We start from the raw sequence: 72,089 nt of genomic DNA on the forward strand, positions 1-72,089 counted from the left end.
CTTATTGCTAAAGAGAAAGATTCCCTCCCTAAGTTCTGGAGGCAACCTAGGTTTTGTGAAGTGTATGCATCAAAGAAAATTGAAATAGAAAGAATGCATTTCCAGTTCTTTAGGGTCTGCCGGTAAAAGACTAGTGTTGTATTTTACCGGTGAGATAGATAAAGTGGTAAGGTTTTGGTTTAGGTTTTTGGGTTTTGTAATTTGGGGAATGGTTTGAGAGGATTGTGAAAATATTACCTTCTTCCTTTACAACGCTTCGTGCGGTCTTGAAATGAATAATTGCGACAAGTTCTAAATCACACGAAGCATATGACTCACTCAATGCTTCCGAAAAAATATTTATATGGCATGAGGTTTATCTCATAGTAACGGAGGGATTGGGTATAAACGCCATATTTTGCATAAATTTGTTCTCATTATTACAAAACTTCTTTTTACTTTTTCACTTTTTTGGTAGATTTGTAGTTGGTTATTTGCAAAAAATTTCTTGAATATGCTTTTGGTTTTGTCAAAAATAGTCTTTGTTTGCTACAAAAAATTTTGTTATTAGAGAATCTTATAATTAGTTGAGCAAGCAATTGGTCAAGTAATTTCCCTCTCCACACTTGAATCTCACATTGTCCTCAAGGTGAAAAGATTCATAAAAAGATTAATAATAAGATTAATATGAAGTATGGAGGGTAAAATGGAAAGGAACTTCCCTACGGGCCAACGAAATTTTAACAGGGCGTCCCATGTTGTTCGTCAGTTTTCCTGTAGTGTACCTAAATAATAAAAACTGCATACAACAAAACACATCCAAATCATAATAATACTGAAACTATTTATTATTATTTATTTATTTTTTATTTCTATTTACAATGCCTAGTTTAATCAGGTCTTGGCCAGACCCTACTTCCAATATGTTCATCGGTTCTGGTGGAGGATTAGTACTTCCGAGACGGTCTCGAATGGTCCATCGATGTATGGTTTTAATCGATGTCCGTTAACTTTGAACTTGTGGCCGTCAGAATTTGAAATCTCAACTGTCCCATAGTCAAAAACTGATTCAACTATGTGTGGACCTGTCCAACGCGATTTCAACTTTCCTGGAAAAAGACGTAAACGTGTGTTATATAACAATACACGATCACCAACTTGAAACTTTTTGTTTCTTCTTAAATGGGCGTCGTGTAAACGTTTAGTCTTTTCTTTGTAAGACCAGGAGTTTTCATATGTCAGTGCTCTTAGTTCTTCGAGCTTGTGAATTTGATCTTCTCGGTTTGTACCAGCGGACATTAGATCAAAATTCACTGCTCTTAGAGCCCAATACGCTTTGTGTTTTAGTTCTACGGGTAGAGGACATGCCTTCCCGTAAACAAGTTTGAATGGTGTTGTTCCTATGGGGATTTTGTAAGCCGTCCTGAGGGCCCACAAAGTGTCATCTAACTTTTCTGTACTATTTTTGCAATTCATTCCTATGGTCCTTTCTAAAATTCTTTTTTCCTCGATTCGAGACCTCTACTTGCCCACTATTCTGAGGGTGATATGGCATTGCTAGTCGGTGGTGAACTCCATATCGTGCTAAGACTTTGTCCATTAAAGAACTACAGAAGTGAGTACCTCTGTCGCTGATAAGGGCTTTTGGAGTACCGAATCATGAGAATAACTTTTTCAGAAATCGTACAACTACTCGAGCATCGTTAGTGGGAAGAGCTTGTGCTTCTACCCATTTAGGTACGTAGTCGACTGCTACAAGGATGTATTTATTTCCGAAAGAGTTAGGAAATGCGCCCTTGAAATCTATTCCCCATACATAAAAGATTTCACAAATTTGAATGCCCTTTTTAGCCATCTCATTTTTGGATAAGATGTTCCCGGCTCTTTGACAAGCATCGCATGCTTGGATCAAAGTTTGTGTACCTTTGTATATAGTGGGCCAGAAAAATCCTACATCAAACACTTTCCTAACCGTAGTGGCGGTACCGTGGTGTCCACCAGTAGGTCCTTTATGGCAGTGTTTGAGAATATCTAAGGCTTCCTTGCCTGCTACACACCTACGAATAACATGATCGACACCTACCATAAACAGGTATGTATCTTCCCAGAAGTAGAACATAAGGTTGGAAAATAATTTCTTCCATTGTTGATGAGTGAGTCCTTTTCTTAGGATTCTACAATCTAGATAGTTCGCGAAGTCAACAAACCAAGGACTTTCGTCTTTCTCCTGTATGAATGCCTGGATAAGCATGAGAACTTCATGTGGAAAATTATCATTGATATATTCTTTGTGAAGTTCTTCTGAAGCTGGGCATTCTAAGCGTGAGAGGTGGTCTGTGGCGACATTCTCTGCTCCCTTTTTGTCTTTGACTTTTATGTCGAATTCTTGAAGTAGTAGGATCCATCTGATAAGTCTGGGTTTGGCATCCTGCTTATTGAAGAGGTATCGTTAAACTACAAGTTAAGCTAAGCTATTGTAAACTAAACTAAACTAAAGTCTAAATTAATCTAAAGTAAGGTAAATAAAGGTTAAAACTAGGCTAGACGTAAAATTTTATAGTTTAATAGTTAGTAAAAAAAAATAAATGAAATAAAATAAAAGTTAAGAGAAATTTGTTCAATTATAGACAATGACTAAATTAAAACTTGGATCGTTTTAGAAACGTATCGTATCCTCGGAAACGGCGCCAAAAACTTGATGTGTGATGCGTGTGTGTGTAAAATTATGAAAGATGGAATGATTTACTTTTGCACAAGATCGTGTTTTAAATTTATAAAAGTGATTTCTACAAAGACTAAACACACACAAAATAGGCAAGTGTACCTATTGTATATGTAGAATAGTATTGGTAAGAACCAAGTATCGATCCGTGGACACAAATGTTTCTAATGTTAAATCGTTGTTTTACTTTAATCGGAGGTTTTAATCATTTTGGGGTTAATTTTTGAACGTTTTATAAAATATAAATACTTATATATATATATATATATATATATATATATATATATATATATATATATATATATATAGGTGACCAAGAAAAGAGATTCTAAACGAGTAGTTCAATTACATGAAGGTTACCATCTAAGATCAAGAATTCACTCCATTTTAGCATTGATAATTAATATTCAAACATGTGGTAAACTTTTCGTAGCAATATATGATAGATAGCTCCTTAAGTCTTAAGTGAGCATCTTTGGCACTAAGGAGGTAACACGCGCATTTTAAAGTCCATCATTTCGTATTGTCATGTCACCTCAATGATGTCAATTTAAGTAAGGAAGTAGTTTCGTAAAGTAGAAAGATTAGGATTGACTTCAATTTCTCAAATACCAATTCTAACAACTTCGGGTGGTTGTAGTTAACTCACACAACCTCCCCTTGGTTGATTTAAGTAGGTTATACTTACACATTCCATCAACATATAATTTATTTAACTAGCATGATATCCTAAGCAAAGCCATTTTCAAATTACCAAGACTTTTAGAAATACATCATAACTTATATCTCATCATTTCTAAGTACAATATAAGGATTCATATTTTGATAATCTATCAAAGTATTTCTATCTTTCAAGAACATGAATCGATCATGAACGATTGCCAATGGAATTGACAACCACCAACTTTGAATTAGTGATTTAAGATGGTGAAACAGTTCTCATCAAAAGATAATTGTAAGATAACCATGTACTTTACCAGACTACACCACATGTTTTAAATAATCATCAAGTAAAACAAAGCTTCTTCATAGATTTTAGATGGTAAAAGGAGTTTAGCTCATGATGAGCATGATGATAAACATTAAGATGAATGATGATAACAAATACATTATTAAACTTGGAACAATCTAACCAAATGTAGATGAATTTTCCTTCTTAATGATGATGATGATGGATGATGATGATGATGATGGTTGACGGTGATGACCTCCAAGCCTTCAAACTCTTCACTAAATCTTCTATGTGAGTGTTAGTGTGTGTTTTTATAAGAGAAAACCGGATAGAATTCTTTTCAAGGCACACTCTTCAAATGGCACAAGAGCCACTATTTATGGGCTGTATGGAGAGAAAAGCATGGCCCCGTGCTTTATTAAGCACGGCCTCGTGTCTACGTGTCCCAGTTGTATGTTGTCAGATCGTAAATGTTGACTCACCACGACCCCGTGTTTCCTGTGGCACGGTCCCATGTCTTTTCATGACACGTGCTAATTCTTTTTTTCTTTTCTGAAAGGTGACCATGGCCCCGTGGTTGAGTGGCGCGGCCCCTTGCTTTTTATTGACATGTGCTAATTCTTTTTGTCTTTTCTGGTCTTCAGAAGCATGGGGGTGTGTTTCTTGAGGCATGGGGGCGTGTTTCTTTGTTTTTCTTGTGTTTTCTTCTATTTTTCTTCGTCTTTTCGCTTGTTTCTTCGTTTGGGGCTTGGTTTCACCTGAAATTACATTTTATTATGATAAGTAATCTTTTATGCTATGTTATTTAATAGAAATTGCAGTTTTTAGAGATTATTTGATGACGAAAAGATGTATAATTTTATGTACATCAATATTCTTTCAAATAAAGGAGAAGTTAGCTGAGGTCTCTTCCATCCCATTGAGTGCTAATTGCTTTTGCAGTCTTGCAGAGAAAGTTACCAGAAAAGATGTCTGATCCAAGGAGTTTCACGATTCCCTGCATCTTGAGTGATGATACGGTGGTTTATGCGTTGACGGATCTTGGTGCCAACATTACCCTCATGCCGTATTTCTTGTATCGCAAGTTGGGTCTAGGCGAACCACACCCTACCCGGATGAGTATCCAGCTTGCTGATCATTCTGTGAAATACCCCCGAGGGGTGGTCGAAAACATGCTCGTTGGTGTCGACAAGTTCATCTTCCCGGTGGAATTTGTCATCTTGGACATGAATGATGATGATAGTGTCCCACTTATCTTAGGCCGACCATTCCTTGCCACTACACAGGCGTTGATCAACGTCTGCGTGGCTAACTTGATTTTGAGAGTTGGGGATGAGAACGTCACCTTTGACGTTCGACAGTCACTAAAACATCCTAAGTCTGCTGATGGCTCGTTATACTACATCAATACCAACATGGAACATGTTGTGGAATTTTTCAACGAGATCTATGGAGGATCTGCCTACGACACCCAGATTCTCGATAGGGAGATTCTGGAGATTGAGATGGTTTCCATGACCGATTAGTCCTTGGATGACGACACCGAGTCTCATAGTCCTGAATCTGGCGTGTCAGCTGAGATCATACGAGATGATCTGATGGACCGACCTGTAACATCTGGCCCCTCACACCACTAATATTGTCCGCTCTGCCCACGAAGAGCTCACGGATTTGTTTTTGGTTGCCCAAAACACGTTGGTGATTGAAGAGGCAAGACATTTACTTATGAACCATGGATCTCTCCTATCCATGGCCGATATGGGATAGCCTAAGAGTGGACGATGTTGTGTTTGCCAAGGGTGTTACAAACAACCCCCCTTTCGACTCATCTTCCTCGATGAGGCATGTCCCATCATCCCGAACGGAACAAGAGTGGCTTTGATACCACCTGTAACATCCGGCCCCTCGCACCACCAATATAGTCCGCTCTGCCCACGAAGAGCTCATGGATTTGTTTTTGGTTGCCCAAAGCGCGTTGGTGATTGAAGAGGCAATACATTTACTTATGAACCAAGGATCTCTAATCTGTCACACCCCAACCTGCGGAGGAAATGCCGGGGCGCGAATTGATTGTCACAGTTTTCAAGGTTATTATCATGCATAATATAAGTTTCAATATCTATTTAATAATTTCAAATAATTCAAGTACAAAATACAACTTATTAAACAAACAACAATTTCAAATTAAATTCTTGATCGTATCATTTCTAACTTAAATTCTTCACTAAGTCTTCACCAACCTGCATTAAATTTCTACGATAACCTGCATATGCGTTTAAAATAGAATTTTGTCAACAACACATGTTGAGTGAGTAGATCACCAGTTTTGTCACAAACAAAAATGGTAATAATATATAATGATATAAGTGAATAAAAAAATAGGCAAAACTATTATCCGTGAGTATAAACAATTATACCATAGCACATACATAAACAATCAACCATAAAGAAAGGGCTAAACCGCTGCCATGCGAATGGGCATTGGTTACCAAAAATGAGGTTTCGGTGAAACCATTGCCAATGCGATCGGGCTCCGGCCACTACGACGGTCGTATGATCATACTATAATGAGATTATGTTGGACCTCTCCGAATGTGATTCAAGTAAGCAAGTAAGCAAATAGCAAGTAACAGAAAATCATTCAATTGATACACAACACAACGATCAGAGTTTGTGTTTGAGAAATAGTAAGATAAATAATCTGATAAATGGTACGCAAGTGTCCCCAAAACATTTGAAAACAAGTAAAATAGGGGAGTGATTACTCACCAGATTAGCGAAACAAAACACAAGTGCGGATGTGAGAATAATGAACCCATCGGGATTTACCGTCAAGGATTCCTAGTTAAATATAATAACAGTAAGAGTCCAATTATAAACGATATAACATGTATAATGAATTTAGGATTTCGATATGATTTGAATTATGTTTGTGATTTCTATGTTAATAATTGAACGGTTATGGATTACTTGTCATGGTGAAATCATTATTATTATTTTAAATAAATAAATATGAGTAGAAATAATTATATGATTATTTAAATAATATCTAATTAAATATAATGCAATTATAGATGTGTACATATATAAATATAACTTATAATATATTAAATAATTTAATATAACCGTTAAAATGTATATATTTATCCTAAAATATATATCTTGGACTATTTAATGAAAATAAAATTTTATAAATATAATTAGTATGTTTAAAATACATTTGCTACAATTCTTAAATAATGATATATATATATATATATAATATTTTTATATATAAAATTAATATAAGCAAAATATAAAGATGTTCAACGACTAAAATCCCAATAATAGTGTCGGGTTTTAATAAAATAAGGTTTATCATTAATATATACTATATAATGATTAAAGTGTTATAATATGCGATTGAGAAAGGTAAAGTATGTTTAGATAAAAGTGACAAAAACACATTCTTTAATGAACTTATTTATGAATAACTTGATTAAATAGTGCAATAAAAATTTGAATAATTAAAGTTGATTGAACTTAAATATTTTGATTAGGTCGCAAGGTAGGGTCCAATAGAATAAGTTGGAAAATTTCGAGCTTGATGAACATGATTTAATCGAGAACACACATGAAATAGGTGATTAGGATTTCCATAGATGTAGCAATTTCAGGTAGCAGATGTGTAGGGTTGAGCAAACGACATAGCATGAGTTTTAGACTTAGACGGCATAGATAGTTGTGGAACGTCTTGAGGTATGTGGCAAATATTTACAAGATGATCGAACGAGTACATCAGGTACATACGGTATGAGGATTGAATTGAATGGTGATAGTGGCAAATGAAGCATAACGAGTGAATTCTTTTTAACGTAAGGTTTCTTGTTTGAGACGCTAAGATTTTGTTGAGTTTGATTGTTAGTTGGATTAACAGCATGTAGCTGATGTTTAGACTTGCATTTGTTATTTTTGTGGCTATGAGAATTAGTAGGGGTAAATGAATTAAGATTATTAGTGAAGAAGTTAATGAACAAGATTGAATTGATTGTATCTATGTTTTGGAAATTGAGTTTATATTTTAGAGATTGCAGGAGCTATCTCCTTGACTAAACATGTGATCGTGAGACGGTTATAGGAAATAAATGATTGATGTTGTTGATGTTGAGAAAACATTCATTAATAAAGATGTGATTTAATGAGAAGATTGGATGTGTGTGTAATTTCATATGTTATTGTATAAATGAAACTTAAATAGGTTATGCTGATGATTTTTCATAACTTAAGGATAAGTTAGAATTCAAATTGAAAATCAATGAGTTAATTTGAGGAGTGAATGAGTTTTATCAAAGTTTAATACGTTTTAACAAATTAAAATTTGAGGTTAAATTCTTGAAATATGTTTAGTGGTTTATGAATATGATATCATGAGTATTAAATTATGCTATATTATTTAAATCACTTGAGGCATTGATATTATAATAACGTGATAAGATGAATAGGTGAAAACCAATTTCAATAATAAAGTGTAAATTGTTTTCGGTTGGCTCGTGATAACCAAGTCTAGATGAATGAATGATTTGTATCCGATTGGGAGAATAAAAATGTTTTGAGTGTATGAGTAGACCGAATCAGTAAATTTTGATTCAAAAATGATTTAGTAAATGAGGAACTGAATAATTTAATAATAGAATGATTGAATAGTTAAATCAAATCATAATTTGTTTCGTATAAAATCAAACAAATAAAACAATTAATGAATGTTATTCGAGGTGTTGGGTTTCCCATGAGCTTTCAATGGCATTTTGTTTCCCCAACTTATTAGCATACCAAAGCCAAAACAAAGGTGTTAGTCGGCCTCCCATGAGCATTACATGGCAATTTGAATGACCCAACTTAATTAACGAATCAACGAACCAATTGAGTTTGTCGGCCCATGAGCGGTACATGGAGATTTGACCGACCAAACTAAATAACGAATAAAAGAACTCAAGCATAAGTAGTTGAAATATCTCGTGTATCACCACGTATGATAATGTTCCAAAAAATATCGCAAATATAACAAATTGTGTAAATGTACAGTTGGCGTGTCCATGGCGTCTCATGGGTTTTACACCCGACTAGACATTTAAAACAATAAAAAATGTACAGTTGGCGTGTCCATGGCGTCCCATGGGTTTTACACCCGACTAGACATTTAAAAACAATAAAACACAATAAAGGTGTAACCGTTTAGCCGATTACGTTAAACGCTTAATGTGACGGTCACATGAAATTTTCCACTATGGCGGGAAATCTTGTCACACTCCCTAGTTTTAAGTTAAAAAGAGCAAAACAAAGATAGGAAATTCTCAAGGAAATTTCCGACAATAAAAGGTAATATAATAAAATTAAATAGAAACATTTTGAGGTTGAGGCGTAGTCTAAGAGTTATAAATATATTTTGAGAATAAGACATAATCTCGGAGTAATAAAATATTTTGAAATTGAAGCATAGCTTCAGAGTTGTGTGTGTTTGTGCATGAAAATAAAATAAACAATTAACTAAACAGTGAAATAAGAACTAATCTATCAAGGCAAATACGTAAGCTGTAAACAATCAAATAGAACACATCAGGTAAACAAATAAGCACATATGAGGTTCCTAGGCATGTTACTAAGGCACCACTAACGATCTATCTTAAACCTTCGGCTTTGATACCAATCTATCACACCCCAACCTACGGCGGAAATGTCGGGGCGTGAACTGATTGTCACAGCTCACAAGGTTACTATCATGAAATTTTGAAGCGACAATATCTAATTAATTTATTATTATCAAACAACATTCATATACAACAAAAATAAAGAAAATTACAAATACAAAACCAGCTATTCTTGTATATGTTTTATCCTAAAGTCATCTCTATGTGAGCTTCAGTTCGATAAACAATCCAAATCTATAACCTGCAAATGCGTACAAAATATATGTTTGTCAACAACAAATGTTGAGTGAGTAGATCACCAGTTTTGACACAAACAAAAATGGTAATAATATATAATAATATAAGTGAATAAAAAGAATAGGCAAAACTATTATCTGTGAGTATAAACAATTAAACCATAGCACATATAAACAATCAACCATAAAGAAAGGGCTAAACCATTGCCATGCGAATGGGCATCGGTTACCAAGAATGAGGTGTTGGTGAAACCATTGCTAATGCAATCGGGCTCCGGCCACTACGCCAGTCGTTATAGCATTTGTGCTTCTCGACATCTCAGTTATACTTGCTCATTTGGTTAATTTGTTATTCTCATATGACTTGTTGCAACTACATATTTTTGATATACATTATATGTACATTTAAACTGATATTGCTCCTTGTAACATCCGGCCCCTCGCACCACCAATATTGTCCACTCTGCCAATGAAGAGCTCACGGATTTGTTTTTGGTTTCCCAGATGGAGACTTCCCAGGAGGTCACCCATCCTAGTACTACTTCCACCTAAGCACGCTTAAACGTGGAGTTTTCATGTTCTCCACAGCCAACTAAGCCCAAAACGCGTTGGTGATTGAAGAAGCAGGACATTTATTTATGAACCAAGGATCTCTCTTGTCCACGGCCGATGTGGGATTTGCCTAAGAGTGGGACGATGTTGTGTTTGCAAAGGGTGTTACAAACAACCCCCCTTTGGACTTTATCGTCCTCGATGAGGCGTGTCCCATCATCCCGAACGGCACAAGAGTGGATCTGATACAACCTGTAACATCCGGCCCCTCGCACCACCAATTTTGTCCGCTCTGCCCACGAAGAGCTCACAGATTTGTTTTTGGTTGCCCAGATGGAGACTTCCCAGGAGCTCACCCATCCTAGTACTACTTTCACATATGCACGCTTAACCGTGGAGTTTTCATGTGCTCCACAGCCAACTAAGCCCAAAAAGCGTTGGTGATTGAAGAGGCAGGACATTTATTTATGAACCAAGGATCTCTCTTATCCACGGCCGATGTGGGATTTGCCTAAGAGTGGGACGATGTTGTGTTTGACAAGGGTGTTACACGACATTCCATCGAGAGTCCTCCTTCTTCCTTAGAGCTTATGGATTTGCCTGCCCATCTGGAGTATGCGTTTTTAGATGAAGAGAGAAAGCTGCCGGTTATCATTGCATCTGCTTTAACGGAGGTCGAGAAGGAGAAGTTGTTGAGGGTGCTACGAGAGCACAAATAGGCGATTGCATGGAACATTATCGACATTAAGGGTATCAAACCTTTGTTTTGCACTCATAATATCCTCATGGAGGATAATTTCAAAACTTTCGTTCAGCTGCAACGGAGGCTTAATCCGAAAATGCAAGAGGTTGTGAAAAAGGATTAAACTCCTTGATGCGGGGATCATTTTCCCCATTTCTGATAGGGCTTGGGTAAGTCCAGTTCAACTGGTTCTTATAAAGGGTGGCATGACTATCGTCACCAATAAGAGGAACGAGTTCATTCCCACTAGGACTGTGACTGGATGGAGAGTCTGCATCGACTATCGCAGACTGAATGATGCCACCAAGAAAGACCACTTTCCTTTACCCTTCATTGATTAGATGTTTGAGTGTTTGGCAGGTCAGGAGTACTACTGCTTCTTAGATGGTTTCTTAGGGTATTTCCAGGTTCCGATAGCTCCCGATGACCAGGAGAAACCACTTTTACTTGCCCTTATGGAACGTTTTCTATAAACGTATGTCGTTCGGACTGTGTAACACTCGGGCCACATTACAGAGGTGTATGGTGGCCATTTTCCATGATATGAACTAGGACACCATGGAGGTGTTCACGGACGATTTTTCGGTTTTTGGGAGTTCCTTTGATCAATGTTTTTCTAATCTTGAAAGGATGATGTCCCGCTGTGTTGACACCAACCTAGTCCTTAACTGGGAGAAGTGTCATTTCATGGTTCGCGAGGGCATTGTTCTGGGGCATCGAAATTTCGAGTGCGGGGATAGAGGTGTAACAACTCAGACCTTTATATTATTATTTTAATAATCGTTACCTGACCCGTTTATATATTCGGGAAATTTTTATCAATAACATTTCACGTTTACCTGGTAAATTAATTATTATTATATTGTTGTTTAATCATTTATATAATGTATATGTATGATTTTCAAATTATAACAAAAAAACTACCCTAAACTAAACTTTTTCTCCACTTATGTTTTCATTTGCATTCTCTAGGTACTAATCTGCAATATTATTATTTTAGAACCCATCTTCCAACCCAAACCCCTAACCCGAAATCCGTGACCCGTAACCCGCAACCCGTTTAACATTCTTGGACCATAATTCTCGTTATTATATTGGAAATTAATCATTGGATTTGTTAAAACATGCCATAATCGGCTTAACCAACTAGTTTAATTAGGAATCAGAAATTAATTTGATATGAATCTCCTTTATGAACAGCCGTCTATACCCTAACATCAAAAGATGATTTATCGATGCATATAATTCAATTAAGTGAGTCTGCATCTTCCTCGTGACCCGACGATCAAAAGCCCTAACCATAATTCCTCTAACTTTCAACTAACCTCGCTGTTCATGCATTTTTCTGGCCGGGTACCTCCGTTCATCAATTTCCAGTTTATAGATCACCAAAACCCAATTAAACCTGCAGACAATAGCTTCCCCGTCGCCAATCTAAACCCTATGATTAATTGTGTTATTTTGGTCTGCTGCTATCATCCTTAATCGGATCCTTGGCCGTCAGTTCTGAATTCTCGTTGTTCATCAATAAACACTCGTCTAAGGTATGTAAACTATGTGTTGTGTTCGCTTTTATTCAATAATCATTAACCCTATGGTATATTAATCAAACAATTACTAGATTGGATCAATTGCATAGATTAGGGTTTATGTTAATTTGGGGATTGTGATCGTATCTGTATAAAAAAATTAATCGTTTCAGCTGTTATACAATTATCATGTTGGTACAATTGGTTGGTCTGCGTGATTGTGATCCTGGTGGTCGCGGGTTCGAACCCGGCCACCTGGCTTTTTAGATTTTAATTTTTATTTAGTATTTGTTTTATATATTTTAATAAATAATACACTATAATTATTAGACAAACATTATTTAGTTTAACAGACATCTCTAAGTTACGTTTTATCAATTATTGTCATTAAGTTTTCGTGTATATATATATATATATATATATATAAACTTTAAATTTATTTGAAACGGACTTCATTATTGGGGATTTTTGACATTGAACGTCTCTATGAACATACTTATATTTAATCTTATATATATTGTATGTATAAAATAAACGTATTAATAGATTTTTATTAAAGGATTTATAAACAACATATTTATTTATATATTAATACATATTATAACTAAATAATTATCCATTATTATTATCATTTTAATAAATTAATGTGAAACAATTATATTAATCCTTACAATAATAACCAATTTATATAAAATAAATTGTTCAATCAATGATATTCTAATCACAATCATAATTCAAAACTCATCGAAATCTTATGCCATTAAATCGTGTTATATCTCTTATAATTAATTTAATATTATATTATTTAATTAGGAATCATTGATGGTATATCATGACGGGTTCATCTCTCTCTCATCGTCACTTATTTCGTTCAACCGTCAGGTGAGTAATCACTCCCCTATTTTACTTGTTTTCAAATGTTTTGGGGACACTTGCGTACCATTTATCATATTATTTATCTTATTATTTCTCAAACGCAAACTGTGATCTTTGTGTTGTGTATCAGTTAAATGATTACCTGTTACCTGCTATTTGCTTACTTGATTACTTGAATCGCATTCGGAGAGGTTCAACATAATCTCATTATAGTATGATCATACGGCCGTCGTAGTGGCCGGAGCCCAATCGCATTGGCAATGGTTTCACCGACACCTCATTTTTGGTAACCAATGTCCATTCGCATGGCAATGGTTTAGCCCTTTCTTTATGGTTGATTGTTTTTGTATGTGCTATGGTTTAATTGGTTATAGTCACAGATAACAGTTTTGCCTATTTTTATTCACTTATATCATTATATATTATTACCATTTTTGTTTGTGTCAAAACCGGTGATCTACTCACTCAACATGTGTTGTTGACAAATATATATTTTGTACGCATTTGCAGGTTATAGATTTGATTGCTTATCGAACTGAAGCTCACCTAGAGATGACTTTAGGAAGTTAAACATAAACAAGAATAGTTGGTTTTGTAATGTAATTTTCTCTATTTTTGTTGTATTTAAATGTTTGTTGACAATTAATAAATTAATTAGATATTGTCGCTTTACAATTGCATGATAGTACCTTGTGAGCTGTGACAATCAGCTCACGCCCCGACATTTCTGCCTTAGGTTGGGGTGTGACAGATTGGTATCAGAGCCGAATGTTTAAGATAGGTCGTTAGTGGTGCCTTAGTAACATGCTTAGGAACCCCATACGCGCTTATTTGTTTACCTGATGTGTTCCATTTGATTGTTTACAGCTTATGTATTTGCCTTGCTAGATCAGGTACTTATTTCACTGTTTAATTAATTGTTTATTTTATATTTCACGCACACACACAACTCCGAGACTATTTCTCACCCTCAAAATATGTTTTTATAGCTCCGAGGCAATGCCTCATTCCCATGATATATATTTACATTTAAATTTTTTTTGATTGTTTTCGTTGACGGGAATTTCTTTTAGGATTTCCTAAGTTTGGCTTTTACATTTTAAGTGTTTAACTTAATCAGTTAACGGTTACATTTCTCCATTGCGTTTTATTATTTTATTACTTTTTTTACATGTCTAGTCGGGTGTAAAACCCATGGGACGCCATGGACACGCCAACTATTTATTTTCACAATTATTGTATTTACGATATTTGGTTGGAGCATTATCACGCGTAGTGATACACGAGATACTTGAACTACTCATACTTACGTTTGTCATTCGTTATTTAGTTTGGTCGGTTAAAACGGCACGTAACACTCGTGGGCCAACAAAATACCATGGACAAGCTCATGGGAAACCCAATATATCAAGAAACTTACGTTATTTTTATTTGTGTATGTATTTTATTTTATTTGAACAAGTTGTGATTTGACTCAATTACTTAATTATTCAATTACATCGAATCAAGACTTACTGATTCGATTCATTCACATACTCACAAATATTTTTTATTTCCATAATGGAATACAAATAATTCACTCACTGGGACTCTGTTATCACAAGTCCATCTAAACAACTTACTATTTAATTATCTAATCGGTTATCTCGCACTCATATTATCACATTCACAAATTATCAAGAGCAATTAATAGCTATTTTCTCATACGCATATTATAACATCATCAGACTATCAAATATAATAAAAGTATTATTAAATACTTTAATATTTAAACAATATCCCTCATGTTCACGACTATCACGTTATCAATTAACGAACTTATCACAAGTAACTCAATAGCCCCAATAACTATCAGTTACATCTCAGTTATCACTCTCAAATTTTAAGTATTAACATTTTAATTTGTTATACTTCGACAAAAATCTTATATCAAATCACCTCATTTATTATATCATCTACTTAACAAATTGTTGTATAGATTAACTCATTTAAATTCTGACTTATCCTTAAGTCATGATTAACGCTAGCACAATTTATGTCAAATATCACTATTTCCTTAATAACTAATAAGAAATTTACACAACTTATTATTTATACTAATTTACTCTCAATTTACATAATTATAGAGGGATTTCTACATCAAACAATATAGATCATATATTCTCTACACCCGCTTTATGACCACAAGTATTGTCAAAGAGATAGCTCCTACAATCGCTAGGGTATAAATTCTAACTCAAAACACTAATACAATCAATTTAATCTTGTTCACTAATTTCTTTCAGATAAATTTCGATTCATTTACCCTTGCTCACCCTCATAACAACGATGATAACAAGCGCAAGCTTAATAATCGAGTTTAGGTTATTAAGTAAACCAATTATCAATCTCAACGAAATCATAGTGTCCCAAACAAGAAACCTTACACCGGAATACGCTCGTTACGTCTTATTCCCGACTTTCGTCATCCAACTCAATTCTTGTGTTATTTTTACACTCACTATAACAGTTATGGTTATCCCGTTAATACTTGTCGTTACACTGCCTACGACACAAAGACATCCCACTACAGTCTATGCCGTCGACTTAGCTTTATACACCTGCTACACGTGCCTTCTACAATTATGGAGACCCTAATCACCTACGCAACGCGTTGTTCTTTTCTCATTCATGCCGAGTTCAAATTATAACGACACCGTACCATACTACACATGCTCATTTAGCTTAAACCAACCAACTCTATGCCTTTCAGGCTTTCTTCATGTAACAAGGTCGTTCTCGCTTACTCGATTCTAGACCTGCAAGACTTAATTTCATCAAGCTTACCTTAGTCAAACCTCGTTTTCACAAACCTATTCGAGGTACCCCAAATCATTTGATCTCAATTATTTAAGTTTTCATAAGCTCAATAAAAAAAGGGTGTTTTGAATTAAACCAATCGTAGTTATGTTTTCACAAAGATTTTTTTTTTGTCTTCATCATTTTCGTCTAAACGTATTGTGTATTCAGTTATACCTTAAAACGATTATTTGTCTAAATTAGTTATGTTGGAACAAACCCAACTTGGAAAACGTATCATTTTAAGTATCTCTTTTTCGCATACAATAAATTTTCTTATCTTTCCAAAGATCAATATCGTTGGTTGCCGTACTTATCTATACGTTTGGTTTTACTTAATAAAAAAATTAAAGGATTTGGTTCATTAACATTTTGTCAACTGATCAAAATATTTAGATTCTCATAAATCGAAATAATTTTTTTTTCCAATTATAAAACAACACAATTTCGACAGTCAGTTATTAGTTGACCATATTATTCAATTCGTTTTTTTTCTCATTTACCTTGTTTGCTTATTAAATTATTGACAACGTGTCAATTTCTACTTTCAACTTTGATTTTTAACATTTTTGTACATCGTGTATTTACTGATCTCATGCATTACAATTTACCTTTCATCTTATAATTTTTTTTATTTGTTGAAATTGAATTGTTATAGTTCTATTATTAATTAAACTTGTTATTATTTAAACAAAATTATTTCCGCTATGGGATTTTATTTTCTAGTATTTAAATTAATTTTCATTATTAAAAAAAAAAGAATTTCTTTGAATTCCCACGGTGATTTAATTGGAATTTTATTATTAATTTCACTATTATCTAATGACATTTGCACGATTGTTGTCGAAAACCTGCGGTGATTCATGAATATCCGCTTTCCAATTTTATCTATTTACAATTTGTTTGTATACATAAATTTTTGCATTAACATTTTTGCATTCTCAATTACTACTACCAGTACTTTAATATTTTAATTTACCTCATCTTAAATACACAATTGCGACATTCAATGTTGTATAAAGTTCTCTTTAAATTTCATGAGTTTCTCATTTGACTAAACTAAACCCCTCAAAGTCTTCGTTTAATCTTGTTCAAATTTGTACTCACGGTCTTATGAATTCTACCTTGAATGTTGCAATATTTAAAAAAATTCACAGGTTATTATTCGTCTTCAATTATCAATTAATTCCTTCGTAAACTTTTGTTGATGTTATCCTTGCAATCATAGAATTTTTGGTAAGTTCACGTAAATTTGTTAGTTGGCTCGTATCCCCACTCTCTGTCTTCACAATCGATTTGGTTGACGCATCATATATCCCAACTTCAATGTTTCCGTTTTTCTTAACTTTTAAGTTACTTTTAAATTTTCACTAGTTTTATTAATCAAACTTGAAAGTTCACCTAAATTGCGTTATTAGAAATATTTTATAAAATCTTCTGACTTTGCACTTATAATAAATCAACTCTCAATGGTCTTATAATATGTTAACACTTTCCTCATATTTATAATAAATTAATAACTTTTCTCACAAAAGCATGCCTTCTAAATATTTTGTAAACCACACGATGGGACGAGTTATGTGGACCATCTGACGACCTAAGTAATTATGGAGGCCTACATAATTATTGAAGTCCTCGCATGGAAATCATAATGAGTGCAATTGTGTGTCATAATATAGAATCGAAAGTAGTTGGGATAACGGTACAAATACAGAGATGATAAGGACATGGTGGATACGCCGCTGGTACATCCTATATATAAGTGTTCTTATCGGATTTTCATTTGGAGCGTTGTTTTAACTATTCAAAGTTCTGTGTTATGATAAATTTTAAAAGTTATATTTAAAATTTTCTTTTCCTCAAAATCTAACGGTGTTGTTATAGTATCCTTTAAATTCGGGACAAAATTCTCTAGAATAGGGGAGACTGTAACAACTCGGATTTTTATATTATTATTTTAATAATCGTTATCTGACCCGTTTATATATTCGGGAAATTTTTATCAATAACATTTCACGTTTACCTGGTAAATTAATTATTATTATATTGTTGTTTAATAATTTATATAATGTATATGTATGATTTTCAAATTATGACAAAAAAACTACCCTAAACTAAACTTTTGTCCACTTATGTTTTCATTTGCATTCTCTAGGGACTAATCTGCAATATTATTATTTTAGAACCCATCTTCCAACCCAAACCCCTAACCCGAAATCCGTGACCCGTAACCCGCAACCCGTTTAACATTCTTGGACCATAATTCTCGTTATTATATTGGAAATTAATCATTGGATTTGTTAAAACATGCCATAATCGGCCTAACCAACTAGTTTAATTAGGAATCAGAAATCAATTTGATATGAATCTCCTTTATGAACAGCCGTCTATACCCTAACATCAAAAGATGATTTATCGATGCATATAATTCAATTAAGTGAGTCTGCATCTTCCTCGTGACCCGACGATCAAAAGCCCTAACCATAATTCCTCTAACTTTCAACTAACCTCGCTGTTCATGCATTTTTCTGGCCGGGTACCTCCGTTCATCAATTTCCAGTTTATAGATCACCAAAACCCAATTAAACCTGCAGACAATAGCTTCCCCGTCGCCAATCTAAACCCTATGATTAATTGTGTTATTTTGGTCTGCTGCTATCATCCGTAATCGGATCCTTAGCCGTCAGTTCTGAATTCTCGTTGTTCATCAATAAACACTCGTCTAAGGTATGTAAACTATGTGTTGTGTTCGCTTTTATTCAATAATCATTAACCCTATGGTATATTAATCAAACAATTACCAGATTGGATCAATTGCATAGATTAGGGTTTATGTTAATTTGGGGATTTTGATCGTATCTGTATAAAAAAATTAATCGTTTCAGCTGTTATACAATTATCATGTTGGTACAATTGGTTGGTCTGCGTGATTGTGATCCTGGTGGTCGCGGGTTCGAACTCGGCCACCCGTCTTTTTAGATTTTAATTTTTATTTAGTATTTGTTTTATATATTTTAATAAATAATACATTTATAGTTAATTATTAGACAAACATTATTTTGTTTAACCGACATCTCTAAGTTACGTTTTATCAATTATTGTCATTAATTTTTCGTATATATATATACTTATATATATATATATATATATATATATATATATATATAAACTTTAAATTTATTTGAAACCGACTTCATTATTAGGGATTTTTGACATTGAACGTCTCTATGAACATACTTGTATTTAATCTTATATATATTGTATGTATAAAATAAACGTATAAAATAGTTATATTGTATGTATAAAATAAACGTATAAACAACATATTTATTTATATATTACTACATATTATAACTAAATAATTATCCATTATTATTATTACTTTAATAAATTAATGTAAAACAATTATATTAATCCTTACAATAATAACCAATGTATAAAATAAATCGATCAATCAATGATATTCTAATCACAATCATAATTCAAAACTCATCGAAATCTTATGCCATTAAATCATGTTATATCTCTTATAATTAATTTAATATTATATTATTTAATTAGGAATCATTAATGGTATATCCCGAAGGGTTCATCCCTCTCTCATCGCCACTTATTTCGTTCACCCATCAGGTGAGTAACCACTCTCCTATTTTACTTGTTTTCAAATGTTTTGGGGACACTTGTGTACCATTTATCATATTATTTATCAAACGCAAACTGTGATCTTTGTGATGTGTATCAGTTAAATGATTACCTGTTACCTGCTATTTGCTTACTTGCTTACTTGAATCTCATTCGGAGAGGTCCAACATAATCTCATTATAGTATGACCATACGACCGTCGTAGTGGCCGGAGCCCGATCGCATTGGCAATGGTGTCACCGACACCTCATTTTTTGTAACCAATGCCCATTCGCATGGAAACTGTTTAGCCATTTCTTTATGGTCGATTGTTTATGTATGTGCTATGGTTTAATTGGTTATACTCACAGATAACAGTTTTGCCTATTTTTATTCACTTATATCATTATATATTATTACCATTTTTGTTTGTGTCAAAACTGGTGATCTACTCACTCAACATGTGTTGTTGACAAATATATATTTTGTACGCATTTGCAGGTTATAGATTTGATTGCTTATCGAACTGAAGCTCACCTAGAGATGACCTTAGGATGTTAAACATAAACAAGAATAGTTGGTTTTGTATTGTAGTTTTCTCTATTTTTGTTGTACTTAAATGTTCGTTGACAATTAATAAATTAATTAGATATTGTCGCTTTACAATTGCATGATTGTACCTTGTGAGCTGTGGCAATCAGCTCACGCCCCGACATTTCCGCCTTAGGTTGGGGTGTGACAAGAGGTTAACCAAGCTAAGGTCGAGACCATTTCTAATCTTCCCCCACCCACTTTGGTAAGATCCATCGAGAGTTTTCTAGGTCATGCCGGGTTCTAACGTCGGTTAATCAAAGATTTTTCTAAGATCGCGAAACCCATAACCAAACTTCTGTAAAAGGATGTTCTATTCATCTTTTCTGAGCAGTGCATCGAGGCGTTTGATATTTTAAAAGACAAACTCGTTAATGCCCCGATCATGGTTGCTCCGGACTGGTCGTTACCATTCGGGTTTATGTGTGACGCGAGCGACTTCGCAGTTGGAGCGGTTCTTGGACAGAGGAAGGATAAACACTTCCATTCGATTTACTACGCTAGCCGGACTTTAAATGGGGCGCAGGAGAGCTATACCACCACCGAGAAAGAGCTTTTTGTAGTGGTGTTTGCATTCAATAAATATATGTCCTATCTAGTTTTGTCCAAGACGATTGTGTACACGGACCATGCTGCTATTTGATACCTCTTCAGCAAGCAGGATGCTAAGCCTCGTCTTATCCGTTGGATCCTATAGCTTCAAGAGTTTGATATTGAGATCCGTGATAAAAAAAAGGGCTGAGAATGTGGCGGCCGATCATCTTTCGCGTCTAGAGGGAGCAGAGTTAGGAAATTCAGGGGTCAGGATCGACGATCGTTTTTCGACAGAGAGTCTTATGTTTGTTACGACACATGAGGAGGGTTTTCCATGGTTTGTTGACTTCGCGAACTACCTTGCTGATGGGTACTTCCCGAAGATGCCTTACCAGCGAAAGAAGAAACTCTTTGTTGATGTTAAATTTTACCTATGGGACGACCCGTATATTTTCCGTATCTTTGTTGATCAGCTGATTAGGAGGTGTGTAGATGCTAATGAGGGAAGGTAGATTCTTAGCCATTGTCATGTAGGACCGACAGGATGTCACCACGGTGCGAGTTTGATGGCGAAGAAAGTTTTTGATTCTGGTTTTTACTGGCTTTCTATCTTTAAGGGCGCACATGCGTTTGTTAGGAGTTTTTATCGTTGCCAGCGTTTCGGCAACACTTCACCGCGAAACGAAATGCCTCAAAATGCTATTCAAGTTTGTGAAGTTTTCGATGTGTGGGGCATTGATTTCATGGGACCGTTTCCATCTTCGCGTGGGAACAAATACATACTCATGGCCGTCGATTATGTCTCAAAGTGGGTTGAGGCCAAGGCTCTACCCAAGAATGATGCACGAGTGGTAGTTCGTTTTCTTAAGAGTCTATTTACTCGTTTTGGTGCCCGAAAGCCTTGTCCAGTGATCGAGGTACTCACTTCTGTAACGCGCAGATGGATAAGGTGTTGCATCTCTATGAGGTCACCTATTGGCTTGCGACCGCCTACCACCCACAGACTAGTGGGCATGTGGAAGTGAGTAATCGTGGAATCAAACATATTCTTGAGAAAACGGTTTGCCCGAATCGTCGAGATTGGTTTGAAAAATTGGATGACGCTCTGTGGGCCTTCCTTACAGCCTACAAGACCGGTTGAGAAAACGGTTGGCCCGACCGGTTCCACGCCGTTTCGGATGATTAATGAGAAGGCCTATCATATTTTTGTTGAGTTGGAGCAACGTGCTTTATGGGCCCTTCAAAGGGTTAATCTTGATTTATCCGCCACAGATGGCACTCGTTTCCACCAGTTGCACGGGTTAGAGGAGCTCCGGGATCACGCATATGCTCAGTCGTTTAAGTATAAGGAGCGGACGATGGAACTGCGTGATAGAAAGCTGAAGGGCAATAAGCAGTTCAAGTGTGGGGATAAGGTCTTATTGTATAACTCCCGGTAGAGGTTATTCCCGGGAATGTTGAAATCGGTTGGGACCGTTCACGGTCACTGAGGTATTCCCGTATGGCACTATTGAGATACAAGATCAGAGCGGGAAGTTTAAGGTGAATGGTCATAGGTTGAAGCATTACATAGGCGAGTCGGTAGCTGATCAGACAGTCGAGGTGTTCTACCTTGACTCATTCACCGAGGCATAGGCGCATTGGATGCATCACTTGGGAAACAGCTCGAGTTGTATAGTGTGTACTATGATTTTCTTTATTATTTTTTTATTTATAAAAAAATAATAATAAAAAAATAAAGATTAAAAAAATTAAAAACTACAAAAACACAAAAATATGTTTATTTCTTATGTTTTTATTTTCTGTTTCCTACGCCGCTACATGCGAGCGAGTTTGAGTTATTGCAGGTATTATATGCGCATGGTAATCTGATGGCGTTTTGGAACTGGTTCTCCCGAGGTTGCGGCCGCGAATGAAATGCTTTACGGTCGCTCGATTGATTCACAGCTGGTGCAGATTCTGCATATAACCCAGGGGAGTAACCCGTTCTCTGTTTTACTTTTGATTACTTTAATTTTTTATTTTATTTTATTTATTTTCCTTGTTCTCATCGAGGACGATTTCGTTCTAAGTGTGGGGATGGGAACTTATTTTACTTAGTTGTAGAAATTTTTTTTTTAAAAATGTGTCCCTTGAAAATTGATTTTCTTCTACATTAAGCAGGAAATGATATTTCTACCATTGTGTTAACAAACTCTTAGAACTTTTGAAATAAATAATAATAATAATAATAGATGGTTTGCATATCTGATTTGGGATGTGTCAGTAGGCCCAACTAGCTTTGATAGTCCCCTTTAGCAGATTTTATATAAATAATAATTTGAAAAACGGTGAAACCGATTTTCGATTCTTACGGAGGATTACCATTATCTAAAAACTTTGCAATGGTAAGACTTAGATGCACTCAAACCATCACACCACCACATATCCATCTTTTTACGAGCTTAGAAATAGTTATATATTTAGGGTGATGTAAAAGAAAAGAAAAAAAAAGTATGTTATGAAAGTTATGTGTATTCTGAAAGGTTTTTCCCAAAAAGAAAATGACTGTGAGAAAGTTACGTATTGTAAAATGCCACATAAGCATTATCAAATTTAGTAAAAGAGGCCAAAGATGCACATACTAGATGGGACTAAAAGTTTACGTGTTACCAAGGGGATAGAGACTCTAAGGATACACTATTGGGCCTTGAAGGTTCTTAGTCAATAAATATCAAATTAGGAATTTGTAGGACAAAGTCCAATAATATTTAGGAATAGCTCGTACGACCTCCACATGACCATTCATCCATCAAATTTCACCGAGTGCATCTAATTAGTACCATCAACGAGTCCTTGGCTTATGGTGATTTGTCGAACCAGTTTGCTTCGACTCTAGTCTTCTAGCTCTCTTTGTCTGAGATGGGTTAGGTGTAGCCTTGATTTTTGGACTTAAAACGCTTAATGAAAAAGGGGGGCTTGATAGGTTAGTGGCTGGGTTTAAGTGGACAACACTACCGGCAATCGCGGTTAATTTGTCGAGCTGTTTCTTGTGCCTTGTTAATGTTAAATAATCTGGAAGTTTGTTGTTTTTCACTTGGTTATGATCCTGTGTAGATTTGTTTTTCAGGGAAGAAAAAGTCTTAAGTGTGAGGATGTTTGACGTGTTGTAAAACACACTTATTTTCCGCACCTTTTTATCACATTTTAAGTGCTTAATTGTATAATAAATAATAGTTATGGCTTGTTTGTGCATGATCTTACAAAGTTTAATAATTGTGTAGGTTATGAATTTTACAAGAGAAAAAGGTTCGGGTTTTTGAAGACATTGGAGGCCTTTATGATCAAGTTTGAAGACTAAAACTCAAGGCCCAATCCAAACCCACAAGATCCAAGCCTTACATGTTATTATATTAAGATTATTAAAAAGGAAAAAATAAAACCCTAGAGTAGGCACCTAGATCCTGATCGGACCTGCTGCAGCAAGAAAGAAAGAAAAAAAGTTTTGTGGAGGTGTGTAGCGGCCAGGAGAAGAAGAATAACATCAAGGGAGACTTTGGACAGCAGCTAGCATCAGTCTTCATCGTTTATTTCAGCCATAATTGATAGTATAAATCTTATAAACTTCGCTTTCTTGTTCAAGGTTCATAACTTGTTGATTTGATCTTTAAACTTGAATTATTTTGCAATTGAATTGAAGATTGAGTTGTGCTTGATTAATATTGATTATTGAATGAGTTTAATTATGAATTGGTTGAGTTTTATGATGTTTATAATGAGTTATACCTGTTGTCCAAAAGTTATGTTAGGCTAAACTTGTTAGTTCTACCTAGGTTTGATGAATATTGTTAGGTTTTAGTGAGTTTTATGGATTGTTTGATCAACATGACTTGATTTGTTAATGAAAGTTTGGTTTAATATTGAATTAGGTTATGTTTATTGGCTGTGATTTTATTAATTATACTCATAAACCCCTTGCTTCGATTGGTTGTATTAGTTTTGATTGATTGTTGCTTGTTTGATTCTTTACTTTGTGTTTAGAGATTGTTTGCGGGGTGTACAACCGTAGGGTTTAGTTGGGTTTGTTAAATGATTGAATTCAGTGGGTAGGCACCTTCTTAGTGACCGAGAGGTGATAGGAAGTAAGGTCGTCTCATAGCTTTTACTTGTTAGGATTAGGATCACGCGAAAGCGGGTTCGGTTCTTGTCGGGTTTTGGTTTGTGAGCGGTTAGTTCATCTAGTTTAAGTTAATCCAAATTGTTCCTCTATCCTTAGTTGCGTAGTATTCGTTTCCATTAGGGTCATGTGTCGGTGAGACCGAGAGGAGAGTCGACATTAGAACACTTTAGCAATTCGTTTCCTGGTTTGTTCTTTAAAATCGACTAGGTGTAAGTTAGGGTTTGTTAGTGAGACCGAGAGGTGATCTAGCTTTCTTGAGCAAACCTTAGTTGTGTCATCCTTAGATACCGGTGTCGTTAGATTATTCAATTCATTAGCTTGTTAGACCTTCAATATGATTCTTACCTAGGTAGACGTTTTCTCCAATTGCAGTTAAATCTCAAAGTTTCGTTAAGTCTTGTTAAGTTAAGTCTTTTAATTTAGTTAAAGTAGTTAGGTCAAGTAGTTTAATTATTAAAACCATTTAAAAAAATATTATTCTTAGGAAGGTCTTTTCTAGGGTTAATGATCATAGACGTTTTCATGTGTCATCGTGTTCGATACTCGGACTTCCTTAGCTCTATATTACTTACGATCAGTACACTTGCCGATTTTGTGTAGTTTTACTCGAAAAATTCTGTTTTATAAATTTAAAGGTTAGTTGTGAGTTCCGTAGAAAGAAACACCCTTTAGGCACACATCAGTTACTCTATCCATTTACTCTCCAAACACACACACTAGACCTAAAGTATAATACACTGATCAATCACCTATTAATATATATCAGAGAACTAGATCTGGAAAGTATGAATTGAAATCTTTTACGTACGTAATAGGTTTCTCAAGTGGTATCAGAGCCTAGGCGTTCGATTGTTGAGATGATTTGAAGGTTAATTCATATGAATTGATGAGAATTCATATGATGCATTGTGGGCATACCAGACCGCCTATAAAACTCCGATTGATACAACTCATTACTGTTTAGAATATTGGAAGGGTGTCACTTACCAGTGGAGTTGGACATCGGGCGCTATGGGTGATCAAGACTATTAATGCGGATTACAAAGAAGCGGGAGAGTTAAGGAAGTTACAATTGATTGAAATTGAAGAAATGTGGGACGAAGCATACGAATGTGCTTCCACATCTAAAGACAAGCTTAAAAAGGTTCACGATGCAAAGTTGAGGAAAAGATCTTTTGAAGTGGGTTAAAAGGTGTGGTTGTATAATTCGAGGTTGAAGTTATTTCCGGGTAAGCTTAAGAGTAAAATGGATGGGTCCATATGTCATTACACGAGTGGGTCAGTTTGGTGATGTGGAGATAGAAGATGCTCAAGACCAAACTAAGCAAGTGGTGAATGGACATCAACTCAAGTCGTACTTGGAGGGAAAGGATATAAACATGCCTGATGTTGATAGGGTGAGCTACTTATTACGCCAACCGGATGCGAAAACAAATTAAGAGGCCAGGTTTTGTTGTATAGTTTAGTTTAGACTAGTTTAGTTTAAATTGGTTTTTAAAAAAAATACCGTTCTCGTCTTGGAGTGTGTTCGACTCAAGTGTGGGGAATTTTTATGAATTTTTCTTTAAAACGTCATTGGCGACAACTCGGTTCTTTCATGGGGGATAGGGTAATTTTTGTGTATTAATTTTTTTTTAAATCCATTAAAATTTAAAAAATAAATTCAATCCTAAATCCTACAGTGACCACCGTACGCTCTGGTGGGCTTAAAAAACTGGCGGTGGGTTTAAACTGCCGTAAGGTGATTATTTTACGCTAGTGTCCACTGTGGCTATCGTAGCATACAGTAGCCGCTGGCAAAATGGGGGCCTGTTTTTTTTATAAAAAAATGAAAATTACAATTAATTTCATCCACAAAGATGAGATTCCCTTCTTTCCACCACATATTTCACTCATCTTCTTCTCTACATTTCCAACTCATAAACCCTAACTCCACACCTTAAACCATTACCATTTTCTCATTAATTAACCCTATCAAGTGATTTCCAGATCTATTTTGACTAAAATTTAACGATGATTTCAACATTGTACTCACATTGTGAAGAGTCTTGCGTTTTGGTGGTCAATTTTGGACAAATTGGTCCGAAAAATTTTGGGGCATTTGTGGGTTTTTTGGTTTATATTGAAGCTTTTGTCATTCTCATCTTCTACAACACAAAGGTATGCAATTTCTTTTCATTCTTGATGGTGTATTGAAAAAATTGTAAGTTGTCTATAATAGTTTTGCATCTACACATGCTTGAAGTTTTGAATGATATGGACTTGTTGAGTTTGAATGGGTTATGGTTGTAAATGTTAAGTTGTTTGATTTAAATTGTTGGACAGATTTTTGCTTACTTAGTTGACATAATTTTCAAAATGTTTTGATATAGATGAATATTGTGCTTGATTTACATCTACAACCATAGTGTCAAGCGAGTGTGGGGATGTATTAAGGTTAAAGAGAGTTATATATTGTTCCTTCGTTGTTGTTTGTTGTGATTATAGGAATGGTTCGCAAAGGGAAGGAGCCAGTTGGGTCTTCTATTAATCCGGCTGAACAATATAAACGAAGAAGATTAGTGTTACGGCAGGATGTAGAAGAGGAACAAGAGAAGCAGAGAGGCGAGAAACCGGTTTGGACATCTGGGTCTTTGGTAGACCAACTGAAGGAATCGCAGGTGTAATTGTTTCATGATCAGATAAATGCCTTAGCTCAGCGGAAAGAGGCATTCGTGTGTGAAAAAGAAGTTCGAGAGACGGATATGGTTCATTTGGTTACTGACAAGTTTAGAGCATTAGATTGGGAAGTCTCTTGAAAGTGTTATGACCGGGAGGTGAGTAATTTGTTTAATGTGGAGATACAAGAATGGGTTGCTACTCTAAGACGTGTTCCAGGTAATAATGCATCAAATATGAAGTTAGTTGGCACGGTAAACGGAATCGATGTGGAGATGTCCTTCGATACTTCGCGAAGGGTTGTGAAGTTTGATAGCAAGCCCGCCAACTGATATATGATTCCAAGTTGATTGATTTGTATTTGGAGCCAGAAAATCACACGATGTATAATACTATGTTGGATTATTTATTCTTGACGGAACATCACACGAGAAGCTTTTGTTTTGGTCAAAAATCGGTCTAAGGATAATGTAACCAAATTTATTAAGTGAGGTATAGTGCTTATGTAACAACAATGAATATGTAGCAAAAATGAGACTAACAAATTGTCCTAAAAATCCGCCACTATACCACTAGAACGTTGCATCCACTTTGACCACGTGCTAGATACTTTGAACTGCGAGTTAGTGGGCTGACTTAGTCTCCAAACCTTTATACCTGTTAATCACAACACCATTCAAATAATACAACTGTTAGTAAACAAATAATACCGAAGATCCTTGATCCTGCACAACTTGGAACATATCTTAAGGATAATTGATCCAAAAGTTAAATAAGGATAGCGTATCCTCAGCATAAAAATCTATGCACTAACAGCTTTATCGCAAGAATTTGAAGATTGAGGAAAATTTGATGTCAGTGATATGTAAGCACAATGTCATTCTGCGATAGGGTGACAAGATTGAAGTGAGATATCCTAAGGTACCGATCCTATACGCAGAATTACATGGATAACCATTTATTCCATATCGGTTTTTGGTGTTAAATAATATATGGATATATAGGAACAATGTGGACAAGAAAATAGTACCTCGTCGTAGACTGATTACCATGTTGTTGAAGATGTATGGGGCGATTAATGCTGGTGACAAGGGTTCATATAAGAGGTTCAAACCGTTCGATGTGACACGTTTAGGGTCTAGACGGGAACATAACAGTCTGAAAGGTATCACAAACTTAAGAACGTGGTAAAAGGTTGAAAATGTTAAAGGCGGATGCTAAACTATTATAATAGGGTGAGGCTGATGAAGCCAGGAGCGAAGATGAGGTTGAGAGTGGTAATGAGGATTATCAAGACATCCCGTATGTGACACCCATGGATACAGAACAAGCGGGGTCACGTAGAGGTCGAAGAAGAGAGGGACTTCAATTGGGTTATTTGGGAAGTGCATTTGATTATGCACAACGACCTTATGATTCAAATTGGGCTCATCAGGGAACGATTCAACAGGTGGTGGAACAAAATCGACCACCTACATTTGCTGATTGGCCCGAATCTTCCCAAACAATTTTTGATCAACAAACATATATGGGGGCTAGCATGGAGAGAGCATTGAAGCGAAGCTATGACCAACATGAACAATGGAATTGCACTAGTGCTAATTGACGGGTGCATCGGAGGATGACCCGTAAGTGTGCTTAAATGAAATAAAAATCTATGTATTAAGTGTTAATTTTATGGGAACAAGATAACTACTGTTGTGTGGTTATTTGCAGGTATGAGGATATAGAGGATGAAATCACGAGAACGTGGATGAAAATAGCGAAGGAAAACGGAGTTGGAACGAGAAAGATATGAAGAAAACAAGAAAATGAGAAAGAGCTCCACCGTGGGCCACGGTCTGGACCGTGGGCCACGGTCCAACTGACCAAAAATGACAGTTTACACCGTACCGTGAGCTATGGGAGACCGTGGAGACCACCGTGGCCCATGGTGGTCACCGTGGGCCACGGTCCGAGAGCTGTAACTTCCGTTTTTCTTTGTTTTTAATCCGTTTTTTCATTGTCTTTTCACATATCTATCACTGGGAGACAACCTAGAGGTGATTTTTGGGTCCAAGAACATTATTGTGAGTGTAGTAATCATTAGAGACTTGATTTTGATTCTTATTCATGATTTAATTGAAGGAATGATGAACCGAATTATGCTCGGCTAAATCCCTTTGTGTGTTCCCTCGGATTGTAAGGTTTATTTATGAATGTTTGATTCAATGCTTATGCAATTTCTGAGATAATAGTTTGATCTTATTGATTTCAATGTTATGGTGTTTATGAATTGATTGATAGATTGTTAGGTTGTTGAGTTCGTGTTCTAAACCTTCAGTTCTTGGTGCTATAAGCAATCGAGATTAATCAGGAGGGATTCGGGGTTTGATAAACTAATTGATATTTGAGTGATTACCTTGCGTTTCTAATCGAAGTACTTAGTCTTCAATTATCACAATCGTTCGTATAAGCACGAACTATATCTTTATAGTTCATCTCAGATTAAACATTTACTTTAACAGTCATAGAAACCTGAAACCGAGGGAAGTCATATGTTCTCATATTGTTTAAAACTCGTTAAAGTGTTTTTAGTTCATTTTGCTAATCAAACCAATCAAACAAATCTTTGAAGTTATTTTCTGCATTTAGTTTAATATAGTTAAATTACAAAGCTACTCAGTAACACATTTTCCACAAACTCCCTGTGTTCGATACCAACTTACCGCTATCTAATTAGTTGTATTTGGTTTATTTTTGAGTGAGTCTTCGACCTCACGTCAAATTTTGGCATCCCCGCACTTAACCGTTGTTTGCCCCCAAGCAACATCTAAACACGAACTTCCTATTACATTCAACTTGTTTCCACCAATCTTACCACAATTCCGGTTCAGTTAAGTTCCCAAGTCATACCCTATTCCCTCGTTTCTATCGTTTGCACTAGTCCACTAGATGTTACATTTTAACTATAGATTTCTAACCAAACCTAACATACTTTCGGCTTTTACCTATACATAACACACGTATACACAATAACCTTTCCTTGGTGATCATCCGTACATTTCACATTTAATCAATTCTCCTCGCATACGCTTGTACAATCATCAAATCTCCACCTATGTAAATGCATTTGATATGAATACAAATCAAGATGGTCTTAAAACGGGTTGTAATGGGGCCAAGTGTAAGAGTATGGAAGGGAATACTGAAAGTAGCTCAAGCGACCCGATCCGACTTATTACAAACAAACTAAGTAAACAATAAAATAAACAACTATAAATATCACTAACTTCTCTTTTTTTTTTTTTCTTTTTTTCTCTTTTTTTTCTTTTTTCAATAAATAATACTTTGAACTATGCATACATTAACATTGCAACTCTAATACAAACTTTTTTTTAACGAACTAATATAATAATTGGCATTACATATCAGCATGATAAACATAATGCTTCGCATATCTAACTGATAAATACTAAAACAATTACATAGAAACCTATTAAGTCGGATCGTTTCGCAGTATAACACCGGGGTTGATCAAATAAAAGAATAGGCCCAATAAGGTTTTCTAAAGGAACCAACCCCCCGCCCCTCACATAACCATCCTCATATGTATAATGTATGAGGCCCCAACCCCCCAGTACCCACACTATCGCTCATCCAGACGAGGCTTAACCTAAGTGCCTCTATCACTTTGCACACATGCCAAGCTAAGATCTCGAAATGCACTAATTGTACAAGTTCTATCGGAGAATATCAACCATTTCACCAATCCTTGCTTTCTTAATTTTCAAGTGTAAACGAACATGTTATGCAAGTTATTACACCGAAAGCATGCTAACCTTGGTTAGAAAACTACATAATCTCCTTTTTTAAAACAACTTGGAACATGTTATCTAGGGAATTGTGACCATGAAAAGGGACCAAAACTTCACCCCGCCATCTTACCACTTTCCGGTTTCATTAAACACAAAAAAAGACTCACTCAAAAATAAACCAAATACAACTAATTAGATAGCGGTAAGTGGGTATCGAACACAGGGAGTTTGTGGAAAATGTGTTACTGAGTAGCTTTGTAATTTAACTATTTTAAACTAACTGCAGAAAATAACTTCAAAGATTTGTTTGATTGGTTTGATTAGCAAAATGAACTAAAAACACTTTAACGAGTTTTAAACAATATGAGAACATATGCCTTCCCTGGGTTTCAGGTTTCTATGACTGTTAAAGCAAATGTTTAATCTGAGATGAACTATAAAGATATAGTTCGTGCTTATACGAACGATTGTGATAATTGAAGACTAAGTACTTGGATTAGAAACGCAAGGTAATAACTCAAATATAAATTAGTTTATCAAACCCCGAATCCCTCCCGATTAATCTCGATTGCTTATAGCACCAAGAACTGAAGGTATAGAACACGAACTCAACAACCTAACAATCTATCAATCAATTTAAAAACACCATAACAATGAAATCAATAAGATCAAACTATTATCTCAGAAATTGCATAAGCATTGAATGAAACATTCATAAATAAACCTTACAATCCGAGGGAACACACAAAGGGATTTAGCCGAGCATAATTCGGTTCATCATTCCTTCAATTAAATCATGAATAAGAATCAAAATCAAGTCACTAATGATTACTACACTCACAATAATGTTCTAGGACCTAAAAATCGCCTCTAGGTCATCTCCCAGTGATAGATATGTGAAAAGACAATGAAAAAACGGATTTAAAACAAAGAAAAACATAAGTTACAGCTCTCTGACCGTACCGTGGGCCACGGTGGTCTCCACGGTCTCCCAAAGCTCACGGTACAGTGTAAATTGTCATTTTTGTTCAGCTGTACCGTGGCCCACGGTCCAGACTGTGGCCCACGGTGGAGCTCTTTCTCATTTTCTTGTTTTCTTCATATTTTTCTCGTTTCAACTCCGTTTTCTTCGTTGTTTTCGCCCACGTTCTCGTGATTTCATCCTCTATCTCCTCATACCTGCAAATAACCACACAACAGTAGTTATATTGTTCCCATGAAATTAACACTAAATACATAGATTTTTATATCATTTAAGCACACTTACGGGTCATCCTCCGATGCACCCGTCACATCCCCACACTTAACCGTTGCTTGCCCCCAAGCAACATCTCAACACCAACTTCCTATTACATTCAACTTGTTTCCACCAATCTTACCACAATTCTGGTTCAGTTAAGGTCCCAAGTCATACCCTATTCCCACGTTTCTATCGGTTGCACTAGTCCACTTGATGTTACATTTAAATTATAGATTTCTAACCAAACCTAACATGCTTTCGGATTTTATCTATACATAACACACATTTACACAATAACCTTTCCTTGTTGATCATCCATACATTTCATATTTAATCAATTCTCCGCGCATACGCTTGTACAATCATCAAATCTCCACCTATGTAAATGCATTTGACATGAATACAAATCAAGATGGTCTTAAAACGGGTTGTAATGGGGCCAAGTGTAAGGGTATGGAAGGGAATACTGATAGTAGCTCAAGGGACCCGATCCGACTTATTGCAAACAAACTAAGTAAACAATAAAATAAACAACTATAAACATCACTAACTTCTCTTTTTTTTTTTTTTCTTTTTTTCTCTTTTTTTTCTGTTTTCAATAAATAATACTTTGAACTATGCATACATTAACATTGCAACTCTAATACAAACTTTTTTTTAACGAACTAATATAATAATTGGCATTACATACCAGCATGATAAACATAATGCTTCGCATATCTAACTGATAAATACTAAAACAATTACATAAAAACCTATTAAGTCGGATCGTTTCGCAGTATAACACCGGGGTTGATCAAATAAAAGAATAGGCCCAATAAGGTTTTCTAAAGGAACCAACCCCCCGCCCCTCACATAACCATCCTCATATGTATAATGTATGAGGCCCCAACCCCCCAGTACCCACACTATCGCTCATCCAGACGAGGCTTAACCTAAGTGCCTCTATCACTTTTGCACTCATGCCAAGCTAAGATCTCGAAATGCACTAATTGTACAAGTTCTATCGGAGAATATCAACCATTTCACCAATCCTTGCTTTCTTAATTTTCAAGTGTAAACGAACATGTTATGCAAGTTATTACACCGAAAGCATGCTAACCTTGGTTAGAAAACTACATAATCTCCTTTTATAAAACAACTAGGCACATGTTATCTAGGGAATTGTGACCATGAAAAGGGACCAAAACTTCACCCCGCCATCTTACCACTTTCCGGTTTCATTAAACACAAATTTTTTTTTTTTAAAGTTTTTCGGATTTTTAATTTTTTCTTTGATATATATTTTTTTAAAACGTAATTTTTCAAAACAAAAAAAAATTTCCTCATCCCCACACTTGGGATACATTGTCCCCAATGTATAGTTTTGAGAAAATAAAAACAAAGACACTACTAAGTAAAACTCCACTTCCTTCCATGAAAAACCCGGGTTGTTCCTAACACAGTGTCGAAGATAAATCCATAAGAATTTCCCCACACTTGGTTTTTGCTAAGATGGTAGCATAAAATACCATTAAAACAAACTAGAATTTATAATGCAAAATAAAATTAAAATATACAAAATGTACAATTACCACATTTTTGAAACTTTTATGACATTCAAGGTGGGTGACTAGCCCACTCCTTTGCAGCTTTCTCGTTATAAGCACGCTCCTTTTCAAGCAATTGTTGCCAGTCTTCCGGTAAACCAGGGTCAGGCCCGAACATCCTCATCCTCCACCATGGATCATTTAGGTTAGGTGGATGTCTCATTTTCGTCTTTTTTGGTCGGCTACCTTTTTCTGCTGCCTTCTCACTCTGTTGATGTTCAACTTCTTTCTTCTCAATTAACCTGTCAATCACAAAACACACCACTTTCGTGTGATCCTTGCTCAAGGATACACACTTGTTAACAAAATTCACCTTTAGGATTTCCTTGTTAACAAAAGAGTCAGTATTATTTTCAGATAATAATAATCATTTATCACGATTCCCAAACTTTATTCTCAGTGTCACCTTGGCACAATCAATCATTGCAAGTGAAGTGGCAAGGAAGGGTCTACCCAATATGACTGTGGGTTGCGTGTTAGTTACATTTTTAGCATAATCAAGTACTAAAAAGTCAACTGGGTAACAATAATCCTCCACATGTACCATCACATTATTTAGCATGCTTCGTGGAAGTGTATGGGTTTGATCCGCTAAAACCATGGTGGTGATTACTTTTTGTAGCGGACCAAACTGATACTGATCATATAAACTACCGGGCATGATACTAACACAAGCTCCAAGATCTAGCAGTGCCCGATTAGTTTAAAATTCACCAATTTGGATTGATAAATAGGGCACTCCTGGGTCTTGAAGTTTACTAGGGATAATATTATTATCAACCCTCTCATCCCTTATTTTGGTTAATTTGTCATTTAAACATTTATCACAAGAACAATTTTCACAAAAAGATATTTCATTCGGTTGTAATTCAAAGTTATATTGAAAAATTGTTTCATAATTAACCACATTTTCAATCTCATCACTAATATCTTCTACCACCCCCTCAACAAACTGTGGTTTTGGGTCAACTTGAACACTAGAAATTTCAAAATTAGGTAAAAGATTTACTGCGTTGATATGCACGTTGTTCCCCTTCTTTAAACTCGAGCTGTTTTTTCTTCAAATTCGCCACATCGGTTGCAAGTTGACCCATTTGAGTGGTCAACGATTAGATGGCTTTATCACGGACTTCATCATTTTGCTTGCGTACTTCGTCAAGTTGATGTATCCTTTGCATGTCTTGTTGCATCATCTTTAACATGTCCATAACTTCATTCCCATTTGACGAACTTTGACCCATTGACCCACTTTGACCGCCACGTCCTTGACCTTGAAACCCTTGATTATTCCCGCCATGAAAATTACCTTGGTTATTATATTGTTGGCGAGGAACATAATTTCCTTGATTTCCTTGAAAGTTCGGGATAGGTGTTGGAGTTCATGTTGTAATTCCTACCACCTCCCCTTGAAGTGCATTCACCTCTTCCACCGGTGCTTGACCTACCACACACACCTCCGAAGCATGACCCAACTCGTTACAATTTGTACAAACATTAATTACCTGATTAGTGGTTTGTACATTTCCTTCTTCCACGGCTTGCACTTGAGGTCTACCAATCGCCGGTCTTGCTCTTCGTCCGATTTGGGCCTTTCTCTTTGAAGTAATAGCCATTTTTTCCAAATATGCCCAATCATCTTGTTCATAATTGGTACCAAATGTGCCATTCGTGATCGACCTCAAATCCCGTTCATCCTCCATACTCAAACCCTCATGAAATGCATTCAACAATTCCCATAAAGCAATATCTTGATGAGGACAATTCTTGATCATCATATTGAACCTCTTGAATGCTTCATGAAACATTTCCCCCGATTGTTGTTGGAAGGTTCTCAAACTTCTTCTCACATCATTGGTCTTTTGGGCCGTATAGAATTCTTCCAAAAATCTTTGTTGCATTTCAGCCCAGGTATAGATAGACGCGGAAGGCAAAGTGTAAAACCATCTATTTGCCTTGTCTTCCAATGAAAACTGAAATAGAACCAACTTCACCTCATCCGATGTAAAACCTTGACCCCCAATTGTGTTGCAAATGGAGTCATATGCCTCCAAGTGGAAGTACGGTTCCTCCATTGCTAGATCCTTATATTCGGAAGACTTTGAAGGGAATTGGTTCTTACTTCAAATGTACACCCTTGTTGATTGTGAGGGATAACCACCGGAGACGGATTATTAGTAATTATGGGTCGGAAATGTGCTTCAATCCCTCTTACCATCTCTCTTTCATGCCTTCTTGGTACCCCCATTTGTACTGTTGGTTGACCCATTTGCCTATAAACAGGCCTTGGCTGTGAAAATTATTGTTGAAACTGTGGTTGAGGCATTTGTGGTTGGAATTGTTGATCTTGAGGTTTCCTTTGCGGTTGTTGAATAATTGGTGGCGGTTGAACTTGATTAACAACAACCGGTGGTTGTTGTCGATTAAACTCTTGCAACGGTTCCGGTTGTTTCCATTGACCATAACCAAAATTTCCTGGATTTATCCTTTGACTTCCATCACCTCCTGTGTAGTAACCTTCCACTTCATACCCTTCAAACTCATTGTCGAACCCATACTCGTAACCGTCACCTTGCGTTCTTGAATGTTTCATGAAAGGCGGGGGTTGGTATTGGTAACTTGATGGTGGTGGTCGAAATGTTGGTTGTTGGTTTTGTAGATATGATGACGATGCACCAAAGGTAGGAAAAAGGTTGGAAATAGATGGCAATGTGGATGATGTTGCGTAAGTGTATTGAGCAGGGATGGGTTCGGTTGTGTGAGGTGGCAATTCACTTGATGTTGTAGGTATATTAGTAGTGATCGGTGGAGGTGGATTTGGTGAAGGTGTAGTCGGAGAACTGGTGAATCCATGTTTTGTTCGATGTAGTTGGAGAACCAAGAAGCTTGTTCTCTCTAAGTAAAACTCGGTTTCTTTGAAGTGTTCGGTCAATCTCGGGATCGATTACTAGTGGTGATGACCTGTTAGATCTTCTAGTATGCATACACCTGTAGGTACATGCACACTAACACAACCAGCGTAAACCCGAAAATAACAAACAAAAACTACTAAAGCTAACACACGTTGCGCACTACTCCCCAGCAACGGCGCCAAAATTTTACGTGAGGTCGAAGACTCACTCAAAAATAAACCAAATACAACTAATTAGATAGCGGTAAGTGGGTATCGAACACAGGGAGTTTGTGGAAAATGTGTTACTGAGTAGCTTTGTAATTTAACTATATTAAACTAAATGCAGAAAATAACTTCAAAGATTTGTTTGATTGGTTTGATTAACAAAAAGAACTAAAAACACTTTAACGAGTTTTAAACAATATGAGAACATATGCCTTCCCTTGGTTTCAGGTTTCTATGACTGTTAAAGTAAATGTTTAATCTGAGATGAACTATAAAGATATAGTTCGTGCTTATACGAACGATTGTGATAATTGAAGACTAAGTACTTGGATTAGAAACGCAAGGTAATCACTCAAATATCAATTAGTTTATCCAACCCCGAATCCCTCCTGATTAATCTCGATTGCTTATAGCACAAAGAACTGACGGTTTAGAACACGAACTCAACAAACTAACAATCTATCAATCAATTCATAAACACCATAACAATGAAATCAATAAGATCAAAGTATTATCTCAGAAATTGCATAAGTATTGAATCAAACATTCATAAATAAACTTTACAATCCGAGGGAAAACACAAAGGGATTTAGCCGAGCATAATTCGGTTCATCATTCCTTCAATTAAATCATAAATAAGAATCAAAATCAAGTCTCTAATGATTACTACACTCACAATAATGTTCTTGGACCCAAAAATCGCCTCTAGGTCGTCTCCCAGTGATAGATATGTGAAAAAACAATGAAAACGGATTAAAAACAAATAAAAATGGAAGTTACAACTCTCGGACCGTGGCCCACGGTGACCACCGTGGGCCTCGGTGGTCTCCACGGTCTCCAAAAGCTCACGGTACGGTGTAAACTGTCATTTTTGGTCAGTTGGACCATGGCCCACGGTCCAGACCGTGGCCCACGGTGGAGCTCTTTCTCATTTTCTTGTTTTCTTCATATCTTTCTCGTTTCAACTCCGTTTTCTTCGTTGTTATCTCCCACGTTCTCGTGGTTTCATCCTCTATCTCCCCATACCTGCAAATAACCACACAACAGTAGTTATCTTGTTCCCATGAAATTAAAACTTAGTACATAGGATTTTATATCGTTTAAGCACACTTACGGGTTATCCTCCGATGCACCCGTCACTAATGCTTTCGAACAAGAGATAAATAAAATAACACTCGTGATCGATACCTGAGGATGCACGATGCTTGGCACGCGGGACAGCCAACCGCGGCTGACCTATCGATTGTGGACTACACTACCTTGCCACCTTATGATGGTAGTGTGTCATACCCTATGCCACCATTGCATCATTCCATGTGGATGGATCCTAATCAAGGTCAACATCATGATGTCGTGCAACAACAAAGAGGTGAAGAAGGTAGTGGTGAGCAAGGAACTTTTGGGTTTGGTGAGTTTTCGGATATGATGACATCCATATTCAACCCTCATCAGCCGCACTACTATTGATCAAGTGCTTTCTTGTCCTATTTGTATATTGGTTGATATGTTTTTTTTTATGTTTGATGGTTTGGGTGGTGTTATTTATTATACAGATTTAGGGGTTGTGGTCTGATGGGGGTGTGAACCTAAATTTTAAAAAATATAAAAAATTTAAAAACAGAAAAAAAAATGTGCCAAACCATACATTTGGGATAATGTATCCCAAGTGTGGGGATGAAGATAAATTTTTTGAAAATCTGTGTTTTGTGGGCTAACAAATGTGTGTTACGGTAGTGTTTGGGTAAAGGTCCCTTATCATGGTCATGTTTTCTTTGTGTGAGTGTTGCTGATTTTTTAGAAAAAAATTGTGATAGAATTTCAACCAAGGGTTACATGTTTTTGGTTATTTATCTCACGTAACATGCAAGCAACCAAATTTCTTACGTGAAGAGTTGGAACTTTATACCAATATTTATCATAGTTGTCATTATTCGAGTATAGCAGTGCGACTCTTGCTTTTAGAACTTGTGCAATGGATGCGTTTCGAGACCTAAGCTCGACATGAGTGCAAAGATGATAGAGGCAATTAGGTGCAACCTCGTCTGGATGTGTGCGAGTGTGAATTTGGAGGATTGGGCCTCATGCATTATACATATGAGCGTGGTTCTTGAGAGGGGCAGGGGTGGGGTTGGTTACTTTAGAAGCCATTATTGGACTTATTGCTTATCAATCTATGCCCCCTGAATTGTTTACATTGTGTTACCTTTGCGAGAAGATCCGGCTTAGTTGGTTATTTTTGTATTTGTATTTTTGTTGGTGAACTGCTATGTAGTATTTCTTGTTTGTTTAGTAAAAAAATGAAAAAAAGAAAATAGTTGCAACAATCTGAGATCCATTGATCAAAGTATGAAGTAGGGCCGATTTTTGGATCGTGCGGCCCGTGCACGAGGCCCAAATTTTCAGAGGGCCCAAAGGTTTTAAATTTTATCATATATTGTTTGAAATCTAAAGCCCAATAAAAAGTTAAAAACCACCGTGAAAACTAAGCAAACGGCTGAACGGGAATTCTATCATCGACTAGAGATTAGGCCACCGGAAATCGGGAATCGAAGGTATGATAATTTTTATTACTTTATGTTAGATGATGAGTTTATGCTTGCAAAGAATTTGGATAATTGGATTTTAGGTATAGGCAGTTACCGTATAGTAGAACTCGAAGATGTGATTGTGAAGGCTTGCAAAATCATTTTTTAATTGTTATGCTTGACACAAAGTGGGTGTTTGATGATGATTTTCTATTTGTCTGACTACGTTGTTTTCTTCAGAATTTTTTTTACTATTAACTTTTTGAGATAGTATTTTTGTTGCCTTTTTTATATTTCATGAGCAGATGAAACGATGAGTTGTTTTCTTTCTTTGTTTGGTTTTTTTTTTTTTTTTTTTTTTTTGCTGGTTATACTGAATGTTGAATATTTTTGTTTTTGTCAAGAAATCATGTCTCCCATTCTCAAATATAAAGACTCAACGGATTGGCAATGATATCTATTGAAAAAGAAATATTAGAAAGTATAGACTATAAAGTCTTGATCGGAATCTTTGCTTCCCAAAACTCTAGGAGAACCTCAAAATTCGCTTAAGTTCCATCATTTTGATACACTACTTTTGTTTTGTTTATTTTATGGAATATGTCATAGCTTTATTTTATAACAATTGTATTCGTATTTTAGTTTTTTGGTATATAATTGATGAGTTTATATTATAAAGAGGAGGCCCAAAATTTGTCTCGCACGAGGCCTAATTTTTTTCAGCATTCTCGGAGACGGGCCTAGAATGTAGCGACGAAAAAAAAGAGAAAAAAAAAAGAAAAAAGTAAGTGGTATATATAGTTGTTTATTTTGTTTTGTATGTCTATTTAGTTTTGTATGTAATAAGACTGATCGGATCGCTTGCGCTACTTTAAATATTCACATTCCGTACCCTAACACTTGGCCCTGTTACAACCCACGGTAAGTCCTCTTGATTTGCACGATTGTCTAACCATTCATTAGGTGGAGGTTTGATAGTTGTATAAGCTTATTGTAGAGGATTTGCATACTTGCATTTGGGTGAACTAGCACATCATACTAGCTTTAAAGAAGTTATTGAGTGGAGAGTTCATGAGGGGTGTGTTGCGTGAAAGAAAAACAGGAAGCATGCTAGGTTTGTGTCACACCCTCATTTTCCACATGCGGGGTTTTACCACGAGGCGCGTGACAAACCAGGATCTCAATCATTAGTTACAACAAACGACGTCTAAATATTTTGGATAAACTTTATTGTCCCATATTTGGGAAAACCATTCAGAATTAATGTCTTAATGTTTTAATATGCGGAAGCGTAACATAACGGGAAACATCCCTAAGCAAAACCAAACAGTCTAAAGCGCCCAAAACATGCGCAAGCCATAACATTATTAAGTAAATAAAATTCCAACTTATGATGCAATGTCTATTGGTGATCATGAATGCAACTCCTATCCTTGCACTATCAGCGACCTGAGAAAGACATGCTAAAATGGGTCAACACGACGGTTGGTGAGTTCACAGTTTGAGTTTAAAAACAAGTTTGTCAAACAAACTATTTAGTAAGAAAACAGTATAAGTAGTAAAGCATAGATATTGTACGGATAATGTATGCATTAGTAATACCGCTAGTTAACTAGGCTAGCAATCATGTTACATTAGTGTGTGTTCCATTGTGATCGAGCCTGACTTGATAGTTTGTTACCACCCACGGAGTCAAATATAAGACTAGTATGTTTCTAGTATATGAGACGCCCGGCGACTCCCTCAACCGAGAGCCCCAAGGGGGTTTGTCAAACCCAGTAGTACTACCTTTCATTACCGAGCCAATGTACAATCGTTAACGGTCCAATGTGCATGGGGGACTTCAGTATAAGTTCACAATGTACACATGAGGTATTAAAAAGTCTACAATATCCAAAAACAGTTTTGTATGTTGCATGCTTTCCCCCCAAAAGGAGTAAGTAAAAAGTGGGGTAGTGAAACTCACCTCGAATGCGGTTCAAATTGAAAGTCAACTTCCTAAGTCAAGTTGTTCTAGTGCCTAAATCATACAAGCACTATTAGTATTTGCTAAGTGATTCCTATAACCCTTAGTATCCACACAATTCCCTTGTTTATTTAAAGTTTGACCAAAGTTTGACTTTTTGTTGACTTTGACCAAAGTTTGACTTTTGTTGACTTTGACTAAAGTTTGACTTTTGTTTGACTTTTGACCAAAAGGTCCAAGTTGTTGGCCGTTGACTAAAAAGTACAAGTCTCGATGACCGAAGACTAAAAATTGAGTTTTGTTGACTGTTGACTAAAATGTTGACCTTTGACTAAAATATTGACATTTGACTAAATTATTGACCGACGGCCCGTTGATGACTTTTGACCAATATTCTAGACTTTGAGTAATTACATGATGTTCCTAAACACAATTTAACAATAACCAAAGAAATGTGCACTTAGCCACTTTCCAAACAATCCTATGACTAAGTCTAACTCCTACCACTTTCAACACTTCACAAGTAAGGTTAACCACTTAGTCAAATAGTTTTAAGTTGACCAATAAAGTCAAAATTCAAATTAGCATAATCAATATATTACAAATTACAACTATTTTAACCAATCAATATATTGATCATCCTTAACAAGTTTTCAATCATCCAAAACTGATTTTTCTCACCAACCAAAACTTGAAATTAAATTACCAAATAATTCACACGTATTCTCACAACTATTAGGTATAATATATATTTTTCTCATAATTTTATAACTCACCAAAACATACAGAATATTCACACACTACAGCAACCTAATTTTTATCCCTATTTTAACACAGCAGTACACAAATATTTTTCAAAAATTCTATATTTGTCCAATTGGATTAGATTCCTACTTCAATTTATAACATTCCAGAACTATAATCATATCCATATCTAGTTTTAACATCAAGTTATGCAATTTATAACACAACTCATAAAACTTTACCTCTAAATCAGGTTTGCAACCCAATTTTGTAAATTAATAAAAAGCATTCATACAAAGTCCAAAAATTAAGATTCTCGACTTTTTAAAAACTAGATTCAAAGTACTTGTTTACATAATCAAAAATCAACCAGAAACACTAACGTATCATCAATTTATTCACCATACAATCTAAGACACAAAGTCTTCCTGCAAGCAGATTCAAACCACAATTCACAAAAGTCATGATTTTTACATCCTTATTATCTTAAATCATCAAAGATCATTCTTACAAAATCAAATTTCATGTATTCTTATTATCCATTTGATTTCATAAGAAAAACAAATATACTTATAAAAGACTCAAACTTCTAAACCAAAACACACACAACTCTTTTGACTCGTCAAACTTTGATCATCCCCTTTCTATGATCCAAATCATTTAGATACAAGGTTCATATTTATAAAATAAAACATAATAACCTACTCACTTGATTGATCCAAAATGTTTACTCCCCATGCTTCCCAATAATCACCAAACCTTTTGTGTATGAAAATGAGATTGAAAGAGAGTGTTTGCAAAACAAATTGAGAGTGTGTGTGTGGGTGTGTGGTTCACGGCCAAGGCAAGAGAGAAAGGGAAAGGAAAAGCTTTGGAAATCCAATAGTTTGTAACCTCTTTTGTATTAATAAACCTTTACTATTGATTTATTGAAATAATACCTTAGGTTATTCTTATTAATCCATATGTGACATGTTACATAATTTATAAAACATTTCCTATGTATTATAATCTAAGGTTCCATTAAATAACCAACATGTAACATGACATATAATGTAACTTGTTTAATCACCTAGCTTTCTTACAAATCACATAATCATGTAACAACTATAATATAACATATTGATCGTATAACACATTATACTTATCATATACAGTACATGACATATACCACATTTATTATAAAACGCATAACGAGTTTATTATTCTAGTTATAATTAGCCACTTATTCATGTTTAAGTCATCAATGACACATTAACTTAAATGTATGCATACATGACACCACATGTACAAGAGTTCATTAACATAGTTAACAGAACTAACTGACCCTGCAGATCCATTCTTTTTCCTATTCAAAGCTCAGCCCTTTGCCTCTGTGTTTTCACATCGAGAATTATTTGCAGATGAAGAGATGTCAAAGGGGCTTCTTACTCCCCAAAAAAATCCTCCTACATCTCTATATAAACGCTGGTTTATCAAGAAGACGCAAGAAAAGCACTTTGAATTGTTGATTAATCACCAGAGATGGCTTAGAACCAATCATTCATTATCTAATGGATCTTTCCGTTCTAATACTCTATCCGAGAGTTATCAGTATTTATCAAATTTGTTCCTATCTAACGGAACACTATTGGATCAAATGACAAAGGCATTTTTGAGAAAAAGATGGCTTATCCCGGATGAAATGCAAATTGGATTCATGGAACAGGAGAAGGATTTCCCATTCCTTAGCCGGAAAGATATGTGGCCATGAAAGGCGAAGGAAGGCTGGAGTGCCAACAGGCATCTATTATTGAATTCACCCGACCCGACAGTACCCGTTTGGGGAACGTCCAGTCCCAAAGTTACTGAATGGGTAAGTCGCCAATCTGTAAAACAGATGAGTTTACAGGCATAGTCAACAAGGTTTAACTGTGTTTAGTTAACGAAGTTAACCCGAAATTTAGCAGTTGTCACATCATCCCCTTGTTAAAAGAATTTTCGTCCCGAAAATTGTAAAATGTCGTTCAAGGGCTGGAAAGGAGAGAGAGGAAAATAAAAAAAAATTCAGATTGCCACATCATCCCCTTGTTAAAATAAATTTCGTCCCGAAATTTAGATCGTACCTAAGGTTTATTGTTGGGTTTGAATAAGTGAGGATACTTTTCTTTCATCTGATCCTCTCGCTCCCACGTGAACTCTGGTCCACGTCTCGAGTTCCAATGAACACGAACATTAGGGGTTTTGTTGTGTCTTCGGGTTTTTATCTCCCTATCCACAATCTCAACAGGTTCCTCCACGAAGTGTAACTTTTTATCAATATCTAATTCCTCTAAAGGAACTATGAGAGTTTCGTCTGCTAAACACTTCTTAAGGTTCGACACATGGAAAACGTTGTGTACTCCACTAAGTTGTTCTGGTAATTCCAATTTGTATGTAACAGGGCCAATTAGTTTAATAATTTTGAATGTTCCTACATAGCGCGGGTTTAGTTTTCCACGTTTCCCAAAACGAATAACACCTTTCCAAGGTGACACTTTCAAAAGCACTCTGTCTCCAACTTCAAATTCTAGAGGTTTCCTACGTTTATCAGCGTAGCTCTTTTGGCGATCCCGGGCTGCTGCCATACGATTTCTGATTTGCACAATTCGTTCATTCATTTCGTGGACTATCTCGGGTCCAGTTAGCTGACTTTCACCGACTCCTGCCCAGCAGAGTGGTGATCGACACTTTTGCCCATACATAGCTTCGAAAGGTGCCGCTTTTATAGTCGTTTGGTAACTATTATTATTGGAGAAATCAACTAAAGGTAAGTGAGTTTCCCAATTCTTACCGAAATTGATTACGCAAGCTCTAAGCATATCCTCCAATGTTTGTATCGTTCGTTTACTCTGACCATCAGTCTGCGGATGGTATGCTGTACTCATATCTAGGCGTGTTCCCAACGCCTTTTGTAATGATTGCCAAAAATTTGAAGTAAATCTAGCATCTCGGTCGGATATAATCAAAATTGGTACTCCATGAAATGCGACAATTTCCTTAATATAAATCCGAGCTAACCTATCCATCTTATCGGTCTCGCGGATAGTTAGAAAATGTGCTGATTTTGCCAGGCGATTCACTATTACCCAAATAGTATCGTATCCATTAGGAGTCTTAGGTAATTTGATTATGAAATCCATGGATATTTGTTCCCATTTACCCATTGGGATTACTGGTTGCTGAAGAAAACCAGATGGCTTCCTATACTCAACCTTTACCTTAGCACATGTCAAGCACTTTGCTACATAGTTAGCAATTTCTTCTTTCATACCAGGCCACCAATAGAGTTCTCGTAAGTCCTGATACATCTTATCTGAACCTGGGTGCACAGAATACCGAGATTTGTGTGCCTCGTCCATGACCAATTCACACAAATTCCCATAACGAGGTACCCAAATCCGGTTGTTGTAATACCGAATTCCATCGGATTCGACTTCGGACTTCCCATTGATTCCACGCAAGGCTTCGAAATCAAAATTCTCTGCTTTCAAGGCTTCAATCTGAGCTTCTCGAATTCTTTCCGGAAATCCTGTATGTATAGTTAACTGTAATGCTCGAACACTTCGAGGCTTCACGTTTTCCTTACGACTTAAAGCGTCAGCAACCACATTCGCTTTTCCCAGATGATACTTAATAGCACACTCATAGTCGTTGAGAAGTTCTACCCGTCTCCTTTGCCTCATATTGAGCTCTTTCTTCTCGAATATATGCTGAATACTCTTATGGTCAGTGTAGATGGTACACTTTGTTCCACAAAGATAATGTCTCCAAATTTTTAAAGCGAAGACAACAGCTCCCAATTCCAAATCGTGAGTCGTATAATTTTGCTCGTGGACTTTCAATTGTCTAGAAGCATACGCTATAACTTTCTCGCGTTGCATAAGTACACATCCAAGACCTTGGATGGAAGCGTCACAATATACAACAAAATCATCGACTCCATCTGGCAATGACAGAATCGGTGCGCTACAAAGTTTTTGCTTAAGCGTTTGAAATGCCGCTTCCTGCTCCTCTCCCCACTTGTACAAAATGCCTTTTTGGGTTAGAGCAGTGAGTGGTTGTGCGATCTTTGAGAATCCTTCAATGAACCTCCGATAATAACCAGCCAAACCAAGAAATTTGCTAATCTCGGTCGGCGTTCTTGGGGTCGGCCAATCCCTAATGGACTCGACCTTACCTGGGTCAACATGAATACCTTTTGCGTTAACCACATGACCTAAGAATTGAACCTCTCGGATCCAAAATTCGCATTTCGAAAACTTTGCGAAAAGTTGCTCTTTCCTCAGAAGTTCCAAAATCAACCGTAAATGTCGTTCATGATCCTCCTTAGTCTTTGTGTATATCAAGATATCGTCAATAAACACAATGAAAAACTTATCTAGATACGGTTTACAAACGCGATTCATGAGATCCATGAATATTGGGGGTGCGTTCGTTAACCCAAATGGCATAACCGCAAACTCATAGTGGCCATAACGAGTGCGAAATGACGTCTTTGATATGTCCTCCTCCCGAACACTAAGTTGATGATAACCCGATCTAAGATCGATTTTCGAATAATAACTAGATCCTTGAAACTGGTCAAACATATCATCAATGCGGGATAAAGGGTATCGGTTCTTGATCTTAACCTTGTTAAGCTCTCTATAGTCGATACACATTCGGAAAGTTCCATCCTTCTTCTTTACAAATAACACAGGAGCTCCCCATGGTGATGAACTCGGTCGAATAAAACCCTTGTCTTACAAGTCTTTCAATTGTTTCGACAATTCCTCCAACTCGTTAGGAGCGAGTCGATAAGGTGCGCAAGCAATAGGAGTTGCTCCCGGGGTTAATTCGATCTGAAATTCGACCTGTCTATGGGGCGGAAGACCAGATAGGTCTTCAGGAAATACCTCAGGAAAATCCATGACGATAGGAATATCCTCTATTCGTTTCTCTTCCGTCCTCGTGTCGGACACCATCGCCAAAACTGCTAAGTGTCCCTTACGTAACAACTTTTGAGTCCTCATCATTGAGATAACACCCATGGCGGTATTGCCCTCTTCTCCTTGAACAGTTAGGACTTCTCCATCAGCGACTGGAATACGAACTACCTTCTCGTGACAACCTACTGCGGCTTGATGCGCGGATAACCAATCCATACCAATGACCACTTCAAAACTATCAAGTTCAATTGGTATAAGGTCAATATCGAACGTATGAGTAGACAATACTAATTTGCATTCCTTAAGAATCTGGGATACCTCAACGGTTTTCCTATTGGCGAGTTCAATTAAATAGTTCGACTCTAAAGTTGATGGGTTGTGTTCTATTAGTTTGCAAAACTTAGAAGAAATAAAACTTCTATCTGCCCCGGTATCAAATAAGGTTAGGGCAGGACGCCCATTCAAGATAAATTTACCATTAACAGTAGAAGAATCGGATAGAGCCTGACCTGATCCGATCACAAATGCCCTTCCTCTTCCTTCTCCACCAAAGTTTCCATTTCCACCATTGTTCACACCATTTTTGTTATTCTTGAGCTTCGGACAGTCTGGCCTGAAATGTCTTTCTTGTCCGCACTCGTAACATTTCTTTGATTTCTCTTGAGCTTGTGGTTACTTATTCTTAAGTTCTCCCCGACAAACTCTTTCTTCATGACCCGGTTTTCCACAACGTTGGCAAGCTTCTTTTCCACACTGGCCGACGTGGTGCAGATTGCACTTGTTACATCTAGGATGTTGGCCCTGATAACCCCCTTGATTCTGGTTAGGGTTAAAGTGATTGTTGTTCCGGGTAGGTTCGAATCGTTTGTTCTGTTGATGCTGAGTGTTGCTGGAATATGGTGCTTTGCTCCCGTAACTGTGGTTGTTGTTGTACTCCCACTTACGCTTGTTTTCACTTGATCCTGCAGTCGATTTCTTTGGTGGCAATGCCCCTTGCTTGATAGCTTGTTCGGTTAGTTTATGAGCTAAACGAATAGCTTCTTGAATCGTAGTTGGCCTTGACGAAGTTACCATTCCTTGAATTTGTGGTACTAGACCATCAATATACTTCTCAATCCTCTTGTAGGCAGGATTCACCATTTGTGGGCACAACACAGCAAGTTCATGCGATCGGTTCGTATAGGTTTCAACTTCTGAACCATCCATGCTAAGATTCCAAAATTCTTGTTCTACCTTCTGCACTTCATCTCTCGGGCTATACTCCTCTTTCAGCAGTGCAGTAAACTCAGCCCAAGTCAAAGCGTTGGCCGCATTAAGTCCCATCACTTGCACCTGGGAACTCCACCAGGTAAGAGCTGCTTTTTCTAGAGTCCCAGTAGCAAACTTTACTTTACACTCATTTGGGCAGTTGCACATAGAGAACACAGACTCAGCTTTCTCTATCCAATGTAGCAACCCAACTGCTCCTTCCAAACCAGAGAAAGCATGTGGCTTACAGTCCATGAAGTTTTTGAAAGTACAACCGACTTGACCTCCCTGCGGTTGACCTTGAGCCTGAGCCGCGGCCATCGCAACCGTAACATGCTCATTAATTAGCGCTGCCAACTCGGCTGGAGTCAAGTTAAGGTTTCCACCACCACTTCCGCTATGTCTTTCACGCCCAGACATAATTCTTCACATTCACATAATAACATATTGTTAATGCTTCTAATACCAACCATTATTCTAGTAATAAGTAAATGGCATGCAATCATATAATCACAACATAATAAATTCAGACAATAATACTTGAATAAATAACTTGTAAAAAAACCGTTTACAAAGTACTTAAGTTCAAATACCAAAATCCAAAAAGTATTAGTTGGATGGAGACAACCCTCCCCATCTAGGTTTATGAAAACTAAGCATGAAAAAGAAAAAAAAATCCTCCCATCATCAGTCAGTCACCCCAGACCTAGCACTCTCAGCTGGCCCTTCTTCGGGGTCCTCCTTCGGTTCCTCTTCAGGGTCCTCCTCAGGATCCTCTTCAGGGTCCTTCTCAGGATCCTCTTCAGGTCCATGTTGTTCCTCCAACTCTCTAATACGATCAACTGCCAGACCCAGATGGCCTGTCAAATGCTGCACTCTACCGACCAGTTCAGCAACTTCAGTTTCACCTTATGAAATGCTCGTACCATTCCACGATGGTATTCCCCAAGTTGTCTGTTCCTATCCATCAGTTCTGAAATCCTGATCTTAGCCATATCTAAATCTCTCCTCAAATAATATATCCCCAATCTGTTATCTTCCATTTGACTATGTTGGCGCTCCGACGAAGCCACCACAGCAGCCATGACTTGCAATTCATGACACGGAAGTACAGGAAGTGTAGGCTCAGTTGTCGGATCTATGGGTAACGAAGAGTTAGTTAAACTAGGCATAGGTGGGACATGCTCCTTCAAGACGAGACTAGAAACATAAGTCGGGTACCAGTCACATGTCTTCTGTCTCCTAAGTAAATGAGCATGAGATGATTCACCTAGAGGTGTTGCTCCTTCCGGCAATTCGGTACGGTGCCTCTTCGCCCCTAGTGACAAAGGCGATGTAGGATGTGTTGGTGAGAAAGGTTCGTCACTTTCGGTGACGGGTTCCTTTCCATGAGCACGATCGGAGTTGGATGATGACATACTGCAACATAGGGGGTGTACGAATAAGTACCTAATATGTGTGTGTTGTAACTATCTTGACAAGTTCAGTCTTAGTTAGGAATGCAACCTAGTTCAATATAACTAATGGCTCTGATACCAATCTGTCACACCCTCATTTTCCACATGCGGGAGTTTTACCGAGAGGATCTCAATCATTAGTTACAACAAACGACGTCTAAATATTTTAGATAAACTTTATTGTCCCATATTTGGGAAAACTATTCAGAGTTAATGTCTTAATGTTTTAATATGCGGAAGCGTAACATAACGGGAAACATCCCAAAGCAAAACCAAATAGTCAAAAGTGCCCAAAACACGGGCAAGCCATAACATTATGAAGTAAATTAAATTCTAACTTATGATGCAATGTCTATTGGTGATCATGAATGCAACTCCTATCCTTGCACTATCAGCGACCTGAGAAAGACATGCTAAAACGGGTCAACACGACGATTGGTGAGTTCACAGTTTGAGTTTCAAAACAAGTTTGCAAACAAACCATTTAGTAAGTAAACAGTGTAAGTAGTAAAGCATAGATATTGTACGGATAATGTATACATTAGTAATACCGCTAGTTAATTAGGCTAGTAATCATGTTACGTTAGTGTGTGTTCCATTGTGACCGAGGCTGACTTGATAGTTTGTTGCCACCCACGGAGTCTAATATAAGACTAGTGTGTTTCTAGTAAATAAGACACCCAGCGACTCCCTCAACCGGGAGCCCCGAGGTGGTTTTTCAAACCCAGTAGTACTACCTTTAATTACCAAGCCAATGTACAATCGTTAATGGTCCAATGTGCATGGGGGACTTCAGTATAAGTTCACAACGTACACATGAGGTATTAAAAAGTCTACAATATCCAAAAACAGGTTTGTATGTTGCATGCTTTCCCCCCAAAAGGAGTAAGTAAAAAGTGGGGTAGTGAAACTCACATCGAATGCGGTTCAAATTGAAAGTCAACTTCCTAAGTCAAGTTGTTCTAGTGCCTAAATCATACAAGCACTATAAGTATTTGCTAAGTGATTCCTAGAACCCTTAGTATCCACACAATTCGCTTGTTTATTTAAAGTTTAACCAAAGTTTGACTTTTTGTTGACTCTGACCAAAGTGTGACTTTTGTTGATTTTGACTAAAGTTTGACTTTTTGTTTGACTTTTGACCAAAAGGTCCAAGTTATTGACCGTTGACTAAAAAGTCCAAGTCTCGATGACCGAAGACTAAAAATTGAGTTTTGTTGACCGTTGACTAAAATGTTCACCTTTAACTAAAATATTGACCTTTGACTAAATTATTGACCGACGGCCCGTTGATGACTTTTGACCAATATTCTAGACTTTGAGTAATTACATGATGTTCCTAAACACAATTTAACAATAACCAAAGAAATGTGCACTTAGCCACTTTTCAAACAATCCTATGACTAAGTCTAACTCCTACCACTTTCAACACTTCACAAGTAAGGTTAACCACTTAGTCAAATAGTTTTAAGTTGACCAATAAAGTCAAAATTCAAATTAGCATAATCAATATATTACAAATTACAACTATTTTAACCAATCAATATATTGATCATCCTTAGCAAGTTTTCAATCATCCAAAACTGATTTTTCTCACCAACCAAAACTTGAAATTAAATTACCAAATAATTCACACATATTCTTACAAGTATTAGGTATAACATATATTTTTCTCATAATTTTATAACTCACCAAAACATACAGAATATTCACACACTACATCAACATAATTTTTATCTCTATTTTAACACAGCAGTACACAAATATTTGTCAAAAATTCTCTATTTGTCCAATTGATGCAAGACTAATTGGATTAGATTCCTACTTCAATTTACAACATTTCAGAAGTGGAATCATATCCATATATATTTTTAACATCAAGTTAAGCAATTTATAACACAACTCAGAAAACTTTACCTCTAAATCAGGTTTGCAACCCGATTTTGTAAATTAATAAAAAGCATTCAAACAAAGTCCAAAAATTAAGATTCTCGACTATTTGAAAACTAGATTCAAAGTAATTATTCATAGAATCAAAAATCAACCAGAAAAACAAACGTATCATCAATTTATTCACCATACAATCTAAGACACAAAGTCTGCAAGCAAGCAGATTCAAACCACAATTCACAATAGTCATGATTTTTACATCCTTATGATCTTAAATCATCAAAGATCATTCTTACAAAATAAAATTTCATGTCTTCTTATTATCCATTTGATTTCATAAGAAAAACAAATATAATTATAAAAGACTCAAACTTCTAAACCAAAACACATACAACTCTTTTGACTTATCAAACTTTGATCATCCCCTTTCTATGATCCAAATCATTTGGATACAAGATTCATATTTATGAAATAAAACATAATAACCTACTCACTTGATTGATCCAAATGTTTACTCCCCTTGCTTCCTAATAATCACCAAACCTTTTGTGTATGAAAATGAGATTGAAAGAGAGTGTTTGCAAAACAAAGTGAGAGGGTGTGTGTGGGTGTGTGGTTCATGACCAAGGCAAGAGAGAAAGGGAAAGGAAAATCTTTGGAAATCCAATAGTTTGTAACCTCTTTTGTATTAATAAACCTTTACTATTGATTTAATGAAATAATACCTTAGGTTATTCTTATTAATTCATATGTGACATGTTACGTAATTTATAAAACATTTCCTATGTATTATAATCTAAGGTTCCATTAAATAACCAACATGTAACATGACATATAATGTAACTTGTTTAATCACCTAGCTTTCTTACAAATCACATAATCATGTAACAACTATAATATAACATATTGATCGTATAACACGTTATACTTATCATAAACAGTACATGACATATACCACGTTTATTATAACATGCATAACGAGTTTATTATTCTAGATATAATTAGCCACTTATTCATGTTTAAGTCATCAACGACACATTAACTTAAATTTAAGCATACATGACACCACATGTTCAAGAGTTCATATACATGATACCACATGGTACAAGAGTTCATTAACATAGTTAACAGAACTAACTGAGTTTACAGGGATAGTGAACAAGGTTTAACTGTGTTTAGTTAACGAAGTTAATCTGAAATTTCCAGTTGTCACAGTTTGGTTGAATTTCAATGTTTGATGAATATAAGCATGCTACTAGTGCAAATCTGAAACACATGGGAATATGGTATGATTTGGGACCTTAACCGAGATTGAGTTTTGATGAAATGAGGTTAGTGTTTTATAAATAAGGAATGTGTTGCTTGAGGGAAAGCAACGAGCAAGTGTGGGGATGTGACATTAAAAAATCATACACTTAATCGGTTTATTGTATGGAATTGTATTACTACGGTGAGTTGTTGTTGGAGGTACAAAAGGCTTAAAAGAAGTGGAATTATGCGTTGGAATGAAGCTTGCCAAAAAGGGGAGTTCGAGTGACGGAATATGGATGTTTTCTAAGTAAATCAAGATGCTACCAAGAACTCCACCGTAGCTTACGGTAACCACCGTAAGCTACGGTGGCCTCTGAAGGACAAACTGCCAACATAAAGCAGATCATTCCCACCGTAGGGAAATTATAGGCCACCGTAAGCTATGGTGGGTGGGCCTGACGTAGAATTCGTAACTGACCTTAAGTTATATTTTCATTACTTTTCTATTGTAGACGGCTTGGGGGCCAAAAATAGGTTCCAACACAATATATAGGGTTGTTTAATCAGTGGATATCGGTGTAGCAACACGGTTTTTCCAATTTATATTACCCGACCCGCTTTTATGTCCGGGTTATGTTATCAAATAAAATATCAAGCGTATCAGGTTTAGTTAATTGTTATAATATTATTCTAAATTATTTATATATTATATAATTATAACTTTCATATTATGGCAAATTAACCCAAAACGTAAACAATTGCCCAAATGTGTTTCCACCATCAAACTGTACGGACCAATGAGCAAAAATTTGAAATATAGTTATATTTTAATACATTAAACCCATTCACCCATATACGTTACCCGAATACCAAACACGTAAACCCGTTTATATATTTCTTGAACCTTAATACTCATTCTAACCTTGGAATTGATAGGTGCATATGATTCTTTCTTCTATTTTCGGCTTACCGACATAATGAATTAGGAAACAAGATTGTTATATGATACGCATTGATTGTTATAACGAGCAGTCTTCACCTGTTTAATGAAAAACCCTAGAACGAATTTATTAATACAATTAGTTTCACCTGTACATCCTCATAACCAGCGCCAATCTAACCACCTTAGAGAATTGGATTGATTGTACCTACAGTATGGATTCTGGACTTGCTCGCTGCCGGCCACTATATCCATCAATTAACCCTCGTTTAATCATCATCCTAGGTAATTTGTTATGTGTAACAGCTCATTTTGATGTTAATCTCAAAAGCCCTAAGGTTAATTGAATTAACTTTTAACGGATTGATCGATTAAGCTTGTTAGGGTTTGTTGTATGAACTGGTATGTTTGTCTGTCTTTTCATATTTATTTGTTTATGATTCTAAATAACAGAAACACCCAGCTTAGTTGGCTGGGTGTGTGTTTGTCTCTCATGAACCGGCCACCGGCCCGGGTTTGAGTTCCGGTCATGGCATATTGTTTTTTAATTTTTATTTTAATTGTTTTATGATCTAAAAGAGTTTATTAATTTAATATAGTTGATATTAAATATAAAATAAACGTAATTTTAGAAAGAATTACAAAAATTGTTCTTTATGTTTGCACTCAATTTCAGTGGTTGTCCTTTATGTTTAAAAGTAACGTATTTTATACTTTACGTTTCCAAATGTTACACTGTTTGTCCTTTAGCCCTAACCCAGTTCGTTTGTATCGTTAAGTCCGGTCATGTGCCTTGCACATGAGGGTAAATTGGTCATTTTACCCACTTATTAAAAAAACATTTTAAATAATAAAAGAATATATATATATATATATCCAAAAATATCTCTCTCTCTCTTCCGTTCATACATCATCACCACCACCGACGGCCCATCCACCGTTTTCTCTCTCTCCGAGCCACCACCTCCGCAACCCTCTTCACTGTCACATTAATTTAAACAGAAAGAGCCTCCTTAAATCGAAGCCTAATCATCGTATTCAAGCCAAATTAAAACCCTAATTGAAGCCCCATCATCGTATTCCGGCCAAATCCGATCTCGTTTATCATATCTCGGCCAAATCGGAAGCCTCTCCCCGTCATCAACATCGTAAACCCACCTCCCCGTCATTAACGCCGAACTCCACCTCCACCTCATCACAAATCTGTAATTGGTGAATCACATATTTGCAACTCCTTAACCCCGCCATCATTGAATCACAGATCCACAAATCGGCAGATATCAGGTGCTCACAACCAACGGTGATGGTGGTAGTCAAATGGTGGCTGGATCTAGACTCTTTATATGACAGTAACTGTAGATTCTTGATCGGAATCTTCGAGCGGGATTGTGCCATCAGTGGAAGGGAGTTCGTGGTGTGCATCTGTGAAATTGGCATACAATGAAACGGTGTTTGCAGAGATGTGGTTAGAGGCTGGATGGTGGTGGTGTTCGGGTGGGGTAGTGGTGGTGGTGGTGATGGGTTGGTGATGAATCTGAGCAGGAGGAGAGATAGAGAGAGATTTTTTTTCATTTATATATATACATATATATATATATATATTTATGTGTGTGTGTGTGTTCTTTTGTTAAAATGTTTTTTTAATAAGTGGGTAAAATGACCAATTTACCCTTATGTACAAGGCACATGACTAGACTTAATGATAAAAACAAACTGGGTTAGGGCTAAAGGACAAAGGGTGTAATATTTGGAAACGTGAAGTATAAAATATGTTACTTTTAAAGATAAAGGACAATTACTGAAATTGAGTGAAACATAATGGAGAATTTATGTAATTATGTCGTTATTTTATTAAAACATACATATAAACCGATCATTTTTCTGAAATTTGGTTATGTGCCATATATATATATATATATATATATATATATATATATATATATATATATATATATATATATATATATATATATATATATATATATATAGCAAGTTAAAATAAGAAGTAAAACTATCCTAAAAGTGTAAGAAGTGGTTTTTACCCTTAAAAAAATAAAACACACCGAACAAAAAACACACTAACAATATCCACCATCGGATGATCAAATCCAACGCCCGATATTACTTCTCACACTTCTTACAAATATCTCACTTCTTATTTTAACCTCACCCTATATATATATATATATATATATATATATATATATATATATATGGGAGGGTTACTCTAAAAACAAGTAGTTTTTTAGGAAGACTAGGAATAAATCATAGCCATTGGATCATATCAATCAATGGTTGAGATTTAAAATTATAAAAAACCACCATAGTTTCCTACAAATACTTTCACCATTATAACCAACATAGTTTCCTAGATTTGTTCTTTCACCATAAGTTTTAATGCCAAATGTCAAAATTCTATTGGTTCTTACCATTTTTAGGAAACAACTTTTTTTTATTTGAACCCTTTTATATATAATATTTAAAAAGAATTTTAATTTAATATAGATATTTAAAACTTATTGTTAATTCAAGTATTAAAAATATAGTTCAAATTTTTATAAAAGATCGTATTTTATATAAAAATTATTATTTATTATTTATTATCTATTATTTGAGATATTTTTTATAAGAAATCTTTATTAATAATAAAAATATATATGAATACATTTAATGTATTTTTATATTTAAATCTCTTTATATAAACTATAAACTTTTATAAATATTTATTTAAGTATTTTTAAGTATTTTATATAATTAAATCGTATTATTTATGTAAAAACTTTAATAAATAATGGCAATGATCCAAAATTAATAAAACAAATAATAAATTAAGGTAATAAATAACTTTAGAAAGAACACACTGATTATCAAATCCCGGACGTCTAACTAGTTTTAGATTCGTCGTCGAAATTATATTTATTTCCGCAACTATTCATTATTAGTTTTTTTCTTCAGTATTTTCCAAAAAGTGTGACTCTTGTTTGCTACCATATTCATTTATCTCTTGTTTAATTACTAAGGTGAGTATCTCACTCCTCTCTTTTTAACTCATTTTTACCATTTTGGGGATATACGTGTTTCTAATTATTTTATTATTATTTAATACTCTATTGCAACCATTAATCATGTTTCTATACCAATTTATGCCTAACATGTTATATGCTTATATGCTTTACTTGAATACATTTTGGAGAGGTACAACATATTCTCATACTGGTATGATCATATGCTCGTCGTGTTAGCCATCGTTCAGTTCATATGGCATCATGCTTACCGACAACATTATCTCACTTGACACAGTTTGATCTTTTATTTATTATTGTATAATAATAATAATAATATGGTTTTTTACTCACTCAAACTTATGTTAACAAAACCTATTTGTATTTTCAAAGCATGTGCAGGTTATCGTACGATTTGATTGATCAAGATCTTTTGAAGAAACTAGGGCTTTATTATGATAGAAAGAAGATATCAAGATTAAATTTAGATTTTGTATTATTTGTTTTATTTATGGATTGTTGTATTTGTTTATTCGATTCCTTTTGGAATATTTGAAATTAAATAATGGATATTGTTACTTTAAATATTGCATGATAGTACCTTAAGAGCTGTGAGCAAACAGCTCACGCCCTGGCATTTCCACCGTAGGTTGGGGTGTGACAGGTTGGTATCAAAGACGAAGGTTTTAGATAGGTTGTTAGTGGTGCCTTAGTAGCATGATTAAGAGCCCAATACGAACTTATCTGTTTCCCTTATGTGTTCAAATTATTTGTTTACAACTTTCTTAGATAATTGTTTAACTATTGTTTATTTTATATTGTCATGCACACACAACTCCGAAGCTATGCTTCATCTTCAAAATAATTTTATAACTCCGAGATTATGTCTCACTCTCAAAATATTTTTATGACTTCTCTCAAAATATTTTTTTTATTTAAGGTTACTTGATTGCTTTTATTGGGAAATTCCTTGAGAATGTCATATCCTTGTTTTTGCTCTTTTTCACTTAAAACTATGGAGTGTGACAAGATTCCCCGCCATAGTGGAAATTGTAATGTGACCGACATTTTAAGTGTTTAACGTAATCGGCTAAATGGTTACACTATTTATTATGTTTTATTGTTTTTAAAATGTCTAGTCGGGTGGAAACCCCATGGGACGCCATGGACACGCCAACTGTACATTTGCACAATTCTTTATATTTGCAATATTTTGTTGGAAAATTATCATCCATGGTGATACACGAGATGTTTCAATTACTTATTCTTGAGTTTGTTTATTCATTATTTAGTTTGGTCAGTTAAATCTCCATGTAACGCTCATGGGCCGACAGACTCAATTGATTCGTTAGTTCGTTAATTAAGTTGAGTCATTCAAATTACCATGCAACGCTCATAGGAGGCCAACTCACACATTTGTTTTGGTTTTGGTATGCTAATAAGTTGGGGAAATAAAATGCCATGGAAAGCTCATTGGAAACCCAACACATCGAAGTACATTCGTTATTTTTTATTTGTTTGTTTATTTGATTTTATGCGAAGCGATTTATGATTTGATCTAATTATTCAATTATTCTATTATTTAATTATTCAATTACTTACTTTCTCAATCTTATTTAAATCAAGATTTATTGATTCGATTTATTCATACACTCAAAACATTATTTTTCTTTTAACCGGATACAAATTATTCATTCATCAAGACTTTATTATCACAAGTCAATCAAAACAATTTACACTCTATTATTGAATTGATTTTCACCTATTCATCTTTATCACGTTATTATATTATCAAATTATCAATTAATTTAAATAATATTATTGCACAATTTAATCATCGAATGGCTTTCTTATACTCATGGTATCCTATACTTAAACTATTAAATATATTCCAAGTATTCAACCTCAAATTTTAATTTGTTAAATATATCAAACTTTGATAAAACTCATTCACTCATCAAATTAACTCATTAATTATCAATTTATATTATAACTTATCCTTAAGTTATTAATAAACACTAGCTTAACATTTTTCAAATTCGTTTTTCTCAATAGTTCATATGAAGTTTACACAACTCATCAATCATTCCTTAAAAATCACGTCGTCATTAATCATAGTAGGCTTTAAGCAACAATTCCTTGTAATCAAAATTAATCAATTCTTTTCTATAATCGTTGTATGGTCACTCTCGTAGCAACTCCAATTCAAAACGTTAAAAACAATCAACTCAATCTTGTTCAATAAACTAATTGTTGGTAAATTTGATTCATTTACCCCTACTCATTCTCATAAAAACAACAATAACAAACGCAAGTCTAAAACATCAACTTGATGTTGTTAATCCAATTAACACTCAATCTCAACAAAATCATATCGTCTCAAACAAGAAACTTTACGTCAAAATTCACTTGTTATGCTTTACTTGCCACCATCACTATGAAATTCAACCTTCACATTGTTTTAAACCCAATGTAATCGTTCGGTTATCTTGTTAACACTTGCCATGTACCACAAGACGTTCCGCAACGGTCTATGTCGTCTGATTCTAAAACCCATGCTACGACGTCTGCTAAAACTTTATACCCTGCTACCTGTAATTGCTACAACTATGGAAATCTTAATCACCTACGCCATGTGTGTTCTCGATTCAATCATGTTCATCAAGCTCAAAATTCCAAACTTATCCTATTAACCCCTACTTGCAACCTAATCAAAACATTTCAACTCAATCAAATTCAATTGTTCAAAAACAATTTTATATAGATCTAATCATACAAGTTATCGTAAATCAAATAAATCAAATCAATCTAATTAAGTTTATCAAAAAAGATGTTTTTTTGTAAATTTTAATATTTTGTTAAAACAACTCAAAAAAATTTCAATTCATTTTTAGCAATATTTTACACAATGAATATCTTCTATTTATAACCAAAACGTATTAAAACTTTTGTTTTCTTAAAATCATGTATGTCAAATGTTTGGTAACCCACACGATGGGTGGTGGACCATCCGACGATCAAAGTAATTATGAAGGCCTACCTAATTATCAAAGTCCTCGCATGGAAATCAAAATGCGTACGACTACGTGTCATAATATAGACTCGAAAGTAGTTGAGATAATGGTACAAATGTAGAGATGATAAGGACATGGTGGATACGCGCTGGTACATCCTATATATAAGTGTCCATATCGGATTTTCATTTGGAGCGTTGTTTTGACTATTCAAAGTTTCGTGTTACGATAAATTTTAAAAGTTATATTTAAAATTTTCTTTTCCTCGAAATTTAATGGTTTGTTAGGGTATTCTTTAATTCCGGGACGAAATTCCCTAAAGTAGGGGAGGCTTTAACAACTCGATTTTTCCAATTTATATTACCCGACCAGCTTTTATGTTCGGGTTATTATATCAAATAAAATATCATGCTTATCAAGTTTAATTATTTGTTATAATATTATTCTTAATTATTTATATATTATGTAATTATAACTTTCATATTATGACAAGGTGTCACATCCCGTTTTTCGAGTTTCGGTATACAAGTGAAATACGAGTTATTATGAGCCGGGCTAGTGTTGGGTTAAATGGATATGGGTTATGGACTTGGGTTATTAAGGAAGGAAAGACCATAATTATATAAGCATTAATTACCAAGTAATTCTCATTTTACACACATTCCATACACCTCCCAAAACACACACTTAGCTCTCTCTCATAATGAATTCTCTCTCTCTCTCTAGCAGAAATCACCAAGGAAAACTCATTCTGATCCAAGGTAATGATAGTATGATGTTGTTTGAGCTTAAACCCGTTAGATATAGTCACGAAATGACGAGCTGACACCGTTAAACCGTTTAAGTCATGAGATCCAGGTGGAATCAGGTATAAGCCGAGCCTAAGATGAGCTTAGGGATCACCCTAGCTCAGATCTGGATCGAACGGGGAAAAAACCTGTGAAAAAAGAGCCAAAACTCGTTTTTTTTCCGACGAAGCCGCGTTTTTCGGCGACAGCGCCGGAAAGGCGGCGCCGGAAGTATGTACGAGGTAAAAGGGAATGTCAGAGAATGTTCCTGACATTCTCTGACCTAACTCTAATTCGTTAACGAGGAGTTAAGGAATTAGGGGTGATTCGCCAAGAAGTTCGTTAAAGTTAACCTAACGAACTAGACTCAGTTCGTGTTCAAGTTCACTAAGCATGAGATAACGAACTAGCTTGCGATTCGCTATGACTATTCGTTAAACGAGATAATGAATTAGAAGATCTAATTCGTTACGTTGACTGATTCGTTTTATGAACTACTTCGTCAAAAGGACTAGTTCGTTAAAAGGTCCAATTCGTCTAATAACCAGTTCGTTAAAGAGTTCAATTCGTTACAAGAGCCAGTTCGTTATGGTAACCCAATTCTTTAAGGATAAGTAACGAATTAGAAGTTTAACATAATGACAGAACAGTCCATGGACTTAGAAAAGAATGAGATAATTACACAATAACCCATGGACTTTGATAATTTATGAAAGACACCTTTAAAGGTTAACGAGTAACGATTAACTAATCGGTAATGATCCAATGAAGTAAAACCGAATTAGATACGTGAGACTAAATAAGTGGATAATAAGAAGAGCTAGAGCCGTATTTAATATATGTATGATTATACAGTTAGTCGTGCTCAGCTCAGGAAAGGATTAACTATAACCGGTGAACGGAATCGCGTTCAGGTGAGTTTCTAGCCCAACTTCCTTGTTATGTTTTCGGGGCTGTGTGCATACTCGATGTGATAGTTAATACACTTACCTTAAGTGGTAAGTGTATGCTTGGTATGATTTATGTATGATGATTGCTTGACGGTGCGTGAAAGATCTTCAGATATTGCATTACCGCCAGGAGGTAGTTAGAGACATGATTGATATATGATGTATGAATGATGTATGTACGTTATATATGTATTATTGATAGTACGTGAACGATCTTCGGATATTGCATGTACTGTCAAGGGATGGTTTAAAGATATGGTTGATACAAATATATGATGTATAAGTGATGTATGAATGTACGAAAGTTATAATAATGAAGGTATAGAAATGTATGGAAGGCATAGTTAGAAAAGGGAACCGACCCTAATAATATCGTCGAATATAGGGAACCGACCCCGATAATGTCGGCGAGGGTAATAGGGCGGAATGCTCTTTAAAACGTATATATATGAATGAAAGTATGCATGTAAGTATGAACGAGAGAATGAAAGTACGTATGTATGTAAGTATGTAAGTAAATATGAAGGTATGTACCTTCGGGTGCATATGTAATTATGTGAATGTATTGTATGTTTTCTGATTAACTATAACTCACTCAGCGTAGCTAACTTTTAGTATGCACGCAAGTTAACATATTAAGACGGCTAGTTTGAGCAGGACACTTGGCAAGATTGAAGAGGCTGGTATCTGAAGATTTGTCATGATGTTTGATACTATGTTTTAATTATGTTTTAAAAAGACAAGTTACGAATATTTGTAATGAATGGTTGACTTTTATATTATTTCTGTGAAAGTTTTAATTAACTCTGATATTTAGAACTGTGTTGATGAGTAAATCCAACGTCCAATGTAGGGCATCGGGATCGAGGCCTTACAAGTTGGTATCAGAGCAAAGTTCGAGATATTTAAGCATCCTACATTCTTAGACTCGAACAGAGAATGGGATTAAAGTAGGAAAAGAAAGAAGATGCCAGTACGAGAATGCCATGTGTCACTCAAGCAAGCTAAGTGAAGGTAAATTATGTGATTAAATTCACATGTAAAGTACAATGATGAATGAATGTTTGCGTAATTGCTAAATAAAGAATGTATGAATGCTAGCTTAATTGCTAAGGATAGGAGTATGGGATGATATGAACTGTGTAATTGTCTAACTGTTAGAAGTAGAATTAGCACAAATAGACTCATAAGAGGAAGTGTATAGGACACGGAAAGTAACGTGAGTAGCTAATCATAGCTGGCCACTGTTATTACCTATTAGCCTTACTATCCTTGTACTAAATGGTTCCTTATGTGATGACGTTTGTGTTTCCTTATAGAATACGATAGCTGGAGCTAAGAAATTTGCTAGAAGAGAAGATGTACGGGACGTCGTGGTAGGCCACGCGTTATCCGATAACCGTCGGTAGAATCAGCTACTAACGCTGAGGGAGAAGGAAGTGCAGCCGGTGGAAATCTGAATAACAACGAAGGGTATCAACTTGACCCTGTCGTTCAAGATGCCATTGCTCAGGCGGTAGCAGCTGCTGCGAAGAACTGGAATCCTGAAAAGTCTGCTAGAAGCCAGGCAAGGACTTCTGAGAGGTCTGGGGAAAGGAGTAAGAAAGATGATGAGAAGGAAAAGGAGGAATCGAGTGTGGTTAAGTCGGTAAAGGTTGATGATAGGAGAGGGGGCCGAGGTGGGTGCAACTACAAGTCGTTAGAAGGCTGTGATCCACCGAAGTTAACTGGCTTAGGAGACGCAATCGCTACTCTCCAGTGGTTAACCACGAAGGACAAGGTTATCCGAATTAGTAAATTCCATCCCGACCGCGCTGTGGGTAACGCTACCCAATATTTTTGTGAGGAATCCATGTACTGGTGGGAGTCGATTGATCAGAGAAGAAGTCGGGAGGAAACAAGGCTATGAGATGGGACGATCTGAAGGAGTTAGTGATGAAGTGATTTTATGCTGATACGAAGATTGAAAGAGTTGAAATGAAATTTCTGAGTCTGAAAGCGGGCAAGATGACACACCGCGAATACACCACTGAATTCAACCATATGTCAAGGTTGGTGCCAGACATGATGAACACTGAGGCCAAGCGGATCAAGTGTTACCTTAGGGGATTGCCACAAAATGTTAGCGTCTTGGTCAAGGCTGATAGACTAGGTACTTTTGATTATGCTGTAGGGTTGGCGGAAATGGTTTATGATGACTTTTCGACAGATGAGGTGGTAGTGGAAGAGAAGAAGGATAAAAAGTGGGTCTCTCCTGCTAAACGACCTGGTACTCAGATGTGTAACCCTAAGAACAAGCAACCGATAGTGTGGGAGAAGAGGTCGTGCAGGACGCGTGGGAATATGCACGCTGAAGAATGCAAGTGGGGCACTGGGTCTGGTGTGTGCCGTAAGTGTGGGAAGTCCCATGGTGGGGAATGTAGATCAGGGCCGAATGCTTGTTACAAAATTTGGTAAGGAGGGGCACTTTGCTCAAGATTGCCATGCAAAGCCCACGTGTTATAAGTGCAGGCAGACATGCTACTTGGCGCGGACTTGTACCAGTGGTGAAGCTGGTGGGAGTGAGAAGAAAGATGCTGAACAAGGGAGGCTAAGGACTAGGTCCTATATGCTGAGTCAGGAGCAAGCCAGACAGATTCCTGATGTTGTGACCGGTACGTTCTTAGTAAACAGTATTTCTGCTTTAGTATTATTTGATTCGGGTGCGAATAGAAGTTTTGTAGCTACGAAATTTAGTAGACTAGCAAAAAATGAAATGTTGCCGAGTGTCTGAAACCTTCATAGTATAAACCGCTAGTGACACCTCGGTGAAAATAATGAAAATGGTTAAGGACTGTAAGATAGAATTAGAGGGACATGAGTTTCCTGTTACTTTGTATGTTATAACCTAAGGAGGGTTCGATGTAGTTTTGGAAATGGATTGGTTGTCCGAGTATGAAGATCATATAGTGTGTAAGAGTAGGATAATAAGGCTAAAGTCCTTGGATGGCAGTGCGGTGACGGTTTATGGTGATAAGGAAAGTTCAGGGCTTAACATCATTTCGATGATAAAGGCTGAAGGGTTAGTACGATGAGGGTGTGGTTCCTACCTGGCGTATGTTGTCCACACTACGACTGAGACGAGAGAAATGAAAGATGTTCCCATCGTGTGCGACTACCCAGAAGTATTTCCTGAGGATCCTCCGGGGTTGCCACCGGAGCGAGAGATAGAATTCTAGATGAACTTAGTACCAGGAGCCTAGCCCATCGCGAAAGCACCTTACCGTCTAGCGCCGTCTGAATTGAAAGAATTGATAACCCAACTGCAAGAACTCCTCGACAAAGGTTTTATAAGGCCAAGTGTTTCCCCTTGGGGCGCGCCAGTGTTATTCGTGAAAAAGAAGGATGAAAGTATGAGAATGTGCATAGATTATCGCGAGTTGAATAAGCTTACGGTAAAGAATAGATATCCTTTGCCAAGGATTGATGATCTGTTTGACCAACTGCAAGGTTCAAGTTGGTTCTCACGAATAGATCTCATATCAGGCTATCATCAGCTGAAAGTGAAAGAGGCAGACATTCCTAAGACAGCGTTTCGGACGCGGTATGGACACTACGAGTTCCTCGTGATGTCATCCGATCTAACCAATGCTCCTGCAGCATTTATGGATATGATGAATAGGGTGTGTCGGCCGATGTTGGATAAGTCATTTATTGTTTTTCATCGATGATATATTGATTTATTCAAAAAGCGAGTCTGATCATGCAGAGCATCTGAGAGAAGTATTGGAGACTCTGAAGTAAGAGAAGTTGTACGCTAAATTTTCAAAATGTGCATTCTGGTTACGAGAAGTGCAATTCTTAGGTCACGTGATAAATCCTGAAGGGATTACCGTGGACCCAGCTAAGATTGAGGCGATAACGAATTGGAAGACTCCACAGAATCCGACTAATATACGAAGCTTCCTAGGGTTAGCTGGCTACTATTAGAGATTCAGCGAAGGTTTCTCCAAGATAGCCCACCGTTGACCGATATGACCCGAAAGTCGATAGTATTCAGTTGGGGTAAGTTTCTAGAAGAGGCTTTTCAGGAGTTAAACAAAAGACTCACGCAAGCTCCAATCCTTGCCTTACCCGACGGTGACGGGGATTTGGTTGTTTGTATTGATGCTTCGCATTGTGGGTAAGGTTGTGTGCTGATGCAACGAGGAAAGGTGATAGCTTATGCGTCTAGACAGTTGAAAGTCAATGAGAGTACTTATCAGACGCATGATTTGGAGCTAGCAGCTGTAGTGCATGCTCTCAAGATATTGAGGCACTATCTGTTTGGTACTAAGTGTACCATTTATACAGATCATAAAAGTTTACAGTACTTCTTCGAGCAGAAAGAACTAAACATGAGGCAGAGAAGGTGGCTAGAATTGATAAAGGATTACGACTGCGACATTACATACTATCCTGGTAAAGCTAATGTGGTCGCCGATGCACTAAGTCGTAAAAATGAGGAAGTCATTGCAATAGTGAAGTCATACCAGTTGATTATGAATTCAAGTCTATTTGAAGAAATCATCAAAGTGCAATTAGAAGTGCTAGTCAATGAAGGGCTAATAAAGAGGGAAAGGATTTTCGGTCAGCAAGACGAGTTGATGGAAAACATGCATGGTGTTAAGACTAGGTTTGACCGTATGTGGATTCCACGCCATGAAGATCTCAGAGGTCGAATCTTAGATGAAGCTCATAAGTCAAGGTATTCGATTCATCCAGGAACTACTAAGATGTATCAAGACTTGAAAAGAGACTACTGGTGGCTAGGAACGAAGAACGATGTGGTAGATTATGCCAGTAGATGCTTAACTTGTTTACAAGTCAAAGCCGACATCAGAAGCCTTATGAAAAGATGCAACCCTTGGAGATACCTGAATGGAAATGCGAACACGTCACCATGGATTTAATAACTAAGCTACCTCGTACAGCTAAGCATCATGATACCATCTGGGTGGTTGTGGACCGTCTAACCAAGAGTGCTCACTTTCTGCCCATACGAGAGGACATCTCGTCAAAAACGTTAGAAAGCTTGTTCATCAAAGAGGTTATATCTAAGCATGGAGTGCCACTGTCGATCGTGTCTGATAGAGATACTCGTTTTACTTCTGGGTTCTGGAAGAAGTTCCATGGAGCTATGGGAACGAGATTGAACATCAGTACGGCGTATCATCCTCAAACAGATGGACAGTCTGAAAGGACGATCCAAACCCTTGAGGATATGTTACGTGCTTGTGTTTTAGACTTTGGAGGAAGTTGGGATGATCATCTGCATCTGGCAGAGTTCTCTTATAACAACAGCTACCATTCAAGTATTGGAATGCCACCGTTCGACATGCTTTAGGGAAGACGATGTAGAACCCCGATATGTTGGGGAGAGATTGGTCAGAAACAGATGGGAAGTTTAGAAGTTGTGCAAGAAACTTCTTCAAAGTTCGATCAGATCAAGGCACGGATGAAGGCTGCTCAAGATCGTCAGAAGTCGTATGCTGATAAGCGGCGACGACCGATTGAGTTTAACACTGGTGACAATGTGATGCTCAAGGTCTCGCCTTGGAATGGAATTATTCGTTTTAGGAAGAGAGAAAGCTGAGTCCGAGGTACATTGGACCGATTGAAATTTTAGATCGAGTAGGTGAAGTGGCTCACAAGCTAGACTTGCTAGAGGAGTTGGAAGGAATTCACTCTACTTTTCATGTCTCTCATCTGAGGAAATGTCTAGCTGATAACACGTCTCATGTGCCGTTAATAGACATTGAGGTTGGTGAACAATTGAACTAAATTGAGCAACCAATCGAGGTAGTTGACCGCAAGGAAAAGCAACTCCGGCACAAGGTTATACCCTTAGTGAAAGTAATATGGAAGCATCGCAAAGGATCGGACACTACATGGGAAGCCGATGAAGAGATGCGTAAATTTTATCCAAAATTGTTTATGTAATAGTTAGGTTTCGGGAACGAAACCTCTTTAAGAAGGGAAGACTTGTAACATCCCGTTTTTCGAGTGTCGGTATATAAATGAAATGAGATTTATTATGAGTCGGGCTAGTGTTGGGTTAAATGGATATGGGTTATGGACTTGGGTTATAAAGGAAGGAAAGACCATGGGCTTAAGCCCATGATCCATAATTATATAAGCATTAATTACCAAGTAATTCTCATTTTACACACATTCCATACACCTCCCAAAACACACACTTAGCTCTCTTTCATATTGCTCTCTCTCTCTCTCTCTCTCTCTCTCTCTCTCTCTCTCTAGCCGAAATCACCAAGGAAAACCGATTCCGATCCAAAGTAATGATAGCATGATGTTGTTTGAGCTTAAATCCGTTAAATATGGTAACGAAATGACGAGCCGCCACCGTTAAACCGTTTAAGTCACGAGATCCGGGTGGAATCAGGTATAAACAGAGCCTAAGATGAGCTTAGGGATCACCCTAGCTCAGATCTGGATCGAACGGGGCGAAAAAAGGTGAAAAACGAGTCAAAACTCGTTTTTCCGGCAACGGCCCCGGAAAGGCGGCGCCGGAGGTATGTACGAGGTAAAAGGGAATGTCAGAGAATGTTCCTGACATTCTCTGACCTAACCCTAATTCGTTAACGACGAATTAACGAATTAAGGGTGATTCGCCAAGCAGTTCGTTAAAGTTAACCTAATGAACTAGACTCAGTTCGTGTTCAAGTTCGCTAAGCATGAGATAACGAACTAGCTTCCGATTCGCTATGACCATTCGTTAAAGGAGATAACGAATTAGAAGATCCAATTCGTTACGTGGACTGATTCGTTTTATGAACTAATTCGTCAAAAGGAATGATTCGTTTTAATAACTCACTCAGCATAGCTGACTTTTATTATGCACGCAGGTTAACAGATTGAGACATCTAGTTTGAGCAGGACACATGGCAAGATTGAAGAGGCTGGCATCCGAAGATTTGTCATGATGTTTGATACTATGTTTTAATTATGTTTTAAAAAGACAAGTTACGAATATTTGTAATGAATGGTTGACTTTTATATTATTTCTGCGAAAGTTTTAATTAACTATGATATTTAGAACTGTGTTGATGAGACGCCCAATGTAGGGCACCGGGATCGGGGCCTTACACAAGGTTATCCCAAAACTTAAACTATTACCCAAATGTGTTTTCACCATCAAACTATAGGGACCAATGAGCAAATATCTTAAATATAGTTATATTATAATACATTAAACCCATTCACCCATATCCGTGACCCGTATACCAAACTCGTTTATGTATTTCTTGAACCTTAACACTGTGTTCCCGAGTTTATTTAACGAAAGAATGGAAATGAAATAAAAGGAAAGTTTTTCCTTTCCATTCTACTATTTTCTTTTCCTTTCCCTTTCACTTTCTTTCCAATTTGGAGAGAAACATTTTCCTTCCATTTTACTCTTTAAACATCCTACTTTCCTTTCCTTTCTTTCCTTTAATGAATCTCTGGAACACCCTTTATGTTATTTCCTTCCATTTCCTTCCACCAAAAAAACTCTGGAACACACCTCTTTTGTTCTTTCCATCCATTTCATTTCCTTTCTTTCTTTAAGTTATACTCAGGAACACAGTGTAATAGTCTCTCTAACTTTGGAATTGATATGTGCATATGATTCTTTCTTCAATTTTCGCCATACCGACATAATGAATTGGGAAACAAGATTGTTATATGATACGTATTGATTGTTATAACGAGCCGACTTCACCCGTTTAATTTAAAACCCTAGAAAGAACATATTAACACAATTAGTTTCACCTGTACAGCCTCATAACCAGCGCCAATCTAACCCCTTTAGCGAATTGGATTGATTGTACCTATTTTATCGATTCTAGACTTGCTCGTTGCCGGCATATATATCCATCAATTAACCTTCGTTAAATCATTGTCCTAGGTAATGTATGTGTTACTGCTCGTTTTGGTGTTAATTTCAAAAGCCCTAACGTTAATTGAATAAAATTTTAACGGATTGATCGATCGAGCTTGTTATAAGGGTTTGTTGTATGAACTGGTATGTTTGTCTGTTTGTTCATATTCATTTGTTTCTGATTCTAAACAACAGAAACAACTTGGTGTGTGTATGTCTCTCCTGAACCGGCCACTGGCGCGGGTTCGAGTCCCGGCCATGGCATATTGTTTTTTTATTATTTTTTTTAATTGTTTTATGATCTAAAAAGGTTTTATTAATTTAATATGGTTGATATCATATATTAAATAAACATTATTTTATTAAAACCGACCATATAAACCGATCGTTTTTCTAAACTTTGGTTAAACGGCATATATATATATATATATGTATGTATGTATGTATGTATGTATGTATGTATGTATGTATGTATGTATGTATGTATGCATGCATTTATATATATATATATATATATATGATAGATTATCAAAGGTTTTTGTATTTAAAAAGAATTTTAATTTAATATAAAACTTATTGTTAATTCAAGTATTAAAAATATAGTTCAAGTTCTTATAAAAGATCATATTTTATATAAAAATTATTATTTATTATTTATAATCTATAATTTGCGATATTTATTAAAATCTTTATTAATAATAAAAATATATATGAATACCGTTAACGTATTTTTAGTTTGAAATCTCTTTATATAAATTATAAAGTTTTATAAATATTTATTTAAGTATATTTAAGTATTTTATATAATTAAATTATATTATTTATGTTAAAACTTTGATAAATAATGGTAATGATCCAAAATAATAAAACTAATAATAAATTAAGGTAATAAATAACATTAGAAAGAACACACCAATCATCATATGTTAGACGTCTAACTAGTTTTAAATTCTTCCTCAAAATTATATTTATTTCCGCAATCATTCATTATAAGGTTTGTTCTTCGGTATTTTTCGAAGAGCGTGACTCTTGTTTGCTACTGTATTCATTTATCTCTTGCTTAATTACTAAAGTGAGTATCTCACTCTTCTCTTTTTAACTCATATTTACCGTTTTGGGGATATATGTGTTTATAATTATTATAATAATTTAATACTCTGTTGCCACTGTTAATCATGTGTGTATACCAATTTATGCCTAATGTGTTATATGCTTATATGCTTTACTTGAGTACATTTCGGAGAGGTCCAACATATTCTTAGACTGGTATGATCATACGCCCGTCGTGTTAGCCATTGTTCAGTTCATCTGGCATCAAGCTTACCGACAACATTATTTACTTGCTCATTGGTTAAATTGCTTATCTCACTTGACACAGTTTGCTCTTTTATTTATAATTATAAAAGCATAAAATATGGTGTTTTACTCACTCAAACTCATGTTGACAAAACCTATTCGTATTTTCAACGCATGTGCAAGTTATCGTACAATTTAATTGATCAGGATCTTTGAAGAAACTAGGGCTTTATTATGATAGAAAGAAGATATCAAGATTAAATTTAGATATTGTATTATTTGTTTTATTTATGGATTGTTGTATTTGTTTATTTGATTCTTGTTGTAATACTTGAAATTAAATAATAGATATTTTCATTTTAAATATTACATGATAGTACCTAGAGAGCTGTGAGCAATCAACTCACGCCCCGACATTTTCACCGTAGGTTGGGGTGTGACAATTAGTTATTGATTCATATGAACACTAGAATCGAATTGATGACGAACCAAGTTATGCATGGTTAAGTTTTCTTGTGTTTTTCCTCAGATTGTAAGGTTTCGTTTTGAATGTTATTTGAATGTTTTATGTTATTTCTGAGATAGTAGTTTAATATTTATGATTGCATTTCTATGGTGGTTTATGTATTGATTGGTAAATTGTTAGTTTTGTTGAATTTCGTTTTCTGAATCGTCAGTTCTTGGTGCCATAGGCAATCGTAACATCCCGTTTTTCTAGTTTCGATTAATAAATGAAAATATGAGTTATTATGAGT

The sequence above is a fragment of the Bidens hawaiensis genome, unplaced genomic scaffold (assembly GCF_021521415.1).
Source record: "Bidens hawaiensis isolate Kalapana, Puna unplaced genomic scaffold, B.hawaiensis_p1.1 tig00018411_1, whole genome shotgun sequence".
In the NCBI taxonomy this organism is placed as follows: Eukaryota; Viridiplantae; Streptophyta; class Magnoliopsida; order Asterales; family Asteraceae; genus Bidens; species Bidens hawaiensis.